Below are 71,659 nucleotides of genomic sequence, written 5' to 3'. Positions count from 1 at the left end.
GTACGATGATGGACCAACGGATCAATTGGAGGATGATTGGGAATCCGAAGATGGTGTAATGGTATTCTCTCCAGAAGATAATGCAATGGGCTTTCTATTCAGATGATGGTGGATGGTCTAAAGATGCAGATACTAACTTTCTAATATATATCCTACCCAGGCAAGCCCCGGTGCATAACCCCTACTTTTCTGCAATTTAAATTATATTTGTGCATTAAGTTTTAAGGAGTTGAATGAAACCCACTTGCATATATATATATATATATATATATATATATATATATATATATATATATATATATCTTTATCCTATGAGTCTTACTAGTATTACAGGATCGTGTAGAATGCTATGCTACAAGACTCATGTAGAAGTCGAGTGATTGCCTATCACTCGCGAGAGATAGAAAATATATTATTGGATTATTATCACCTGGAAAAATATAAATGGTGAAAAGGAAAAATAGTGACCGGGCAGAGATATGGTTTGGGTATTGGTGGGTGTAAGAGGTTGTGTCGCCGTGGACGCGGGGCATGGCTTGGTTACACTGTTTTCCCTGTCTGGTCGGTTAAGGACCGATCGTTGCATAAGCCATCGAGGCAAGTCACAGACTTATCATCCCGAGCACATACTTGGGTATGGGCGCTTGGAAGACTTGTCGCTCTCTTGTCGCGGATCTGGCTCTTTCTAGACCGACTGTTAGGGTTTTATTTTGGTGGAGGAGATCCTTGCACCGCACTGAGTCCGGGACTCAGGGGCGGGGGCTTGGAGTCCTAGTTTGGATAGGGACCTGAACACCCGGGACAGGAGAGTGATGGGTTGGTCCTGCTTGTGCCTCGGGTACAAGCGGAGCGTGTGTTTTTGGGGTACCCAGCTGGGGGCATTGATTCGCGAATCGCCGGGCAATCCGGTATGGCTTGTTTCGTGTTTAGCACCGTAGTAAGAACTGAAAGATGAAAGATGGAAAAAGGAAATCTGATTGCTTACCACCTGCTTGAAAGTAGCACAGGTGCTTACATAGAATGGTTAGCTAATGAACCAATGCGGCTATTAATAAAAATCGAATATAAGGACACACATTTAGTAATGCTTCCTGCAATTGCAATAAACCCACAAGCCAGATAGCCTTGTATATCCTTGGAGTCTTTTATTTTCTCCTATCGAGTAAGTCTTGATGAGTATAATTGAGTACTCAGGGTTTTATTCCCCCTATTATAGGTGACTGGTGGATGCTAGAGCTGACCCTTGTGTGTGGATACCTCCTGGTGGGCTCAGCAAGGATTCCTTTACGCTGCGATTGTAGTTTTATTACAACTCTCACCAAATGTTTTTTTATAAATGCAAGATTTATAATATGTTGTCATAGCTTGTATACTAATGCTTCATCATGCCATGAATATCTATTTATTACCGCCGTAAGTCTGATCACATGTTTATATTTCACCGTTAAATTAAATTATTCATAACTCTGATAATATTATTACTTTTCATTGTTATACTAATAAATGTTATACTCTGATGTGTATTAAAAGTGATGTAAGAAATGGTTAAGAATGATGTAAGCTTTATTCTCTCATTTGTGATCCTGATGGCAAAAATGTGGATTTTCGGGTTCTCCCCTGGGGTGTGCCCGATGGAACCGAGTAATTTAGTGTTCTCCCCTGAGTGCTTAGTGTCTAATGGAAGACGAGCACTCCTGGGAGACATTAGATTAGACGGTTCTACCACACCGAGATAGGGACGAGCGGCGTCGGCGCGTCGGGGTGTGGTGGTGCGGACGCCGGGACGGGGTCGGAGCCAAGGAGGAAAGAGTCGGACGCTGGAGCAGGGCGGGGTTGGAGGCAAGGACGAAAGATTCGGGGCACGGGGCGAGGTTGGACGCTGGGGTAGGGTCGAGGGCGTGGACACCATTGACAGATTAGTTGACAGAAAAATCGAGCGTCACACGACCGAGAAACACTCGGGTGACAGATAGAATTATCTCGGGTGACAGATAGAATTAGCGATGTTTTTTCGGCCCGTTAACATTACTCTAGAGTAATTCGATCATTATAAGGCTTAATAAGATTTAAAATTCTCTTGAGGTTAGCATTGCTACCCCATCCGAAATCCCATTTCAAGCTCTATCACTTATCTTAGCTGACATGGTGCAAGCTTCAAATGATTGCATATGCTATTGTAGTATTTAGGAATGTACTATACGAGCCTAAAATCCTTATTTTAAAACAGTCCAAAATAAGAGTTAGTCAAAGATACAATAAACACAAGAGTTTTAACTTGAGGAGAAAAATTGTAGCGGTCAATGAAAGTGAAGTTAAAAAAATCAAAATTCAGATTCATGACTTAATATATGTGATGCAACAAGGGTCACCATAGTTAATGGCATGGTTTCAAACTAATTGCATATTAATATATGCAATGTGCCATGTAAATAAAAATATGAATATGCATGAAAAATATATAAGCCAGTCCCTTGCAAACAAGTAATTAATAAGTTTATAATCATTAGATATAGACATCAAAGTATCTATTATATCTATTTTGTAGAAAATAAATGAAGAAAAAACATAAACTTTATATAAGTAATGTTTTATAAATCAAATATATTAATAGTACATCTTTTAAAATTCTAGCCTGTGTGCGGATTGATGGACTATATATAGTAACACTAATTTAGCCCCAAAACCTTGTACTCAGATTCTGTTGGCCAATGATGATTTGGCCTTAGTTAATGCGTAAAAAAAAGGCCATATGTCGCTGCGCGCAATGCACCCAAAGGCATGCACAGTGGCAGAGTCAGAGACTTTTCATTGTATAAAAATATCTCCTTCTCCTACAACTAAAAAGAACAAAACTAAGACAACCGAATCATGCGACAATTGTTGGGGTCGTCGCTCCGCTTCTCCCCGTGCGATACCGCGCCGTGGCTCTGTGCGCCGGCAGGTGGAAGGGTGGGAAAAAATAAAGATTAAGAAAGGATTCCTGATGCAAATGTACAAGAGGGAATGAATATATAAATGTGGTTTGGATAATTTAGAAATAGTATAGGATTCCTTATGTAAAAATTGTCTTCCTAAACTCAAACGCCGCATATCACGCATGTGATCCGTGGTGTCGCCTCTTCCTTGGCTCACCCACGCAAGGGGGGGGGGGGCGCCGTGCACATCTTGGCGGCGCCGATAGAGCGTGCTGCACACAGGGCGAGAACGCCGCGCTGCTGACGACCTCCTCCCACTGCCACTTCCATCTGCCAGGCCTCTCATCCCTGCGTCGTCGGCCCTTAGGGCGCCTCCGTCTCCCACTGCGGCCAGCCCTTGGGGCGCATCCAACTCGTGCAGCGGCCGGGTCTGCGACGCACGAGCAAGAGGCGGCAGCCCTCCATCGTCGCCAGCCGTCTAGCCAAGCGGGAGAACGGACGTCCCATCCTTCTCCAGGTAAGAAGACCGAGTACCTTCATCATACCCTCCTCAAAGATGGCACCCTCTTCACTCCCTTCTCATATGATAAAATCAGATCGACACTCTCCTCCAAATCCTCCTTCACTGGTGATGAACAGATCGACCATGTCGTACTTGTATTTTTTTACCTCAGAATTAACACATGCACATGATTAGTTGATTTTTTTTTCTTTGTGAACATATACATGATCTGTATGTTGCATTGCAGTGACTACCATCTATGCTTATTACGAGTCATTGAGATGAATAACTTCTAACTTAGTAATTTTTTTATTTAGATGGACAAGAGGGCAAAGATTTTAATATATATAGCTGCAGCACAGATGTTGCTTCCAATGATCGCTGCCTAGAAAAAGAAAAAGATGTGAACCTAGAGAAAGAAAAAATTAGCTATGGTCCAATAGATGAGAGAGAGAGAATGAGAACTGAGCATCCAGAAGTTTTTTTTTTTCTTTCAACCAGGTCCAGAATGAAAATACCCTGAGGTTGCGGATAGTATAGAAAGTGGTATTGAAGATTTATAGTACAAATGATGGTAAATATTTTTCTTCATTATTTTGATAGACATATTGATCATTCACTGTTTTTATTTTTCATCCTATTTCTGCCTGCTGCCTCGGCATGCTTTTGATTTTTTGTTCTTTCTGTCCAATTATATTTGTTGTGCAAAAATGGACTAGATTTTGCTCTTTATTTTCTGTTTGACAGGAACAAAGGTTGGTCTTTACTTAACATACAAATGAAAAGAAAACCAAAATATTTATGGAATTTTCAATAGTGACATAAAGCAAGATGACATCTTTACTATCTTTGTTCAAACATTCTACAATCTTTTAACCACACATACTGGTCATACATTGATATTTTCCGTGTTTTATCTTCTACAGAGAGCCAGCCACATGATATTTCTTTCTCATTTTTGTGTGTGTGTGTGTGGGTGGGTGGGGGGGGGGGGGCAGATAGACTGAAATTTTGAAGAAAACTAACATATTGATGTATTTTTTTTTCATAGCCATGGACTTAGGTTTTGGATAAAACTGATACCCCTTGTATCCTGAATTCCATTCAATAGATCAGGAGCTACCAATTTCTGTTCATTTCAACCTTGTTGTTCTCTAGCATTCTTTTGCTTAAAAACTTATTTGTTTCTCATAACTTGTGAAAATAACATTCCAACCTTGTCATTTGCTAGCATTCTTTTGCTCAAGAACTTCCCAATATTCAAGCCCCAAGTTTAACTGTGCTTTGTTCTATATAATCACTTTGAGAATTAAACTTTGCTTCTGGTTTTTTATTTAATATAGGACTTGTATATTTACTACTTCTGCATTTAAAGTTACAACTGTTTAAATTGATATAATATGGGTAACGTGTGCTTTTTACTATGTCTTGCTTCTAAATTTTTGCTGACCATTCACTTTCCTGTATGTCATGCTTCAGATTTTCTCTCGACCATGTAGAAGGATCGACCTTCGTTTCGATTCCAAAAGAATACTGCAGCATGCAGCCCCTTAACCATGGTGATTTGATTTCTAATTTCAAATATCATGTATATACTGATTTCCCTTTTTTAATTGTTTTCTATTCCTATTGTCTTTGGTGTGTGCCACTTTTACCTGATTTCTGCGGGTTGATTCACCATGGTCTGAAGGTGGGTGAACCGAGTAAGGAATTCATTTGAAACCTGCTTTTAACTCATGTTTATGTTGACTTGGAGTGGATATGGATCAGATGGAGGCAATGTGTTGCATCAGTTTAGGCTGCCCGAACTGTTTAACATTGTCTACCGACGAAAAAAATTAATGGTTATCTGAAATAAAGGCTAAAACATAGAAAACCTACTTGAGATTGCTTCGGTACCACTGGAGCCCTGTTAAAATAGTGAAGGATCTGTAGATTTTGCTTCAAAAATATTGCCTCATATTGTCCATCAGAGACTATATCTATTATGCATAATCAGATGCTTCTGTATCTCACCATGGTCCAATTTTTTTATGATTCAATATGATATGCTAATTGTTGAGATACCAGGATATCTGGCAAATAAAGGAACAAAAAATCTATTCATGCATTAACATGATGTCTAATGGTCTTTCAAATTTCCTTATATTTTCTGACCTGTCAAAAGAATTCGAGCATTCATCAGTTCTCACGTTTAACATGATCCCTTTGTGGGATTTATGTTGTCTAATGGGGCATGACAAATTAGTAATTTCTGTTCTCTTCCCTGGTTCATACAGATAACAGATCAGGGTTGCAGTTTGTTCCAGTGTGTTGCATCATGAGAGTAGTCATGAATCATAGTCAACAATGGTTAATATGATTTTTTATCACAAAAATGTGTCACCGCTGATACATAAATTTCATCCATCTCAATGCATGAGCAATCACGATATAGTCACGTGTGTGTTGCACGCGCATGTTTACTATTTACTTCATCTTTAAGAAACATAGTCTTTTTGTTGTTTACCGTAGCGTTAGCACGGGCATGGAAAAAAAATCATATGGTAATTTTCATGCGCATCCTTGAAATGCCGCCATAGCATTAGAACGGGCACTCTACTCGAACTTGTGTACAGGATTGTATGGAGATGCGGCGGAACTTATTCGTAGATTTTTTGGCGCACGAAAGAAATGGATATCGGAGATTGCTTCCTGCCGATATTAAACATTATCTTAGCTGCATCACGGAAAGGTCTATAAAGTAGAGTTTGTGAGCATGCGACGCGGCGCACTCCGTGACCGTGTTAATTTCACAAACTTTGTATTTTTTGGATTAAATGTTACTTTAACATTGGTATTTAATTTTATAGTATTGTTATCGTATCGTGCGATCCGTGTGTTTTTAGTACAAAAGTTTAGCTGTCCCGTAGCAACGCACTGGCACGATACCCAGTTTACCTAAAAAGATAGTGTTTCTCTTTGATACAGAAAAGTTTCCTCTGTACTTCTCTGAGAAGCAACGGCAGACGCCTAGGATGGTGGCTAGTGGCTTCGCCACTGAGCGCGCATGACCGGTGATGTAATATCCTGATTTTCAGATTTTGCAAAAAAAAAACTTTGGAACTTGGTTTTATTCTATTATTTGGAACTTTCAATTTTTGTTGGGAGGTAACATTTATTTATTTTCTAATGCAACTATAAAAGAGTTATAGTTAAGCAACAAATTTGATGCATTCATGCAGTTGCATTATGTTTTACTAGTATAGTGCCCATGCTAACGCCACGGCTTTATTTTAGAAATGCACATGAAAACATCCAAACGACTATTTTTCCGTAGTTCAACTTTCACATAATTGTATCTGACCATGTATATAATCTGAAAAATACTTATGAATAACAAGGCATAATAATAAAGTTCTCAACACTGCACATTGCGGTGTGGCTCAACACTATATAACTTATGTAGTGTTGTATTTCTCACTCAGTAAAATATAAACCATAGCGTTAGCACCGGCACACTACTATATTTCTCAAACACCGTACATAATTACATACTAAGGCTCGGCTTGTATCATGGTGGTGGTGGATGAATTGTTAGGCGCCTCAAGCACGGACACCGGGCTCGAGTTGGGCTGCGCGTCGCACTCCGCGGCCGGCATCCTAACGCGGCCCACTGACTCTACTTCACTGTCGGCGAACGCAGCCTGCGGCCGTGCCCGTTCCTCCTTTGCTTAATCCCAGCCACGACCGACCTCACCCTTCCATCGCGCCTCGTGGCCTCCGCGGCGGCGAGCAGGAAGTCGAGCTCCCGGTTCGGGTCCTGGTCCTCGGGGCTGAAGCTAAGGAGCAGGAGTCGCTCTCGTGCCCTCAGGTACGCCGGCCTCTCCCGCAGCGACACGATGGCGGCCTGCACGAGATCAGAGACCGTGTGCGTCTAGGAGAGAGGAGCTGATGTGGCTACGAGGGGCTCGAGAAAGATGAAAGTCGTGTTGACTGCGGACGTTGTGCCTGCGTCGGGGCAGGGGCGCTGATTCGGCGCTTCGGCAGGGATGGGAAAGGTGTGGGGGATGCAGGGACCGACCAACCTACGGGAAGAGACGACGATGGCGATGAGCGCAAGGCCTGCGGCGGCCGTGACCCCGATGGCAACGGCGGTGTTCTAGCAGCCACCACTGGCGAGGGGGCCGTCGAGGAGACCCGCGATCATGCGCTCGACGCAGCCCCATGGCCACATCGGCTGTAGATGTCTGCCGGATCGCTACATTTTTTTGGTGAAAAAACAAGAATCGCATGTGCCGGAGATCGAACTCGTCCTCGAACAGCAGCGTGCAGCGGTGCGACGGCAGTTTGGCGGAGCTTCTGGGCGAGCGGCCGCCACAAAGAAGGAAATATTTTTTTTTGGAAGGAAGCTTTTTTTCCGTTTATTTGGGGATTCGATAGTAGGTTGTTAGTTGCAGACGCCGTGTAGGGGGCATGGGGTAGGGCACGGGGGTGAGAAGCCTGGCATCACACATCGAATCGTGGCCATTGAACTTGGTTTAGGTGTTTTACTAGCCCTTGATTTTAATGGAGACGAATTCTTGTGTGTATTTTCCTGAGTGCATAATGGTTAGAGGCTCTCAGCGGAGGACGTTTTCCTGGGGAACCTAGTATAACTTTGATTGGTCCATTATAGTAGAGATTATGTGGTTATAAAATTTTTTCCGGCTTTTCAGTTGCTTGAAGAACCTTTTATCTGAAGTTGTATCCAGAGTTATGGAATTTGTGAAAATAGAAAATGAATTTTCGCTATTATTAGTCTCTGCACAAACACCCCGTCGCCCTGCCCATAGGTGTGCCTAACATGGGCTTGGTCCGATCTTCCTTTTTTTAGAGCTTTTTACATGGATGGCTCTAGAAAAAATGTCTCTTTCTTGTATGACCTTTTTTTTACTTACCTGTATGGCCCCAAAACGAATTTTTCTTCATTTTATAGCACTTGATGTTATTAAGTCCGGGGTAAAATGACCATTATACCCCTGGCAAAAAAAATAAAATGCAGAGTTTGTCCTTGGCGAAAAAATGCAGAGTTTAGTTTGTCAGATTTGGAGTAATATTGCGCAAATAAATCACACATAATAGTACATAAATTGTTCACACAAAAATTGTTGACACATAAATTATTCTGCAGAGAAATAAACTTAAAACGAAAAAGAAAACACTATCTAAGCTAGGTGCACCCGGTCTATACACCCTAAGGGGACTGGTAGCCGGGCCCTGGGCCAACCCGGCCCCACCCGATAGCCAGACAAGGCAGGGGTCACCGGCGGCGGGGATGGTACTGGCGAGATTGCCCCGGTCTCCCGCGTCAGCCTAGGGGTTTTGCTAGTCTAGCCGTAGCCCTAAACGATGGTGGCGGCAACAAAGGCGGCGCGCTGGCGCTCAAGGCGGCTCGGCGACGCTGGCGTGGCGAAGATAGGCCATCTTCGGCGACGGGAGGGGCAGGTCGCGCTGGGCTAGGCCCGGCCACGCGTGCTTCACGAGTTGAGCGGCGACGCCTCCACCACGGCGGCCGAGGGTTGGAATGGGTCCAAGCGCAGCTGGATCAGGTGGATCTAGTGGGTGAGATCCCCACGGCGGCGCCCTGGCTGGTGGCAGCGTCGGCGGCACCCTCCCCCATTCACTCGCTCGGTCGGGTCTCGGTCGGGGTCAAGAGTTTGCGCTCGGTCTTGGTTCAGTGAGATGCAAAACAGGCACAAAAGACAGAAGGGCTATTTAGACATTTCACGTATCTACAAGTGGGGAACCTAATAGAAAATCCTAACAGAGTTGACGGAAGGCCACAGAAGTAACAAAATTTCATTTTGGGGCCATTAAGCTAAGTTCAAAAAAAGAGGCCATACAAAAAAGATGCATTAAAAAATCAATGGGAATGCTTAACCTACTTGATTATAGAAAAAGGCAATGTTTCGACCGTTCACATAACAAGAAATTCAAGACAAAAGGATGAACCGACACGTGAGAGAGAGGGCGACCGGGGCGGCGACGCCGAGGGGGAAGGCCTTCCCACCGGCGAGCTAGCTTCTGGAGACACCAGTCAGGAAGAGGGGGACGCCCCATGTTCCCATGCATCTCTTCAGGATAGTGGTCCGCCTGTCAACGCCCACAAGGAATTTGGGCGACGTGGAGGCACGCAGGCCACATAGGTGGTGGCTTCCCCGCCATTGATGTGGCGGACCCAGGTCTCCCTGTAGCAGGGTGGGGGATCTAGAACCCGGTACCTGGACGAGGAAGAAGACAAGATCCAATGCTTTTGGGGACAGCTATGGTTCGTTCCATCTACTACTCTTAAGCCGACCAAAGCTAGTGTTCTAGACAAAGGGGGAGAGAGCCTTGTCTGGATCTGCAAGGATCTCTAGGAGGCGAGATCTTTTGAGGCGATTGATTGTTACCCAGTTGGAGAGGGGGATTCATTGACCAAGCCACTGTCGAAGCTCAACTTCACTGAAGACATCTAGGGTAAGGGGAGGAAGAAGTGCTTCAGCAAGGTTCTCAAAGAAGTTATGGTGGGGCGAGGCAGAGGTCATGGACCGAGACCCAAAAGTGCCAAGGAGGACTGGGAGGGGTGGGGATGGGGTGGATTGAACCAATATCCCCCTACCCACTACCGCAGCCACCATACCCATTGCTGCCATAGTTTCCACATCCGCCTCCCCCTCAGTATGGTTTCTTCCCTAGTCCTCGGCATTTCCATCAACCTCCACATCAATCGCAGCAGGGGAATTTCAATCGGTTTGAGGGTCAAGGTCCGAGGGGAGGTGGATTCCAAGGCGGAAGCCGTGGGCGTCAGCAGCTAGGGCGCCAGAATCCTAACCCAGCTCTGAATCAAGGCCCAAGTCTGATGTGGCAGAACCCCCTGAAATAACACATTTTAGGAGGCGCTCGTCTTCCACTAGACACTAAGCACTCTGAAAGTTTGCTACATCGGACAGTTCCATCGAGCACACCCCACGGGAGAACTCGAATAAATCCATGTTTTACCTCCAAAATCCAATAATGAGTTTGAGCTTACAATACTTAGTCCATTTCATACAACAAGAGTTCTTGGAAATTATTTATTACAATACCAGGGTTCAGAGTGCGATAATTAAACAACAGAATGAAAATAAACATCTAGCGGAAATGATACAAGGATCCATCTGTGCCCACCAAAAGAATCCTCCACATAAGAGCTACTCCTCAAGCTGCACCTGCAACAGGGTAAAATAAACCCTGAGTACACAATGTACTCGCAAGACTTACCCGACTAGTGGGAATAGTTTCCCAACTCCAAGGGGTATGATAGGCAATATGGGTTTGCTATTTTCTTTTTGTTTGTGAAAAGCATTACTAGAAGTACGTCCTTAAGATCAAGTTTAATTAGCAGTCATGATTACTTCATTAGCTAACCATTCTAGGTAAGCACCTGTTCTACTTTTAAGCAAGGGTTGAGCAATCAGAACCAATTTACCATCTTCCATGTTCATGTTCTTACTATGGTGCTAGACCATAGCCAAGTCGTATTGTCTCACGGAAACGGCGATTCATGAACCAATGTATCCTAGCTGGGTACCTCAAAACACACACCTCGCTTGTACCCTAAGCACAAACAAGACCAACCCATTCCACTCATGTCATGGTGTCCTAGTCCCTGTCCAAACTTGGACTCCAAGCCCCCACACTTGAGACCTGGTCTCAATATGGTGCTTAGACCTCCACCTTTCTCCGCCTCCACTTAGTCGGTCCAAAAACAGCCGGAACCCACGATAAGAGCGTAACGAGCCTTCCCACTCCCATAAGCAAGTATGTGCTTAGGATAATAAGTCTGTGACTGGACTACCATCCATAGCAACGGACGGTCCTCAATCGACATGGACAGGGAAAATAATGTAACCAGGCTATGCCCCATGGTCACAGGACTCAATTTGTTACACCCACCAATACCCATTCCATATCCCTGCCTAGTCTCCATTTTCCTTTCATCATTTTATTATGAGAGCGAGCTCGAGCCTGGTTGGCTAGCTCGTGTTAGAGTTGAGCTAGCAACCACGGTTTGAATCCCCGTGTGCATAGCATTAAGCCATCTCATATGGTTGGGGTTTTGACCCTATTATTTTTTTAATAATAATCACCTATTGTGAGCAACGGCAGGTTACTCACGCTACCGATCACCTAAGCATAGCAGCTACTCGAACCTATACTAGTAGGACTCATAGGATAGTTATATCTATGCAGGTGGTTTTCATAAGATTCCTGTAACGTAAATGCACATAACATATATAAGGTGATTATCAAAAATAAGGGGTTATGCACCGGGGCTTGCCTTGGGCAGGCGTAGTGTCAGCCGAGTCAGTCGGTGGTGGCTCTAGGACTTCCTCCCTCACGAGGATCTCCTGCTCGTACTCCTCGATGATCTCCTCGAACTTGCGATTGTCTGTGGTCACTATCTCCACCAACTCGTTCTCTACATGCATGCGATGATGATGCAACAACTTAGTATTTAGGCAACAACAACTCTTAAAATAAGAATACGCATACCAAGCTACTAAGCTTGCTCTAATGACTAAGATACTAAGCTAACTATCATCTTCATCAAGAAAAGTGTTGGGTTCAACTAACAAACACGTAGCTTTGCAATTTAAGGGTATATCTTTAGTTCCACTAAGGATTTAATGTATATTGAAACAAAGAGCATTTAACTACCCTAATGCTTAGTCTATTCTAAGGCTACAAAAATTATAGTGAGCACATAATAATACAATGAAGCTACTATAAAAATTTCAAGACTAAAGCTATCACCAATTTACCACAAAAATTCCTACAATGATTAATTTTAATAATATGAAGCACTTTCAAACGATTTAATAGCTCCTGGTATCAACATGTATATATATGAACTAAATACACTAACAGATAGATCACAATTTTAGGAGCTTAATAAAATTTGTTTCATAATTTTTGGACACCTATATGATTTTATATTAATTACCAAAGATCAGCTCAGAAATGAAATTAGAAAACTATTTACTCGTCCCTTGGAAAAAGAAAATGGATTCTCCACATGGCCCACAATGTGCGGCCCGTGCTACGCAGCGTGCGCATGGTGGCCCACTGAAGCGGCCCACATGAGGCCGACCTGCAGCGCGAGACGGCCCACAGCGGGGGAATCCCACGCGCTGGCATTTATGCAAAAGTGGCCTCGAACTTCTTCCAAATCACAACTAAGAACTAACACTATTTCCCCCTCTCGCAGGACTTCTCACTTAACCCCTCGACCTTTCCCTAATTCACCCACGTGCACCCTAGCAACTCAGAGCATGGCGGCGCGGTTGGCAGTGGCATAGCACGGCAGCGCCGGCCACCTGGGGCTCACGTCGGCCAATCAGTCGGGCCGACCTTCAACTACAGTCCAACCGCCTACACCAAGCGGCAACACGGGGCGGTGAGATGCGCTGGAGCGAGCTGCAGTGACACGCGGCCATCCACGGTGGTGGCGCACCCGCTTCGATGAGCTAGGGCTGCTACGGACCTAACTGACTCCCGCGTGATCATCAGGAGGCTACCATGGACCAGGACGAAGTGATGTTGGGGTGGAGGATGGCGAAGGAGGGGTGGCCTCATGTAGCCAAGCCATGCGATGGTGTGGTCTCATCAGCGGTGATGGGGAGGTGGTAGTGGTTCCACTGACATGCGCAAGGTGAAGAGGGAGGCGAGGCGAAGCTAGTGGTGTAGGTGAATTAGATCGGGGTGGACAGTAGGGGGCTGCCCTCGTCCACGACCGAATGCGGCTTTATCGACACGGCGACGAGGAAAACTCCAAATTGGAGCTTGGCAGTGCATGCTTCATGGCTAGGTGGGGTTGGGCAGTTGGAGAACTCATTAGCAGGCCATAGATGGGGGGAATTGATTGGAGATGACCTCTCACTGTCTAACGTGCTGGCGTGGCTCTGACGGTGGCAGCAGATCGAAATGGAGAAAGAGAGAGAGAGACAAGGCGCGGCAGGTGGCTTAGCTCGGCCTTGCCTTGGTGAGACGCGGTCGGCATGATTGTGGAGGCCCATGCGCAGGCACTATGGACAAGAGCACGCATCCACGACCGGGCATGGCCCATGTGACCACAATGCCATAAATGGCAAGGCAACGACGAGTTTGGCCATGTGCGTGTGGCATCTAACTGGGCCAGCGGTGTGGTATAGGTGCAGAGGACAGGCGTGGACGCGACGGTGATGCGATGCCGATGCGACGACTGTGTCGCGGCACGAGGTGGGTTGGCAGTGCGGTAGCGCGGTGGGGCAGGCGGCAGCTCTGCTCGAGCGTGCGAGCAGCAGCAATGCAGCACGGCGCCATGGTGATAGGAACCTCACGCGGCAGTGGCCGAGGACGACAGTGGCAGCGACGACGTCACGGTGATAGATGGGGCGGTAGCACAGTGGCATGCAGCGTCAAACCACATCCAGGCCATGGCCCAGCCGAAGGTGGCCTTGGCCAACCGCGTGCGGCAGTGCGCGTGCGCGCGTGGGGCGAGCCAGTGAGGCGACGTTGGGCCCCCAGGACATGGTTACCACGCCCACCCGGCCAACCAACCCAAGAACGTGTCGCGCACGAAATTTAAAGCGCCTATAGCAACTAAATGGTTGCTCTTGAGCCTCAACCATCTTCACCATACTCAAGAGAGCATATCAGGCTACCAACCCAAGCTAAAACACGACACCATCTCTTAACTCAATTTCACAAAATACATTGCCAAATATGGCACTGTCTTGCTATAAATGTATACTTAAATTCTTCTAAGTCCTTGAGCTGAATTTGATTTCAAGTTCCATTTTTAGGCTATTAGAAATGTTTGCTAGCAATGTTATTTTTCCACAGCAAGGATTTCATTGTCATCTACAAAGTTCATACTCGAAACTTTATTTAAGTGCCACGTATATGTTCTATAGCATTTTTGTTCATAAAAAATTAGTTTTAAACCCTACTTGATATACATGAGTTATGGAATAGCTTTTCATTTAACATTTTTATTGATCATCTTAAGTTACAAAAATCTTGTCCACACATTCCACCACATGCTTTATCACATGAACATGATGCTTATGGCATGGTTTAGTAATTTGTTTAGGGCGTAACACCGAGGGTGTTACAGCTCTTCTCCCTTAAACAAAATCTCGTCCTGAGATTTCATGTGAGTGCCTAGTGTGGGAAAAGGGATAAGAAGTAAACTTTTAAATTAAACCATTACCTCAATACTTTGGGGAGAAGATGGGGATAGTGCTCTAGAATATAACTCTCATGTTCCCAAGTGGCTTCATCCTCCGAATGATTTTGCCATTGGACCTTATAGAATTTAGCACTTTGTGAGGGTGGACCGCCCGCAGATGGCCTGTCACATCCTCAATGGTGAGGGTGGACAGGTCCAGCATCGTCTATATGGAGAGAGCGATCTAGATGTACTTTATCGGCATGGAGTGGAGGTACTTGGAGACCGCCTCCTCTTCGTCGATGGTGAAGCCGTGGCTCTTCAGCTTGCTGATGAGCGTCTGCAGGCAGAGGAAGAAGTCCTCTGCTGTTTCACCATCCTTGAACTTGAGGTTGGCGTACTCCTACTTCAGAAGCTGGGCCATCGCCTTCTTTGCACAGTCGAAACTGACACACATCGCCGCAATAGCCTCCCATGCCTCCTTAGCAGAGCTCTTCGCCCCCAATGGCTCCCTGTACTCTACCGGTACAGCAGCGAGAATAGCCTCCAACGCTGACATGTCATCTTCCTCATTGTCGGTGCCTTTGTCAACAACATTTCAGAGCTGTCGGGCTTTGAGCTTGACTTTCATGGTCACCGACCACTCTCTATAGTTGGTGCGAGTCAGCGTCGGTCAACTGGTGCCTCTGACATCCCGCACCGTGCGAACAATGACCTCCTGTCATGGTTGTGCAGCCATAGCAGTGCCACTACTGTCGCCCATTTCCGAACCGCCTATCATCGCCAGCGGTTAGTCTGGCGACGACGCTTGTACGGCTCCGATACCACTTGTCAGCCCGCAGAATCACCGGCTCAGGTGAGTAGACCACTCACCAATCTTTGCCGAGCATGGCCGAGCACGACAGACGTTGTCCGATCACACACGATCACACACTATGGTCAGAGGTAGAAGAGGGAGAACAGAGCGCACACACACAGTAGAAGCACCAGCGTTGGCCGGAGCCCTGTATAGAAGATAGCAAATCTGAACTCTCTTTGAGTTGCAGTGGCAAACTATATATACAACTCTACTCATCTAGTCCTAGTATAGCTCCCCTGCTGTAACAGTGACTAAATAACACAGCAGGACTGACTTCTGCGCCTGTCCCTGCTGTGGCTACAGTGAGTCAAGTGAGCCGTTCGGCGCCTGCCCCTGCAGCGGCTATAGTACCACAGTAGGGAGCCTCATCGGCGCCGCCTTCCCTTGCTGTGTGTTCACACAAGAAAGCAGTAGAGTATCTAACATTATTAATGAAAGCATCTAGGCCCCTAGTTGGATTTCGGTGATTAATGTCAATACAAGATTACTATGACTAACGTGTGTTTTGCAGAGACAATTAAGTTAGGTCATGGTAATAGAGATCGATTGGGCAATCGAGGTTGTCATGCCCCTACGATGGAAATCGTTTTGGTTTTCAAAGGATGGACGACAAGGTTAAGGATAACTAGTTCTAAGTGTCGATTGAAGTTGGAAAGACACTTAGAGTAGTTTAGGACTTTGTTTTTCCTTTGGCCGTACTATGAAGGGGGGTATGAACGGGTAGCTTGACCTAGTTGAGTCTAGTGAGTTAGGTGTGGTGCACACTTGTTAAAACTAGCTCTAGGCAGCTCATATGAATGCCTAAGATCCTTTGGAGCAAACTTCATTCACATATGTTCGGAAGTTGGAAGTGAATGGAGGGTCAAATACTGACCGGACGCTGGCTCCGGTGCGACCGGATGCTGGCCGCAGGGTCCGGTCAGTTCATTTGACCGAGAAGATCAAGTCTGGTGTGACCGGACGCTGGGAGGTCATGTGACCGGACGCTGAGGGCCAGCGTCCGGTCGACTCCAGTAAGGGTCCAGACTTGGAAAAGAGTGACCGGACGCGTCCGGTCAGTGTGACCGGACCCTGTGTATCCAGCGTCCGGTCGTTTACAGTAAGCATCCAAGAGCGACCGGACGTGTCCGGTCGGTACTGACCGAACCTTGACAGCGTCCGGTCATCACTTAAAAACTGGTTCGCGGGTTGAACTGACCGGAGCGTCCGGTCATCACGACCGGAGCGTCCGGTCATCCCGCAGAAGCTCATAATGGTTCGTTTTTTAGGCTGGCTTATAAATAGAAGCTCCACTCGTGAGTGGAGCATCTTTTGCTCATTCCAACAGCTGAGAAACACGTTTGTGAGTGCCAAGAAGAGCAAGGTCCTAGTGAGGTGTTTGTGATTCAAGAATCCAAGAGAGTAGCCTCACTAGCAAATCAAGAGTAGCAAAGTGTGCATCCATCTTCTCATTAGGCTTCGCGTGGTCAAGTGAGAGTTCGTGCTTGTTACTCTTGGTGATCGCCATCACCTAGATGGCTTGGTGGTGATTGGGAGTTTGGTGTTCACCCGGCGGAGCTTGTGGGTGACCCAACTCAAGTTGTGAGCGGTTTTGGGTGATTCGCCGCGACGGAGTGTCGAAGAATCAACCCGTAGAGAGCACTTGATCCTTGCGCGGATCAAGGGGGAGCTACACCCTTGCGCGGGTGCTCCAACGAGGACTAGTGGGGAGTGGCGACTCTCCGATACCTCGGCAAAACATCGCCGTGTTCCTCTCTCTCTCTATTTACTTTGAGCACTTACTTTGAGCATTTACTTTGAGCAATTCAATACTTGTTTTCATTTCCATAAGAATTGCTTGCTAGAGTAAGTTTGGAACTTAGGTTGAGAGGTTGTTGTGCATTAGTTTGATATAAACACTTTTCTAGGCACAAGGGGTTAATTGGGCTATCCGTAGGATTTGATTATTGCAAGAAAATTTAGAATTAGCCCAATTCACCCCCCCTCTTGGGCATCTTGATCCTTTCAATTAGTATCAGAGCCTCGTGCTCACGTTTTTAAGCTTAATCGCTTAGAGCAAGATGTCTCATGGGGATGGTCCTCCTCCTATCTTTGAGGGAGATGATTTTCCATATTGGAAAATCCGCATGGAGGCTTACTTAGAAGCTCTAGATGTTGGAATTCTTAGAGCCACCTCTCAAGGGTTCCCCGCACCTAGGAATGCCGCACAACTTCAAGGCGATGAAGTAAATTATGAAAAATGGAATGCAAAGGCTCGCAACACCATCTTTAGAGGCCTTTGCAAAGATGTGTTCAATCGTGTAAGGAACCACAAAGACGCCCATGCACTATGGTCGGATGTTGGTGCGCTCCATGAGGGAACCAAGAGTGAGCATGAGGAACGCTATCATCTTGTGATTAAAAAGCTAAATTCTTTTGAGATGTTTCCCAAAGAAAGTGCTAATGAGATGTATTCTCGATTAAATGTTCTTGTAGAGGAAGTCAATGGGCTTGGACTCACTCAAATGTCACCATCCGACGTTGTGAGAAAAATCTTGAGTGTCCTCCCCATTGACAAATATGGGCACATTGTGACCGTGCTACATCAAGGTGATCTTTCCGCCGCTACACCGACACAAATCTTGGGAAAGATCAATGCTCATGAGATGTACATGCACATCACACCACAAGATGGCTCATCCTCTACAAAGAAGAAAGAGAAAGACTTAGCATTCAAAGCTAGCCAAGACAAGGGCAAAGCAAGACTTGAGTATGAGAGCTCAAGTGATGAAGATGATGAAGAAAGCCTTGCCCTCATGGTGAAAAAGACCACCAAGATGCTAAAAAGGCTAAACAAGAGTGGCATCAAGTTTGATGGCAAAAAGAAGAAGTTCTTCACTAGCTCAAGAAGAAAGCCAATCTCCGAGATGGATTGCTACAATTGTGGCGAACTTGGTCATCTAGCTCATCAATGCACAAAGCCCAAGAAAGATAAGTTCAAGAACAAGGGCAAGAAAGATGATTCAAGTGATGATGATGAAAAGAAGAAGAACAAGCCATACAAGAAGAGAGATGGCAAAAAGAGGGAGTTCTACAAGAAGAAGAAGAGTGGCAAGGCCTATATTGTCGGTGATTGGCTCACGGACATTGATTCATCAAGTGGATCATCCGATGATGATAGTGATGATGAAAAGGTGTCCGCCATTGCTATTGATCTTGCATCTTCACCACCACCATCGCCATCATCCTCTACACACCTATGCCTTATGGCCAAAGGTGAACGCAAGGTAACTAAGAGTGATGATAGTAGTGATGATGAACATGCTAGTGATGATAGTGATAGCGATGATGATGGCTCACCTACTTATGATGATCTTGTCAAAATACTTAGAAAATATACTAAGATCATTAGAAAGAGTAGAGCTACAAATGAAAAGCTTGATGCTAAAAATGATTCACTCTTAGCTAAGTGTGATACATTAGAAAAGGCTAATGATGAGCTCAAGGAAACAAATGATTCTATATCATCCAAACTCAAGGAGCTCAAATCTTCTAAGAAAGAGCTTAAAGATAAAAATGATAAACTTGAGTGGGTACACAATGAGCTTATCACTAGTCACAATAAGCTAAAAGATGAATATGCAACTCTAAAGATCAATTATGATACCCTTATTATTGCACAAGAATTCTTACCAAATGAGCCACATGATGCTACTAACCATGTTGTTAAGATTGATATAGCTACCTCATGTGATGATTTAATTGATGAAAGCATTGAGCATGGATCTAGTAGCAAGGGCAAGCAAGTGGTTGAATGCAATGACTATAATGAGTATGTCAAGCTCAAGAGTAACAATGAGAAGCTCATGAAAGATCTTGAAGAGATGAAAAGTCACAACACCATTGTGCTAGAAACTCTTGATCATGACAAAGAGGTGATCCTTGAGAATGAGAAATTAAAAGAAGAAATCAAGAAACTCAAGGAAGAGAAGAACAATGATATTCTCAAGGAAGAGAACAAGAAGCTCAAGATGGAGAAAGAGCATCTCAAGGTGGGATTGAGCAAGTTTGCTAGAGGCAAGCATCTCCAAAGTGAGCTACTCATGAATACCGTCATGAAGATGGATAGAAGTGGCATTGGATATATGGCAAGTGTAGAGAAGAAGAAGGCTCAAGCTCAACACCAACAATCAAAGCCAAACCCAAAGCCAAAGAGATGTTTTGAATGTGGACAAGAAGGCCATTTTGCTCATGAGTGTCAAACTCCACCACCATAACCCTTGCCCAAGCATGCTAGACCCTTTGCTTTCAATGCTCACTACATGCTTAGAAAAGATTCGAGTGGAAAGATGAAAGTCATGTTCTTAGGTCCCCCCAACAAGAGTAGGCCTAAGAAAATTTGGGTGGCTAAGTCACTTGTTGAGAAGGTGAAGGGCCCCCAACAAGCTTGGATCCCTAAAGCTTGAATCTCTTGTGTGTAGGTGAACTACAAGACCGGTGGAAGTCATTGGGTTATTGATAGTGGTTGCACACAACATATGACCGGTGATCCTCATATATTCACCTCACTAGATGAAGAGGTAGATGGACAAGAGAAAATAACATTTGGAGATAATTCAAAGGGCAAGGTCAAAGGATTGGGCAAAGTGGCAATATCAAATGATCATTCCATCTCAAATGTGCTCTATGTTGCTTCATTGAGTTTCAACTTGCTATCCGTTGGTCAATTGCGTGATCTTGGCTTCCAATGCTTGTTCACCGAGAAGGAGGTGGTTGTATCTAAGGTAGATGACAATCAAGTTATATTCAATGGATTTAGATACAACAACTTATATCTAGTTGACTTCACCTCTGAAGATGCAAACTTGAAGACTTGTCTATTCACCAAAACAACACTTGGGTGGCTATGGCATAGAAGGCTTGCTCATGTTGGGATGAGCTCACTCAAGAAGCTTATGAAGAATGATTTGGTGAGAGGGTTGAAGGATGTGAAGTTTGAGAAGGACAAGCTTTGTAGTGCATGTCAAGCCGGCAAGCAAGTTGCAAACACTCATCCAACCAAAGCTTTCATGTCAACCACAAGAGTGCTAGAACTCCTACACATGGATTTATTCGGACCAACAACATACAAGAGTTTGGGAGGAAATCTCTATTGTCTTGTGATTGTGGATGATTATTCAAGATATACATGGGTGTTCTTCCTTCATGATAAATCCGAAGTTGCATCTTGTTTCAAGAAGTTTGTCAAGAGAGCACAAAATGAATTTGAAGTGAAGCTCAAGAAGATAAGAAGTGACAATGGCAAAGAGTTTGACAACACAAACATAGAAGCTTATTGTGATGAAGTTGGAATCAAACATGAAGTCTCCGCAACCTATACTCCTCAACAAAATGGTGTAGTTGAGAGGAAGAATCGGACTTTGATCACTCTTGCAAGGACAATGCTAGATGAGTACAACACCCCCGAAGCTCTATGGGCGGAAGCAATCAACACCGCATGTTATGCATCCAACCGCCTATTTCTTCAAAAGTTCCTTGTCAAGACACCATATGAGTTGCTCAATGGGAAGAAGCCGGACGTCTCCTTCTTTAGGGTGTTTGGTTGCAAGTGCTACATCTACAAGAAGCGGCAACACCTAGGGAAGTTTCAAAGGCGTTGTGATATAGGTTTTCTTGTTGGTTACTCATCGAAGTCCAAAGCATATAGAGTATTTAATCATGCCACCGGCTTGGTTGAAGAAACATATGATGTGGAATTTGATGAATCTAACGGCTCCCAAGGAGCACATGAGAATCTTGATGATGTAGGTGATGAACCATTGAGGGAGGCTATGAAGAATATTCCGGTGGGAGACATCAAGCCAAAGGATGATGGAGATGATGTACAAGTCATTAATCAATCCTCTTCATCAAATGTACCACAAGATGGTGATAAAGTTGGGAGAGTAGAAAATGAAGATACTCACATCTCCCATGAGCAAATGGTGGTACAAGCACAAGATGTTGATGCTCCACAACCTTTTCCTCAAGTGGTCAATAGAAGAAATACACCTCTCCTACAAGATCATCCACAAGATCTCATCATAGGGAGTCCAACAAAGGGGGTGATGACTAGATCTCAAAAACTTACCTCATTTATTGCTCATCACTCTTTTGTCTCTTGCTATGAGCCTACCAAGGTAGAAGAAGCTCTAAAAGATCTGGATTGAATCAATGCCATGCATGAAGAGTTGAACAACTTCACTCGCAATGAAGTATGGAATCTTGAAGAGCGACCAAAAGGTGCAAGAGTGATTGGAACAAAGTGGGTGTTCCGCAACAAGCAAGATGATCAAGGTGTTGTTGTGAGGAACAAGGCAAGACTAGTGGCAAAGGGGTTCTCTCAAGTTGAAGGTTTGGACTTTGGAGAAACCTTTGCACCGGTTGCAAGATTAGAAGCCATCCGTATCCTTCTTGCATATGCATCACATCATGAAATGAAACTATATCAAATGGATGTGAAAAGTGCATTCTTAAATGGCTTTATTAATGAACTAGTCTATGTTGATCAACCTCCCGGGTTTGAAGACCCTAGATATCCTAATCATGTTTATAGGTTGTCCAAGGCACTATATGGGCTTAAGCAAGCCCCAAGAGCTTGGTATGAGCGCCTTCGGGATTTCCTTATTGAGAAGGGCTTCACCATTGGGAAGGTCGACACCACACTATTCACCAAGAAGCTTGATGGGCATATCTTCATTTGTCAAGTATATGTTGATGATATTATCTTTGGATCATCAAATGAAGACTCATGCAAAGAATTTGGTGAATTGATGTCTAAGGAGTTCGAGATGTCAATGATTGGTGAGCTTACATTCTTTCTTGGTTTTCAAGTCAAGCAAATGAAAGAAGGCATCTTCATCTCTCAAGAGAAATACACAAAAGACCTTCTCAAGAGATTCAAGATGGATGAATGTAAGCCAATCAAGACCCCAATGCCTACCAATGGACATCTCGACCTAGATGAGGGAGGTAACTCGGTTGATCAAACTCTCTACCGCTCTATGATTGGTAGCTTGTTATATTTAACCGCATCTAGGCCCGACATCATGTTTAGTGTGTGTATGTGTGCTAGGTTTCAAGCTAGTCCTAAGGAAACACATTTAATTGCCGTAAAAAGAATCCTTAGGTATCTTAAGCACACTCCAAGCATTGGCCTTTGGTATCCCAAAGGAGCTTTATTTGAATTAATTGGCTATTCCAATTCGGATTACGCCGGATGCAAAGTTGATAGAAAGAGCACATCCGGAGGGTGCCATTTGCTTGGTAGATCACTTGTGTCTTGGTCCTCCAAGAAACAAAATAGTGTGGCTTTGTCCACCGCCGAAGCGGAATACATTGCCGCGGGTGCTTGTTGTGCACAAATATTATACATGAAACAGACTTTACTAGACTATGGAGTAGTTCTAGAGAAAGTACCTCTTTTGTGTGACAATGAAAGTGCGGTGAAACTTGCAAATAATCCGGTTCAACACTCTCGCACCAAGCATATAGATATCCGCCATCATTTTCTAAGAGATCATGTAGCTAAAAATGATATATCACTAGAAGGTGTAAGATCCGAAGATCAATTAGCGGATATCTTCACTACACCGCTAGATGAAGCTACATTTTGTAGATTGCGGAACGAGCTCAATGTACTTGATTTTAGCAACTTCACAAAAAATTGAGCTTGTGTTGTCCCTTGCATTCATTGTAATATACAACATGTCTAATTTGTGGAAATGCATATAGGGCTTGTCTAACATGGTTAAGATAACCACTGAAAAGCGTGTGAAGAAGCTTAACCTTGGATCAAACTTGACAAGCAACTAGATTTACTTACAAGCATTACATATGCATGAATGTTGTTTTGTCGTTTTGTTCCATTTGCCCTCTTGTTGCATATTTTCTTAAAAAGAATTATAGCCTAAGGCAAAATACTTTGAAAAATATGAGGGTTTGAGAGAGGTCACTCACATCAGTCCCAATTGGTGTTTATTTGGATCTTATTCAAGTTGGGACTTGATTGGGAACATGCAGCGCGAAGGAAGTTTGAAGATTTATTGGAAAAGGTGCACCGGACGCTGCACCGGACGCTGCTGTCCAGCATCCGGTCAGTTCACAGGAGGTGAACTGCTGTTGAAGGAGTGACCGGACGCTGCGTCTGTGCGTCTGGTCAGAAAGGGTTCAGCGTCCGGTCGATCGAAGGATGACCAAGTTATTCTGACCGGACCCTGCCTACGTCCGGTCATGGACCACCGGACGCGTCCGGTCACGATTTCAGAGGATTTGGACCTCTCTGGAATCGACCGGACGCTGGGTGGTAGCGTCCGGTCGCTACCACCGGAGCGTCCGGTCAGTGGATCTCGTGCGTCTTAAGGACTCTTTTCCCCGTTTCCTTTTTGGTCACGTCTTGGGGGATTACTTAACCCGCTTCCTCCCGCCTTGACCTAACCAGCGCCGCCGCCTCCACGCGCCCTATCTCGCGCCCGCGCTGCCGTGCCCTAGCCCAAGCCGCCGCCGTAGCTCAGCCGTGCGCCACCTGCTCCGGTCAGCCTGCGCCCGCGCCTCCATGCGTCTGCCTAGCTGCGCCGTCGTGCCTTCGCCTCGCCGGCCACCTCGCGCCCTAGCTCGCCGCTCAATAGTTGCCAAGGCTGCCGGTCTTCGCCGAGTGCTCTTGCCCTATCCTCCCATTGATTGGTATGGCAATTTTCGCATTTTCAATCTTGATCTCCAACTATAACCTAGATCAAATTCTAAATGCACTGATTCCCCATTGCATTCAGGGCGTTTGACCTAACCCTAGCCCGGTTCCGAGGATCCCCTGCGTGACATCTTACCTCTTCCCGGTTCGCTGATCGTCAGGTAGAAAGCCATTCGATTCAATTTCGCATCTACATTGCTTTCTCTGCTAGGGTTTCGCATCTATTAGACATATGGTATTTATTTGTATATCCATCTATTCTATCGTGCAGCGAGTCGGTTCCGTTGTGGTTCAATTGGCAGTTGGCAGTCAACTCGGAGCCAAGCTCGCGAGTAAGGATCGAGGCCAAGCCTCGAAAGCGACAGTTTGACAGTTCATCTTCATCAGCGTCAGTTCACCATCTTGTCAGTTCAGATGGCTCGCACCAAGAATGTTGGTGGTGGCCCAGGTGATGATGATCGGAGGCCCCCGCCTCGTCAGCCAGCCGGATCTAAAGGCAAGTCAACCAAGCAGGTAACATCCAAGAAGCAGAAGTACCCCGACGCAGAGACAGCTAGAGCAGCAGCTGTTGCAGAGGCCGCAGAGCGTGCCGAGAGAGGTGGCACCCGCAGCGAAATTGTCATTGCAGATCAGCCAGTTTCACCCGCAGTCAGAGCTGCGATTGAGGAGGTTGAGCGTCGTCACGGTAGTCCAGCTGGGACTGCCACGCTTGCAGGATGACGGGTTGCCATTGAGGAGGGTCCGTCAGCACAGCAGCAGCCTCCACCAGTAGAGCCTCAGCCAGCCCAGGAGACTCAGGAGAGTCAGGAGACCGAGCCGGCACCTCAGCTACGCCGCTCGAGTCGTACCAGTGCTGCAGTTCCACCGAGGCCAGCTACACAGCGCAGGAGTTCACGCCCTCTGCCCAGACCACAGGGTCCGCCTCCAGTGGTTCACCTCGACTTGAGGGCCGCTACAGCCAGGCAGGTTCAGCAGCTATGGTTTGTTGAGTTTGAGGTCTGGTTTCCTCCAAGGAGGGATGAGAGAGCAGCTGAGGGGTTCTACACGCCACTGCAGGAGGATTTCTACAATGCATATCTAAATAGTGGGGCAGTGTTCAGATCATAGAGGGTCTGTCCGATAGAGTCCATTGTGGCAGCAGCCGGAGAGGGGATTCGGCAATATTTGTCATATTTGCCAGGACTGTCAGATCTGATTGGACAGAAAGGGATATATGTACCTTCTTGGGTTCGTCAGTTTTATGCCTCGCTCTACATCGATCCTCATCACAGATTCATTCACTTTGCCTTCAACGGCAAAGACTATAGAGTGATGAGTAGCAGGGCCAGAGAGATACTGAGACTACAGGAGCAGCCTGTAAGGATGCATGAGGTTTGCTATGGACATCAGGAGCCTCCCAGGCGTCCTCATGGAGGGTTGGTGCCCCCTACAGACTTAGTGCGCCATTGCTTCAAGGAGCCGTTTGGTGAGGGGTCGAGCAGGAACCCCAGTGACTTGACTCCTACAGCGAGGATACTAGAGGCCATCATTAGGAGGACATTGCTTCCCAGGTTGGGATACAGGGAGGGCCTGACTCGCTTACAGCTCTGGCTTCTCAATGCCATTATGCAGATGATAGTGTTTGACATCTGGGACCTCCTTCTTTCAGAGATGGAGGATACTATAGCTAAGGGATTCAAGGGTCGCAGGTAGCTTCCCTATGCTCACTGGATCACGTTTCTCATCCGCAGAGTTGTGATTGATAAGCCCCCTGGCATGATGGATGAGTATACAGGTGCCACTACGGAGTTCCCAGCTTACAACCTGTCACAGAGGATCAGACACGCCACTCCTCCGGCACCCAAACAGCCTAGCCGTCGTCCCGACGTGCCAGAGTCCGCAGCTCAGCAGGACAAGATCATCAGAGGGATTGCAGCCACTGAGGAGGCGGAGCTAGAGGCACAGCAGGAGGTGAGTGAGTACAGTGACAGCTCCGACGACGACTACCAGCCTATACCTCAGATGCCTCCACGCAGACACGATGCAGAGGCAGGTAGCTCCAGTTTTGCTCCACCAGCTCCACAGACAGACCCCGCTCTCATTGCTATTCTTGAGCGGATGCAGCAGGATCAGACACGACAGGCACAGGAGACTGCTACAAACTTCGCACAGTTTCAGGCTCGTCAGGACGAGTTTCAGCGGTAGCAGCAGCTCCTTCAGCACCAGCAGTTATGCAGCAGCAGCTCATGGGATTCATGCAGCATGTAGTGACAGCCATTGGGATCCCACTGCCACAGACTTCGCCCCAGCTTGCACAGCCTCCTACCACTTCGACGACTCCAGCAGTACAGCCTATCGGGCTTCAGAGTCAGGGACAGCCTCCAGCTCAGTTTCCTTCACCTCCTGTACAGGTGTCCCAGTGGTTAGCCTCACCTGGTGTAGCCCCGCAGTTCACTCCTTATCACACGGGTTTCTCACCAGAGCAGACGTCCTCACTATTCGTGCCTGAGTCGTCAGTCTCCAGGAGTCTTGGAGCATCATTCAGTGAGTTGACCGGCATGCCTACTCCGCCTCACATGCATACTGCCGGTCCGTCTACAGCAGCTCCAGCTATCATGACTACTCAGCGGCTCCCCTCGTCTGTCGCCTCGTCAGATCCTACGACAGACATACTTGCAGCTTCACAGGCAGCACCAGCTCAGACCTAGACCGCTTCAGCGACACTTCCTGCTTCAGAGGGTCAGTCAGTTCAGAGCTCAGGGTCAGATGATGATGGCGCCTAGTTCCATCTTGCTCCACGTACTTCAGCGCCCGACTCGTCCGCTGCAGCCCCGCCGTCCGACCCCTAGGTTTTGGTGTTTGACGCCAAAGGGGGAGAGGGTTTGAGTATGTAGACTTAGGGGGAGCGAGTTTCAGGGGGAGCTAGTTATCTAGTATTTGCTTATTATATACTTTTGGAGTTTTATTTGTGTGATACACTATTACTTATGCATTCGTGTGTTTACTTTCATGCGTATTCTTATTTATATGTGATAGTGCTATCTACGTGGTTGTGATATTTGACATGTGTGACTTCTACTTTGCTTTATCTCTATGTCATATCACTTGTGGAATGCTCATTTGCTTTTGCTTCCGCGTTTACACTTCGAAGCAAATGAGCTTTGTTATTGGTACTCATGCTCAATTCATATCCTTTGAGTACATTGTTTTGGCTTGGGTCATATAAGCTTGACTAACTCTTTTGTTCTTATTGACAAAAGCTTATATGAACCAAGCCCGTCAAAAACCTCACTCCATAACATACTCGAGGTGGTATTGTCATCAATCACCAAAAAGGGGGAGATTGAAAGCATCTAGGCCCCTAGTTGGATTTCGGTGATTAATGTCAATACAAGATTACTATGACTAATGTGTGTTTTGCAGAGACAATTAAGTTAGGTCATGGTAATAGAGATCGATTGGGCAATCGAGGTTGTCATGCCCCTACGATGGAAATCGTTTCGGTTTTCAAAGGATGGACGACAAGGTTAAGGATAACTAGTTCTAAGTGTCGATTGAAGTTGGAAAGACACTTAGAGTAGTTTAGGACTTTGTTTTTCCTTTGGCCGTACTATGAAGGGGGGTATGAACGGGTAGCTTGACCTAGTTGAGTCTAGTGAGTTAGGTGTGGTGCACACTTGTTAAAACTAGCTCTAGGCAGCTCATATGAATGCCTAAGATCCTTTGGAGCAAACTTCATTCACATATGTTCGGAAGTTGGAAGTGAATGGAGGGTCAAATACTGACCGGACGCTGGCTCCGGTGCGACCGGACGCTGGCCGCAGGGTCCGGTCAGTTCATTTGACCGAGAAGATCAAGTCTGGTGTGACCGGACGCTGGGAGGTCATGTGACCGGACGCTGAGGGCCAGCGTCTGGTCGACTCCAGTAAGGGTCCAGACTTGGAAAAGAGTGACCGGACGCGTCCGGTCAGTGTGACCGGACCCTGTGTATCCAGCGTCCGGTCGTTTACAGTAAGCATCCAAGAGCGACCGGACGCGTCCGGTCGGTACTGACCGGACCCTGACAGCGTCCGGTCATCACTTGAAAACTGGTTCGCGGGTTGAACTGACCGGAGCGTCCGGTCATCACGACCGGAGCGTCCGGTCATCCCGCAGAAGCTCATAACGGTTCGTTTTTCAGGCTGGCTTATAAATAGAAGCTCCACTCGTGAGTGGAGCATCTTTTGCTCATTCCAACAGCTGAGAAACACGTTTGTGAGTGCCAAGAAGAGCAAGGTCCTAGTGAGGTGTTTGTGATTCGAGAATCCAAGAGAGTAGCCTCACTAGCAAATCAAGAGTAGCAAAGTGTGCATCCATCTTCTCATTAGGCTTCGCGTGGTCAAGTGAGAGTTCTTGCTTGTTACTCTTGGTGATCGCCATCACCTAGACGGCTTGGTGGTGATTGGGAGTTTGGTGTTCACCCGGCGGAGCTTGTGGGTGACCCAACTCAAGTTGTGAGCGGTTTTGGGTGATTCGCCGCGACGGAGTGTCGAAGAATCAACCCGTAGAGAGCACTTGATCCTTGCGCGGATCAAGGGGGAGCTACACCCTTGCGCGGGTGCTCCAACGAGGACTAGTGGGGAGTGGCGACTCTCCGATACCTCGGCAAAACATCGCCGCGTTCCTCTCTCTCTCTCTCTATTTACTTTGAGCACTTACTTTGAGCATTTACTTTGAGCAATTCAATACTTGTTTTCATTTCCATAAGAATTGCTTGCTAGAGTAAGTTTGGAACTTAGGTTGAGAGGTTGTTGTGCATTAGTTTGATATAAACACTTTTCTAGGCACAAGGGGTTAATTGGGCTATCCGTAGGATTTGATTATTACAAGAAAATTTAGAATTAGCCCAATTCACCCCCCTCTTGGGCATCTTGATCCTTTCAATTAACTCTGGGGATAATATCTGTTTTGGTAAGAAAAGGTTCAGATTTGAAAAATGGTGGCCGGAGACATAGTCTTTTAGAGACATGGTGGAAAAGGCCTGGAATACTCCATGTAGCAGTACTAAAAGTATAGACAGATGGCAGTTTAAGATAAGGACCTTTAGAAGAATGATTAGAGGGTGGGCTGCCAATGAAATTGCCCAGCTTAATAGAACCAAAGCAGCTCTATCTGAGGAATTCAGTAGACTTGAGACCTTAGCCGAAGATGGAAATTTTACTTTAGCTGATTCCCAAGCTCTTCATTCTATAGAAAACCAATTAGAAAAATATGGGCCCTGGAAGAAATTAAATCTAGGCAAAGATCCAGAGATAGAAATATCCTGGAAGGGGATAAGAACACAGCTTATTTTCAAGCTGTGGCAAATTATAGAAGTAGGAAGAAGAGAATTGATTGCCTGCAAAAAAAAACTGGACCTGCGAGGGTATGACCACCCCAGGCATTGCATTAAGAAGAAGACCTTCTCACGCAGGCACAGAAAACCCCCGAACCCCTGCCCCACCCTTACACAGCGGCACCGTCGCCCTGTGAGAACGGGCCGATCCTTAGACCTGTGCTTTGGCGTGGGACAGACGAGGGGATTTTTTTTTAACCCCAGCCTGAAATTCGCTCCCACGGGGAGTCAAACCTAGGACCTGAGGAGTGCCGCCGGGACGCTCTAACCAGTTGGACTAGAGGCCCTTTGGCCTGCTTGTTTGGTTTATGACCAAAAGGGTATGATGAAGGTGGCAGTTGACTTTTATAAAGAGTTATTTACCAAGGAAGAGAATTCAGGGGTTAGGTTAGGTAGCTCTTTTTGGGAAGATGTGGATAAAGTGACTCCCGAGGAAAATAGTTCCTTAATTGCACCTTTCACAGAAGCAGAGATCAAGGAGGCTGTGTTTAGCTGTTATGCTGAAGGAGCCCCAGGCCCTGATGGTCTCTCCTTTCTTTTTTATCAAAAATTCTGGAATTTAATCAAGGCTGACCTCATAGATATGTTCAATGATTTTTTCAAAGGTGACTTGGACCTGAGTAGGCTTAATTTTTCTCTTGTTACTTTAATTCCTAAAGTAGGGGATGCTACTAATATGAAACAATTTCGACCCATAAGCTTGCTCAACTGTAGTTTCAAAATCTTCTCTAAATTGTTAACTATCAGATTAGGCCCTATTTCCCAGAGAATTGTGAACAATAGTCAGTCAGCCTTTATTAAGGGTAAGTATATTCTAGAAAGTGTAGTAGTTGCCCATGAGTTGGTTCATAGTTTGAATAAGAGTGGAGAGCAAGGAGTTATTTTAAAACTAGATTTTGAAAAAGCATACGATAGGGTTAGTTGGCAGTTCCTTTTTGATATGTTAAGAGATAGAAATTTTGATCCCCTTTGGATAAAGTGGATCCAACAGATAGTGGTAGGGGGTTCTTTAGGCATCTTAGTCAATGGAGAAGAAAGCTCCTTTTTCAAACCTGGAAAAGGCTTGAGACAAGGAGATCCACTCTCTCCTTTACTGTTCAATTTAGTGGGTGATGGGTTGTCTAGGATGGTTGATAGAGCTGTAGATAGAGGTTTAGTGAAAGGGCTTCTAGGTGATTTAGGAGGGGTGGGATTGTATCTCTGCAGTATGCAGATGATACAATTCTATTTTCAAAAGCTGGGGAATCGGCTCTTGAAAATCTTAAGTGTATTCTAATGTGGTATGAACAATTGACTGGTATGAAAGTAAACTTCCATAAGAGTGAATTAGTTCCAATGAACCTAGATTTAGATGATGCCCAGAGATTTGCTCAGATCTTTTCCTGCCCTGTTGGTTCTTTTCCTCTGAAGTACCTAGGTGTGCCTCTACATTTTGGCAACCTGTCCAGGGATGACATTCAACCTTTAGTAGACAAAATCCTAAAGAGGATAGCAGGTTGGAGGGGGAAATTGTTATCCCTTGCTGCTAGGGCTATGCTTATTCAAACTTGTCTTGCTAGTATTCCTGTATATTTACTTTCCTTTATTAAGTTCCCAAAGTGGGCTGTCAAGCTGTTAAACACACACATGGCTAATTGTTTGTGGAATGATTCAGTAGATAATCATAAGTATCACTTAGCTAACTGGGAAATGGTTTCTATGTGTAAAGAGTTTGGAGGATTAGGCATTCCTAATTTGAGAGATCTGAACATTTGCTTGTTAGGCTCTTGGCTTAAGAGATATAATTCAGATAAGGAGAAGCTTTGGAAAGAGCTTATAGATTTTAAATATAATACTCAGAAACCAAATATTTTCCAGTCTAGGTCAAGTGGGGCTTCCAACTTCTTTAAGGGTTTTATGTGGGCTCCGCAAGCTGCGAAAATGGGTTATAGATGGAAGGTAGGTAATGGTAGGAAACTTAGACTTTGGGAAGACAGTTGGTTGGGTTCCTCTAGTCTGGCCATCCAGTTTTGGCCTCTGTATCGTATTTTCAATGAAAAAAACAAGTCCATTGCTGAACTGTGGGATGGGCAAGACTTGAAATGCACTTTCAGAAGAAATGTTAGTGAAGATCTTTATCAGGTTTGGTTGGAGGTAGCAGCTTTAGTTTCAACCATTAATCTGACTGATGAAGAGGATGAGATGGTTTGGCTTTATAACTCCTCTGGAGTTTACTCATCTCAGTCACTCTACAAAATCATTAATTTTAGGGGCATCAAAACTGTACATGTATCTGCTCTTTGGCACATCAAAATACCTCCCAGAGTACATTTTTTCTTATGGCAATTGATAAACAATAAAGTCTTGATCAGAGATAACTTAGCTAAATGTAGGAAAGTTAAGGACCCTAGCTGTCTCTTATGTCTGGAACAGGAATCAGTTCATCATTTATTTTTTGAATGCGTGGTTGCCAAACAGTGTTGGAAGGTCATCTCTGATGCTGTTGGCACCATAGTTGGGATTGACTTAGCTGTGATTGGACAATTTTGGCTTAGTGAAAAAAGACATGGTATTTTGAACATTGTTACTTCTGCTGTTTTTTGGAGTATTTGGAAACTCAGGAATGAGATTCTTTTTCAGAATATTGGCTGGAGAAGTATGGATATACTCCTCTACAGGATGGCTGGGCTCTTGCAAAACTGGGCGATACTGTGTCCACCGGAGAAGAAAGACTTGATGAAGATCATTGTGAAGAAAATCAGGGCTGCAGCCAAGATGACGTTCTGCTTGCCAGAAGCAGGTGTCTGAAGATCCCAAGAAGTGATATGAACAAGATGGCTGTTCAAACTGACCCTGATAACAAGATGCATGGGAAACCGGTTTCCTCTCAGAATAGTAGCCTGATGACTGCGATGGAAGTCATTGTCTGAATGCAGTTTCTCCTATTGTTGGCGGTCTGTGTGTGCCGCTTTGCATTTGCTTTCTCTCTATAACTTTGTAGTCTCTAGCTTTTGCTGGTACTTTGGTTTCCTCCACCGGCTGGTGTGGGTTTTGGAACGGCTTAAAACTGTGCTGTAATTGACTCTGGGTCTTTTGGCTATATATATATTTTTTTAGCAATTTTGGCTATATGGTTGGAAGGCCGGGGCGTTTTGGTACTTGAACGCTAAAAAAAAGATGCATTTTTTCTAGAACCATACATGTAAAAAGCTCTTCTTTTTTACCCCTCTTCAGCTATTGGGCCATGGCCCATTAGCGCAGCTTGCAGCAGCAGTGCCCCACCGCTCTGCTCCCTCCTTGTGTCTTTGTCGACTCACGCACGTGCATGTGTCATGTGCCACCGTTTGCGCGCACGACGAGATGGTTGGGCAGCGCAAAAGTCCTGGGCCCTCATCGCTTTTGCTTCAGTCACACATCAGCCCTGTGCAATCTGTTGCCAACATACAAATCCATGATATGCGAGCACCACTCACCAAGAAGCCACCATGGACAGCCCAGCACACGGCTGCTTTGGCCCCTTTGGCTTCTTGGTTAATCAACGATGATGACCGAGCTCAACGGACAGCTAGATCTATTTAGGATGGCTCCAATCCTCTGCCATCCTTATCGGCGACGTAGGCCAAACTCCCAAAGTTGAGAACCTAGCCGGGGGCGAAGGCGCCGGTCGTGACAAAGATCTCGCCGGGGAGGCGGACGCCGCTTTTAGGGGCGACACCGCCTGCTCCAGCGACGAGGCGGGTGGCTCCAGCCACCGTAGAGCCGAAATCAAACCTGACGCGCTCCCCTACCTGGCGCACCAGCTATCATGGGTTCATGACCGCGACAAACATATCGCTGTTCGTCAGATGTGAGAGGTGTGGGTCTCCGGTGGCTCGGGTACTCAAGAACACAAGAGAGACATGACGATGTATCCAGGTTTGAGCTATCGAGGCCCTACGCCCAGCAGTGAGATGTTCTTCGTATTCAAGACCACCCAAATCGGGGGGCTATAACGAAGGGGAAAGAGAATTTGGTAGGAGATTGCTCGGTGCTATCCTACGGCTCGTTGGCGGTGATGTTTCTTCCTCAGCGAGTAAGGGAGTTTGTCTCCGATAGGTATAGCCCCCGAGTAATCTTGATGGATCGGTCGGGGGGTTTGTCTATTGGGAGCCTATCTGTCGGGGACTTAACATACCACTATGTGTTGACTCTTGTCCGTTAGCACGGGCATATTACTAGTATATATAAAACTACACAAGCATGCTGCCATTTTGGACATGATTTAATTAACCCTTACGGTATAAAACTACAAACATCAAAGAACTTTTAAAGCATTTAGTTTCAAGGATTTTCAAGAAACACCGAGAACTTTTAACCCTCATACATGCAACCAGGTGTTCTAGGCAGGTGAATCTCTACGTCTGCACGTCAGCGATCCCCACACGCAAACAAAACAAATGGAACTAACATGACAACCAAGAAAGAATACAACACAAGAACCAGCCCAACTCAACTATTAAGCACATGCATTCAAATTTACACAAGAACCAACCCGACATATATAAGATTTTTTATTGTGCAATTGTTTTTGGCCAGATAAACTCATGTGCCTATTCTTATAATACAAAAAAGACCTTGCTATTTCGGCACACATTAATAGTTCATGAGAAAAAAAAGTTTGACCAGTTATTGGTAGGCTATAAGCCTCATCTCTGCACCTCTATAATATACACCAAAATTTTCTTTACTATAAATCCACCCTGCTCAACCATCCCCGTAATCATGCCTAATCTAAGTCCACCCTAATCTGTGTACCAAAGTAATCCAATTTCATACAAATGAATGACTAGGGTATCTTCTCAAACCATCTTCTCTCTTACTCATTCGAGATCCTAAGGCCAAAATCATCCGCGTCATGCACGTCATTGAAGCCAGAACCCCACCCAGCACCCACGCACACGCTCCCCGACGCTGCCTCCACCCTGTGGTACCGTTCTGCATTTTCCTATGTTTGTCATAAAAAATAAATTGCTATTTTTGCGGTTTCCTATTTTTGCCGTAAATTGCGAGAGGACGTACGTGAACGTGATTTCCGGTTAATTTCCTCTTTTATTTGTGGTTGCAGGAGGATCGTACCTGCGCCTAGCTAGCTATATATATCTCTTTCTTTGCATTATACTAGGTAGCGTGCCCATTGGGTTCGGGATAACTAACAATTTATACTAAAAACACACGGATCGCACGATAAGATAATAATAGTGTTAAATTAAATACCAACATTAAAGTGATATTTAATCCAAAAGCAAAGTTTATGAATTTAACACAGTCACGGAGTGCGCGGCGTCGCAGGCTCACAAACTCTAGAGCTTCTAGAGATTGGGTCGAATCCAACCTAGAGCCTCGGAACCTTACATCTTTTCCTGGATGGGCTTCACTTCGGATGCGCCGGTAGCAATATCAACGATCTCCAGTCGAAAGACCAAGTCGTATGGATCCCCATACAATAGCTAGAACATGTAGATTTTGTTCTCCTTGTACTTGAATACACTTGTTCCACTGAAGCTTTCAATGAAATGTTTAGACACGAACAGTGTTTGATCACCGATGTCCCTCACCCTAGACCACTCCGACGTACGGTCGTAGAGGTTGCACTTGTAGATCGCGCTGCTGTAGGTGAAGCTCTGTGTCTCGTGGAACGTGCTCACCATGGCACCCACAATGTGCAGCTCACCGTTTGATTCTAGGTAGCTACGGTGGCGACAGCGATGGCAGCAGCGTCGCGGTTGGAGTAGCGCCGACGGCGTTACTGCTGCAGACGAAGATTTCTCCAGTGCAGTCGATCGCCGAGAACTTGTCTTGGCAGTGGACGATGGACCCCACGGAGAACTCCAGTTTGGTGTCGAGCAGCGTCCATGCGCTGTCGACTCCAACCCGGCAGAACGCGACCTCCGTGGAGCACCCAAGCATGGCCATGGCCATGCACTCGCGGCTGGCGGCGTCAGGCGGCACCGAGAGCACGATCTCACGGAAGAACACATCCCTCATGTCTTCTAGCTTGATGGCTCTGCCTACGGCATCCGCGTCCCCGTAGCCGTTGGTGGGATGGAGGACCCACCGGCCGTGGACCCTAGACACGCGTTCCGATGAGGACGCCGCCGCGACATGTTCGCCTACTGGCGGGAGCTCAACGCGGGGGGCACGGGCACTGGCGAATGGATTCAGCAGCGTCACGGACGCCGCCTCGTCCATGAGCGCCAGCCACCCACACGAGGAGTCGCACGCCACCTTGCCACGCACGTTGGGCAGCGTGTTGGACAAGACCTTCTTCGGGAGGCAGTAGAAGCTGGCGCAGTCTGAGTCGGGGTCGAACGGGAGCAGCAGGAGCGGCCCGAAGATCGCGAACGGGACGGCGGCGCGCCATGGGGAGCAAGCGGATCGGAAGGACGCCGCGTCGTGGCCTGACGCGAGACGCTGCCCGATGGACTCGAGAAGATCCTCTGGCAGGCCGGATCTCCAGTCAAGGAGAGGTAGGGACCTTCTCTTGGGATTGGGAGGCTGAGCCATGGAAGACAGATGCCATCAACTACGGTTCACGCAAGAAACAGCAAGCGAGGGCGATGAACACGTGAGCGTGAAACCAAATGAAAGGATGAAAAAGCCGTCCCTTTTGCAAATGCAAAGAGATGAAGTAATTAAATGTAGGCAGATTTGGCAAGGTTCTCAGAAATGCAAAGAGGTTCCTTTTGTCTTAATTCTCTTTCTTTCTGTGTTAATTCTCTTTTCTTTTACTCGTTGCCATGTATGCTGGTGCATGCAAACATGCAATCTGTATATAGATAGCACAATAATTTTCTACTTCCTATTTTGCCGTGATTCCTCTATCACATGACAGACAATATTCAATCAAGGAGAATGGCACGATCAATCAGTAATTAAGATGTCGTAGGATCGCAGGCGTGGACAGACGGACGAACCAAAACAAATATCGCACCAAAAAATATCCACACTTTGTTCTTTTTAGTTGTAGGAGATTGCGTCGTATGTCCTCCCTCCACCATATCCGTCGTCATGGCTTCAGCAGCTGGTTCCACCGCTTCAAAGGTGGCCGCCGGCGCCTTGTGCGTCCTGCTCGTCCTCAGCATTGGCCGCCCAGCCTCCTTTGCGTGGGAGACGGCGGAGAGGAAGAAGTTGACGCCGGAGGAATGCAAAGAAATCTGCCAAAACACAGCTAACCTCCTTTGCGTGGACCTGGGGTACTGTACAGGGCCAGCGGATCGATGTCAAAACTGCAAGGACAAGACGGGGCCGTGCATCGACGACTGCCTAAACCCCAAGAAAAAAAGCGTTCCTGATGATGTATGGAAAGTGTGACGTGACCATGTAGCGATGCACATCGATCTGCCCAGCCGGTGTGTTTTCTACTTCTCTTTCGTTCTTTTACTATTTATTTATTTACCTCTGATATGATGATGACTAACAAATCGTAAACTATATGTATGCAGGGTTGCTTGTGCTGTTATATATTCTACCAAGTAATGTATGTTTTATGTTTGCTTTGGCCTTTGGCGTACGCCGTATATACGCGGCCTAAAACAAATAAGTGACGGATCGGATGCCGGCCAGCCAGACTTCATGTTGTTCAAACTTCAAACTATATATATGCCGCGTGTATTTATGTACGCAACAGTGGTGCATATTTCCTTACAGTGTTTCATATTTCTTCATGTGATAAAAATGTTTTGTTTTCTTTGTATCCTCGAGTTTAAAATATTTTGGGGATGGAGAAAGTCGTCGGTGGGTGAGTCAAATGATGCTGTCGCCTCTTCAAAGGATCAATCCTTATGTGACATTCATTATGTGACAAAAATATTTGATTATACAATATATGAGATGTGAATCTTAATGAATCGGATTATTTTTTTATTTTTTATTTTACAAATTTTATCTTGTTTTGTTTTTACCGTAGCGTTAGCACGTGTACATCTATCTCTACCTAATACTAACGAGGCAAAATTTAGGCCTCAAAGTTCGTCTGGATTACTTTTCGTCTGGACCATCCCAATCCGAAATTAAATAGGTTTTGTCACGTCTCCCAAATCTATACAACAATTTTTCAAATCGGCAAGCCCAAATCTACAAGGTGCCCAGGACCAAATTGAGTCCGAATCAAAATCCACAAAGCACAGCAATCCAAATCCAATACCAAATCAGACTAACTTTAGAAAGACAACTTATAAAATAAAAAAATTGGCGTTGGCAACCTCGGCGATGCAGTTGCTCACCGGAGCGCGCACTGGGGTCGCATCGGGAGCGAGCACGTCGGGCGCGCACGTCAGGCCTCACGCGCGTTCCCAAGCTGCCAACGCGACGGCGGCAGCACACCATGGTGTGGAGGCATGTGGCCATCAGGGACGCGGGCCATGCGGCTGCCAGGGCACCTGGGCTCGCCGCTCGCGACCGTTGGGACGCCTGAGCGCCACTATAGGGCGGCTCGAAGGAGCCGCGCGTGTAGCCACCAGGGACGCAGGATACGCGGCTGCCGGGGCTCCTGGGCTCGCTGCTCGTGACCGCCGGGACGCCTGAGCGCCACGGCAGGGTGGCTCGACGGAGCCACACGCGGTCACCGTTGCATGCGAGCTCCGACGAGCGGCCTGGCGGCGACACGGGTCAGCCCATTGGCGGACCCAGCACTAGGGCTACTAGGGTCGTGGCCCTAGTCGTGGCCCAAGTAACAAGGGAGCAATTCTTCAATTTTTTGGCCCATTAGACATGAGCCCAACCAAGAAGTCCAAGCTCGCTCGCGTCTGGACGGAGTCTCGCCGCCTCGCACGCTTGACAGCGTGTGTCGTGTCTGGAGTCGCGCTGCTCCGCGCCGTCGTCTGCGGCCAGGTGTGTCGCCCGTCGCCACTCGCCCCCTCTATTCTGCGTTCCGCCCCTGACCGGCTAGCCCCCTCTGCTATGCACTCCGCGGCTCCAACCTCGGCAGGTCTCCGGCCGCCCAGCCGGCCGCTGCCCAGCGCCCCAGTGGTGGCTGCCCGTCGCTAGCTGCCCAGCGCCCCAGTGGCGTCCGCCCTGGCCCCACTCAGCTGCCTGTCGCTCGCAAGGCAGCCAGGGGGCGCTGCGCCGCTGCCCGCTGGGCGCTGGCCAAATCAAGCAGGACCAGGTGAACAGAAAGACAGAAGCAGAGCCCTGGTTTGCATCCGGTTTCCCAACTTCAAATTTTCAACCCTTTGTTGCAGTTTGTATTTTGAAAAGTTTCTATTCCAGTTACATTCTAAAATTACAGTTTAGAAGATGAAGAGGACCGGACTTCAGCATCGTATTTCTATCGAGTTCCTGAACAAGAGGGGGCTGCTGAACAACAGACTTTCTTTCACTACTGGATTCAGGTTCTTTGCCGAGTGCCTGAGGCACTCGGCAAAGGCTAGATTGCACTCGGCAAAGCCTTTGCCGAGTGCGGCACTCGGCAAAGCACACACGGCAAAAAATTGATCGGCAAAGCACTCTTTGCTGAGTGTATTTTATCGGGCACTCGGCAAAGAAAAGCGACCGTCATGGCGCCGGTCCCGTTGACGGTCACTTTGCCGAGTGTCAACCCTGCAGGTACTCGGCAAAGATTTTTTTTATTTTTTTTTTAAAATTTATTTGCCGAGTGCCAACCCGTGAGGTGCTCGGCAAAGATTTTTTTTTAAAAAAAATTCTTTGCCGAGTGCCAAACCGTGAGGCACTCGGCAAAGAGCTTTTATTTTTTTTTGAAAATTTTCTTTGCCGAGTGCCAACCCGCCAGGCACTCGGCAAAGATTTATTATTATTTTTTAAAAAAATTCTTTGCCGAGCGCCAACCTCGAAGGCACTCGGCAAAGAGCTTTTATTTTTTTTTGAAAATTTTCTTTGCCGAGTGTCAACCCGCCAGGCACTCAGCAAAGATTTTTTATTTTTTTTAAAAAAAATTCTTTGCCGAGCGCCAACCCGGAAGGCACTCGGCAAAGAGCTTTTATTTTTTTTTGAAAATTTTCTTTGCCGAGTGCCAACACGCCAGGCACTCGGCAAAGTTTAATTTTTTTTTAATTTCTTTGCCGAGTGTTATAGTCACAGTACTCGGCAAAGCTAGAAAATCTGTTTTCTGGTCGCCCATTTTTCCAGCTTTGCCGAGTGTTGTGACCATTGCGCTCGGCAAAGGGGTCCTTTGCCGAGTGCAACACTCGGCAAAGTGACCCAAAACGGCAAAATTTTTTTTTGCATTCCATCATGACAAATACATTCATACAAACGTATATCACATATATATCTCATCCATCACATATATATTTCATCCATCGCATATATATCTCATCCATCACATATATATCTCATCCATCCACACATCCATCCGCCCATATCACATCCATCACAATATATAATAATAAGTGCTCAAGTCCATCTAAATAAGTCCACAAGTCCATCAAAGTCCACAAGTGCATCACAAGTATATCACAAGTCCATCACCAAGTGAACAACAAATGTAAAAAATACAACATGCACTCATCTCGGCCACTGCGACTGTGGTGAAGGCCCAGATGCATCATTCGTAGGTACATGAGGTGGATTATTCGAACCATCGTCAGATGGAGACTGCACAAAGGAGAAAAGATTGCATGTGAGACAAGATTATTTTGATAGCTAATCTAGGACGATAGAGGCCATACAAGCAAAGCACAAGCGAAAGTAAAAAACTTTGATACTCACAGGAGTAGCTGCAGCTGCAGGACGCGGAGGCGGAGGTGGAACCAACAGCCCAGGTGGCAGAGACAAGCCCATACGTTGCCCAAGCCCTTGTAGGAAATCCGTAATGTCCATCAGCCTCTGCGCCTGGGCCTGCCGCTCGGCCTCCAGCTGGGCCCCCAGCTCCTGACGTTCCTTCATTTCTTGTTCCAGCCGGGCCTACAATATTTCACTCTAATGTTTTAGTAATGAAAAGCTAATTAAGGTGTGTAAAGATCAATGTATGACGAGTAAAACAGGAATAACCTCGAGTGCGTCGACCCGGTGCTGTGCAGCGGTCGGCCGTGTGCGAATGGCCGGGCTCTCGCTCGTGCTCCATGCTCGGATCTGGGAGAGAGAGGGAGTAGAGGCCGTGTCGATGATGCCGTCGCCAAGCCAGAACCACCCATGCTTCTTGCCTTGCCCCGCCCTCATGACGGCCTCTCCATCGAAGTCCTGGGTGCTCGGATCGTGGTCTGCCCCATGGAGCGACCTCGCCACCTCAGTGTACTCACTAATGCGGGAGTGGACGCTCAGGTTCGTGTATGCCTCGGGCGGGTCCTCTAGGTTGAAGGAGACGTCGGACGTCGCCTTGCCCTTGTGGGCCATACACCATGCCTGGAAGTCTGAGCAAGCCTGGCCACTATGTGATGCCGACTGTGAGAAAGACAGCACGATGATTAGAAATCAGACAGAACTGAGCGTGACAATAGATAAATCAATTCGCGTACCCATGCTTGTTTGTATCCGGCGAGGTTGCGGCTGCCTTGATGGTGTGCTGGACCTTGCATCAACAAACGACGGTCCTAGGCATCCCTGTGCATCTTGAGGTACTCCTCCGTGAACCACCTGTCCACCATCATCGCCCAGCACTCGGGATACGCTTGGCACCACCAAAGAATCACCTACACGTCATCAAGTATTGGACATCTAAGAAGATCAAATTAAACCAACTTAATCTCAAAACGAATCAATATTGATGTTCTTCATTTACCTCAAGGTACTGCTCCCGGGTCAGCTGCATCTCTCTTGCGTCTTTCTTGGTTTTCCTCTCTCCAAGCTTCGACCCGTAGTAGGTTACGATGGCCTAGATGCGCGCCTCGTGATGCATGTCGGTGATGAGTTTTTTACAGGCTTTGGTAGTCGCCTGCTCCGCCCTGGCCTCAAATCCCTCCTCTTATCTGTAATAAGTCTGCATACAAAAGCGATGTATCCATTCATTATTTCAAGAAAAGTCTAATGAATGCGACGTATTGAGCAATGTTGTGCGAGGGAGACTTACCCAAAACTCTGCCTTCACCCGCGCCGCCTTGTTGGGGTACTCCGCATCGGAGGCGACGATGTAGTGGTCAAACGAGTAGGCCGGCTCCGTCTTCGATGTGTACATGACAATGCCGAGGAAGTGCTGCCTGCATAGAAGACCCAGGATGCCGTTGACTAGCCGTGCGCTACCACCCGACACAACCACCCAGTTCCTGCACAAGTGATTAAGAAAAATTATTAGTTTTTTTCATCATATCATATGAAGTAGTGGTGATAACATATACAGTTACTTACTTTTGTCCTTCGGGGCGAATCACTGGGTGTTGGTGAGGAAGCGGAACCTGTGGGAGGCTCGTGGGACCTCACAAGTAGACACTCGAAGAGGAGTTGGAGGAAGCGGAACCCGTGCCTGCCACCTCCCCCCTCCTCCTCCTCCTCCTCCTCCTCCGCTACCGAACTAGCTCCTCGTCTGACTCGTCCACGGATGCCACCTCCTCCTGCGACTGGCGGTCCTCCTCACATGTATTAGAAATATATGCAAAAATGAACAAAACATAATTACAAAAAACATAGTATTACATGTATTAGAAATAATCTTCATGATTGAGATTAGCTGGATCATAGGTCTCATCATCACTATCAACATTGTCAAACTCATCAACACTATCCGAAGGAGGAATGTTGTCTTCATTGTCATTGCCTAAACGTAATCGCTCAAGCATTTGTATGTCCTTCAGATTTCACACCTCGTCTCCAGTGTCCTCGTCATCATCCCTTTCATTGTCTACTTCTATTCCTATCTCTTCGGTTAAGTCTATGTCAAACCTCCCTTGTAGCCCCTCTTCTTAATAGAACTCTCCATCATATGTGTTTGGGTTGAAGTTGTAATCTTCATCGTTTGGGACAGGTAGTTTACCGTGTAGCGATATCTTGTGCATATTAGACCAACCCTTAAGATGCTCGGCGTCTTTGCATGCGTATGATGTATAATAAACCGGACGGCCTGTTGAGCCACAATGTAGACATCTTTTCCTGGATAGACGGAATCCTGTCGAATCTCGACTAGCCCAAGCTTAGGGGTCCGTCTCATTACACTAGGATGAAACCAGTGGCATTTGAATATGATAGGAGTAAGAGGTTTGGAACCATAAAATGATAGTTCATAGATTTCTTCAATTCTTCCATAATAGTCGAGTCCATCAGTGCCGGGCGTAACAACTCCGTTATTTGTGGTTTGTCGATTGGGCCGACTCTGCTCGTAGCTTGCTGTGTGAAAACAATATCCATTCATGTCATAACCGGTAAATGACTTGACCCTAATGGCACAGCCGTTTGCAACCTGTCTCAACTCATCACTTATAGGCGCATCAGTTTGGGCTTTCTGTTTGAACCAACAAATGAAATCGGGGCTCCCTGGTCCCGCACCCCGTGAAAGAAGGGTATCATTTTCTTGTGGGGTAGGTTGCCTCAATCCATGCCAGAATTGATGAAGAAATTCCCTGTACCAATGATAAACAAGGGGGTTGGACGAAGAAACAAGGACATACGGCAAAATGAAACAAGTTCGTTCAGAACTTACCTAATGAACGGTTGCACCTCGACAAGGTTGGTCAACACATATAGCATGATACTGCGCCACTATTCATTTTTCAATTGCTTAGTGGTCGATGCACTTGCGCTTCTGAGTTGCCCTTGTAAAAGGCTGAGGTTCAATTCATTTTCGCCAGCATTGTAACGAGGGGGTGGATGTCGATGTTTTACCACCGATAGCCGGCCACGGGGGTACCCGGGGCAGTATGTTCGGGCTTCGGCGTATGCTGAACTCGATGGTTAACGTAAGGGACAGTCGATTTATCCTAGTTCAGGCCATCGATCATAGATCGAGTAATAACCCTACGTCCAGTCGGCGTTAGCCTTTGCGTTGGATTGATCGTGAAGTGTTGTGTTGTACAATTGCTGTTCTGTTCTCTGTCTTCTTTTCCCCAGGAGCCCTGCCCTCCTTTATATAGTTAGGAGGCCAGAGTCCTAGTCGGTTTACAATGAGAGTTCCTAGTAGGATTACTGAATAGTACTACTACTAAGATTACATGGGAAGAATCCTAGTTGGACTAAATCTTCTCTCTCCCTTGCGGGGTATTCTGTGGGTCCCGCATCGACAAGCCCCCGAGCACTTCATGGTTGAGCTCTGAAAGTCTCGTTTTGCTCCTTCAAGTCTTGTTGAGTAGGAACAAATGTCATCCGAGTGCTTTCTTGAGTGAAACCTTGTAGCGCTTCTTGGGACCTTCGAGTGGTGAGTGCTTTTTGAAGAAAAAGTACATCCATCTGGTTGTAGCCCCCGAGCCTCTTGCTATTTGGAACAAGGAGCTGGATGATCTTGTCTTGAAGTTGCTCTGATTGTTCGTTGAAGTTTTATCAAAAAAGAACTCGAATATGGCTCGTTCCAGGTTCTTTTTGTCGTAATGTCTTGAAGTGGTCTGCGTTGAGGAAGTCTTTTGGTGACGTGCGCTTTTTCGAAGAAAAGGTGCACTTACTGAGTGTAGCCCCTGAGCCTCTTGCTATTTGGAACAAAAAGTTGGAGGGTTTTGAATCTTTATGTTGTTTGAAAATTTGTGTTTTGAAGTGGTCCCCGAGACTTGGATTATGTCATCATTTGAGTAGTTTTTCGGCATCTTTCCGAAGCAGCCCTTTAGTCTTTGATTAAATCACCATCCGAGTAGTTTCGCAGCATGCAGCCTCTGAGCGTATATCCGTGTTGTTTTGTTCAGGAAGAACTCGGATGCGAGGTCTTGGCGTATTCTTTGATAGTCTGCTGTTGTCAGATGTAGTTGTATGGTGGTGGTTGAGTGTAAATGCCTTTTGTTCACGGGTTGTACTATGCTGGTATATTCTTCCGAATATGCTCGTCTTGGAGTACTGTTCCTTCTTGCCTGAGTCTTCCATTATTGAGTCCTGTCTTTTCACTGTGTCCTTTGCTAGGCTTATTTCGTTGGTACTCCTAGTCCATGTGCGCCACTCCTTTGATCTATAAATACTGTCCCGGAGTGCTTGTTTTCATCCATTGGACATTCTGTTGAAACCTTCGTGGTCATGAACATGGTAGTTTGTGAAGCAGAGCAGCCCCCGGGCATATTTTGTAGTTCCTGTGTGTCTTGTCGTAGCTGGAGGAAGTCTTGTGATAGGGATTAGAGGTAGGCTAATCCCGCGACAGCATTGTGCCAGGATGTACGTGGCGGTAGTTGGAGGAAGTCTTGTGATGTGGGCTTCGTTCCTTCATCTGGCAGTTCTGGGTTGATCCTCACCGCCTGTCCTGAGACTGTCCGATGCAGATCAACGCCATATCCAGCATCACATCGGTCTTGGGTAGACAGATGCCCGCCGGCCTTCTCTGCTCCATGTTGTCTTGCCGTGCTGCCGATTTCCGCCTTGGATGCACTGCGTCCGTCCTTTGAAGAAAACAGTGTAGCTGATGGCGGTTTGTCCTTCCGAGTAGCAATTTGGGACACATAGTCGTTCCAAAGCCTAGCCGTGTCCGTGTTCCTCTTTGCTACTTTGCTTTTCGTGGTGCCGAGTTCGTTGGGTCTTGTAAGATTTGTAATCTTCTATTTTTGAAGTCGCTTGTAATGGAACGAATCTTGTCTTCTGAGTTGTCCTTTACTTTTCTGCTGTGATCCATGTCATTCAAGAGATTACCGAGTTCTTTCTTAAATAACCGGGTTCTTTTGTTCCTTGTGAGGTAGCCCTTTGTTTCTTCTTGGTTGATGGGTTGTTCTTGTAATGATCTGATAACCCTGCCGTGGTGCTGGACGGATAAGTCTGAAATCTGCCCGTTGGATTGTACCATTGTGTGGATTTGTGCCCTCCATCATTTTAGCTGCGTCGGTAAATGGACCGTTGCGTTCTCACATGGTGTTTTAACGGGCCTGGTGAGCCGTTTCTAACGTTGTAAAATTTATTTATAGACCTTTCGTCCTCTTTTTCTTTACTGCCTTTCTTTTGCCTTGAAACCCTAGCTCTTAATCATCCGCCGTCGCCATTGCTGCCACCATCCTTAGCGCCACCATCTAGCTTCATCTTCCCCAGTACCTTTTTGCTTCCGCTAGTTCATGGGTAAAAAGAAAACCGCGAGCAAGTCCTAGGTGACCTTCGTGGACGAGGAGTCATCCCTTTCTTTGATCGAGAACCAAGAGTTCGTGGCCATGAGGGCTGCTCAGAAGGTTTGGCTGGCTCCAACAACAAGCGAAGATCAGCTGCGCGAGCTCGTCAGCGACGGCTTGATCCAAAGCAAAGTCATCGCTGAATGGAGAGTTCTGGGCAAGCATCGGGTTCCTGCTCCGGGTCCTGGTGAGATTGTCCTCTTTGTTTCCTTTGTCCGCGCCGGACTTTGCCTTCCTGCTTCCTCCTTCCTTCATTAGTTTCTTGGTTATTTCGGGGTTAGTCTGAACCATCTAACCCCTAATGCCGTTCTCCATCTTTCTGTTTTCGTTCATCTCTGTGAAGCTTTCCTTGGAATCCCTCCTTCTCTATCTCTTTTTCGCTATTTCTTCCGTCTGAAACCTCAACCCCGCCACGAAGAAACCAGCATTCTTGGCGGTTGCGGGATTCAGTTTCGCCAGGGTCTTAAGATTAAGTTTTTTGACTATGACCTGGTCGATTCTGTAAAAGATTGATGCGCCGACTGGTTTTATGCTACCAATTTGATCCCTTCCCTTGCCATCCACTCTGGATCTGGTCCTGTGGTGAATGACCGATGGGACAAGAAACTTGATTCACCTGCTGAGATTCAAGTGATCCAGCCACTCCTTGATAGGATTAGCATGCTGAAACAGTAGGGTTTAACCGGTTTCGGTATTGTTTCGAGTTTTCTTCGTCGCCGAGTTCAGCCCTTGAAAGAGCGGGAGCACCTTGGCTTCGAGTATTCTGGGGCCGAGGATCCTTCACGCATGGTCCCAGCTCTTGAGCTGACTGATGAGGAGGTACTTGAGCATCTCCAGAAGATGCTGAAAGGAGTGAGCGTTATTCCTCCTGCTGTCTCTGAGTTCTCTGCCAACAACCCGCCCCCAACGGTGAGTTGTTTATCTCTTTGTTTGGATATTTTATGTACTCTTGCTGCATCCATTTTTGCTTAGCTTTTCCTTGTCTTACTATTTTATCCTTTTTTGTAGGAGCTTGGGCGGAACTTTGTTGACCCGATCCCTCTTGATGTTCTCCCTGCCGTGGCGGAGACTGGGGATAAACTTGCTGGAACTTCTGCAACTAGTAAGTCCCCACCCTCCATAGTGCTTCCTGGAGTTTCTTCCAGATTTGTTGATGTATATGAAGAATATGTTCCTCGTCTAGTCCCTCGCGGTCCTCATAGTGTCCCGAAGAGGGGGTGAATGGATGGGTCTTCATCTGGCCTGCCTGTCTCCAAGAAGCCTCGCAAACCAAGTACTCTCTCAGGTACTCCAGTTGTTGTTAGCATGCTCTTAGGTGAGCACATTTAATACTCTTTGTTCCTTTGTTTTCCTGTTTCTCTCTTGAACCGAGTACTTTTTATTCTTTTTCCAGCAGGTGCTCTAGTTTCCTTGGCTGAGGGAGAGGAGGACGATGAAGTACCTCTCATTATGTGGCGGTGAGTTGTTTTCATATTCCTGTTGCATTGAATTTCTCTTCTTTGTCTTGACTTTTAGTCTTGAACTTTTTGAAGTAACCGGACGTCGGGTATGAGTTCTTCTGAGGCCCCCGCGCCAACTTCTTCTGAAGCTCCGGTGTCGAGTTTTTTGGTAGCCTCGGTACCGAGCTCTACCGCTCCTCCAGTGCAGAGTTCTTCCACGGCTCCAGCTCTGGCTTCTTCTGTGGCTCCGTTATCTGCTATCCCGCTCCCGTCGTCGGGTGGCGGGGACATTTTCGCCATGGTGGTCCCCCCTGCGAGGCCTTCTTTTGGCTTCGCGAAGAAGAAAGTGGTTGGGTGAGTAGATTCTGGCTTCATCTTTTTGCTTCTGTCTTCCTTCTTCTGGTTCTCATCGGTGCTTTCTTTTATCAATTTTCAGTGTTTCGTCTTCTCTCATTTCTTCATCGATTTCTTCTCAGCCTTCCGCCGTGCCATCGAGTTCCGAGCCTCAGGACTCGCAACATACTATTGGTGAAGTTGTTGCGGGGGCTTCGGAGCTACCCGGCGAAGTTGCGGACTTGGCCGCCCCGGAGGTGACTGTGGCAGTCGCGCCGGGTCCTTATGAGGGATTGGCTTCGGCTTCCCTGGAGGTTGCTTTGGTCGTTCCTTCTTCGCCCCAGCCGGCCTCTCCTTCCCCTTCTCTTGCTTCCAGCGGTCCCTCTTTTACCGGTGACGTGGTGCAACAGTTCGATGCCACCCATCGGCTATCGGAGCTGACCGCAGCCTGGGGGAGCTTGGCGTCCTCTGTGACTTTTTTCGGGGAGAAGCTTCACGTAAGTTTTTCTGAGACTCTTTCTTAGGCCATTTGTTTTGTCTTCGTCCTTACGCCTTATTTTTCTCTTTCATTAACTGTTTAGACTTTCTCTTGTGACCATACCGGCTTCTTCTTTTCGTCTGAAACCGAGAAGAAGTTGTCCTCCGAGGTAAGTTCTCTGAAGACTAACCTTGACCTCCTCCAGGCCGAGTTGGAGACTAAGCGTAAGTCGCATCAAAAAGAGGAAAAGGCTCTTCGTGCCTGGGTGGTAGAGGTAGAGAAACAGAGAGATACTGTTGCCCAGGAGTTGGAGAAATAGAAAGATGCTGCTATCCGGGAGGCTTCAAAGAACTCGGAGGCCATGAAGAGCTTGGAAGCCGCGAATAAAGAATGTAAAGGTATTCCGGGTTCTTTTTGTTTCTTTCAGTATTCACACCTTTCCCTTCTGCTGACTTGTTGTTTGGTGTCTTGTCCAGCTCTCCGAGTTGAAGGAAAAAAGCTCTCGGAGGGCATTGATGAAATGAAGACTCTTGTTCGTACAAGTCATAACAAGGCTGAGGAGGTAACTACTCGTGCTGAAGAAGAACTTGCACTTGCTAAGTTGATCAGGCGTGGAGCTGATAAAGATCTTGTGCTGGCCCAAAAAACTATTGAAGACTTGTCTGGGAAGCTGGCAACGGCTACTGAAAATTGGAACATTTTGTGGAAATCCTTTCGTTCAGTAGCTGATGTTCTCCGAACTCCAGCGGATGACGGACAATCTTGGGCTCAGTTCATTCCTCGGATTCTGACTCGTTTCCAAGAGTTCACGAAGAAGTGCGCTCAAGTATGTACCAAGAATGTGCTAGCCCAGGTCCGGGTCCTTGCTCCAGAGGCGCCTCTATCCAAGATAGCAGAGGAAGCTGATAGTCAAGAATACCTTGATGCCATTGAGAGGATGGAGCCTGAGGTCGAAGATTTAGCCAGTAGGGTTGTTGACAGTCTTAATATTGATATTTCCCTTCCTGATGACAATGCCTGATCCAATTGACCAGCCTCTTGTAATATTACACTCCTCTTCAAATGAAGATTCTTTATTTTCGTTGATGTATTCTTTGCCCAGGTGTGGTTGGAGTCACTTGACTTGCTAAGTACTTTGTCCCATTTTCGTCTCTGCTCTGTAAATAACTCTGCGCGTTATCCTGACGAAATCCCTCGATTTGTCGAGTACTTTTTCTTTTCTTCCTCTTTTGTGATCCGTCGAGTGCTTTGTCCGCGCTATGACTTGTTAGATGTAAATCTTTGTGTTGGCAACCTTTCGTCTGCGCTACATAAAACGACTCGGTATAGAATGTTGCCTTGACAAACTTCAGCATCCGAGTGCTTTCTTGAGTGGCGCTTGTGCTTTTCTGAGGAAAAAGTATTCCTATCTGGATGTAGACTAGTTTTAGGTGTTAGCTTTTAGCCACCCTCATTAGCGGGCTCAAGCGTCTTTTCAGCTATTTTGCTCTCGGCCGGGATGCTCAGGCATGTTTTCAGCTATTTTGCTTTTTGTTTTGAGTGTTAGCTTCTAGCTACCTCATCGGCGGGCTCAAGCGTCTTTTCAGCTATTTTGCTCTCGGCCAGGATGCTCAGGCATGTTTTCAGCCATTTTGCTTTTTGTTTCGGGTGTTAGCCTTTAGCTACCCTCATTGGCGGGCTCAAGCGTCTTTTCAGCTATTTTGCTCTCAGCCGGGATGCTCAGGCATGTTTTCAGCCATTTTGCTTTTTGTTTCGGGTGTTAGCTTTTAGCTACCCTCATCGGCGGGCTCAAGCGTCTTTTCAGCTATTTTGCTCTCGGCCGGGATGCTCAGGCATGTTTTCAGCCATTTTGCTTTTTGTTTCGGGTGTTAGCTTTTAGCTACCCTCATCGGCGGGCTCAAGCGTCTTTTCAGCTATTTTGCTCTCGGCCGGGATGCTCAGGCATGTTTTCAGCCATTTTGCTTTTTGTTTCATGAAAACAACTCGTTGAAAGTCATGACAAGACATGCTGTGGATGAATATCATCTTTATTGCTCATGAATATAAACTAATACATATATTGTCGATTGTGAACGTTGGTCCCTTGTGGCTTGCATATCTGTTTTTTCTTGAGTTGTTTTTACGCGTAGAATCTTCTAAGCTGGCTGATGTGCTGTGTATTGCTGACTTTTCTTCCATCTTCGGTTATTAACTTGTATGTGCCTGGTCCGGTGACTTTTGTGACAATGAACGGACCTTCCCATGGATTAAGTAGCTTATGTCGTCTGTTAGTTTTTTGTATCCTTCTTAGCACTAAGTCTCCGACTTGTAATGATCGAGGATGGGTACTCTTGTTGTAGTGTCATCTTAAACCTTGTAGGTATCTGGCTGATTGGAGGGTAGCGTTTACTCTGACTTCTTCTGAGCTGTCGAGTTCTAATCTTCTTGTGTGTTCTGCTTCTCCTTCATCGTATTGTTCTATCTTTGATGATGTCCAGATCAAGTCGGCAGGCAGTATGGCCTCTGACCCGTAAACTAGGAAGAAGGGTGAGTAGCCTGTTGCTCTGCTTATTTGAGTTCGTAGCCCCCATACTACTTTAGGTAATTCTTCAATCCATTTGGACCCATAGTCCACTAGTTCTTCGTATAACCTTGGTTTTAATCTGGCTAGTATGAGTCCATTAGCCCTTTCTACTTGTCCGTTGGCTTCTGGATGTGCAACAGACGCGTAGTCTATACTAAAACCATAGTCTTGTGCCCAGCTTTTGAATTCTGTAGCTATGAAGGGGGAGCCTAGATCTGTGATAATTCGATTGGGCATGCCGAAGCGGTGCATAATGTCTTGGATGAACTCGACCGCTTTGGCTGCGCTGTATTTCGCGAGTGGTTTGTATTCAATCCACTTGGTGAACTTGTTGATTGCTACAAAGATGTACTCGAAGCCGCCTTTTGCTTTCTTCAGAGGTCCTACTTGATCCAGCCCCCAACAGGAAAAAGGCCAAGCGGGTGGGATGCAGATAAGATTGTGAGCTGGCACATGGGCTTTTCTTGCAAACATTTGGCAACCTTTGCATTTTCTGACAAGTTCTTCTACATCTTTCAAAGCGGTTGGCCAGTAGAATCCGGTGCGAAATGCTTTGCCAACCAGTGTTCTTGAAGCGGCATGGTTTCCACAGCAACCTGAGTGTATTTTGTCTAGGATCTCTTTGCCTTCTTCAAATGAGACACATTTTAGGAGTACTCCTGAAGATGCTGCTCTTCTGTAAAGTATATCTCCTACTAGAATGTAGTTTTTGCTTCTGCGAACAACTTGGGTGGCTTCGGCTTTTTCTGCTGGCAATTTATTTTCTTTGATATAGTCGATGAAAACTTGGCTCCATGAAGTGTTGATTACCAAGATCTGAACGCCTTTAGCCTGAATTTCAGGGGTTGTCTCACCGGGTTGTTTGATAGAGGGAACTGATAGCTCTTCTATGAATACGCCGGGTAGAACCTTCGCTCTGTCTGATCCGAGCTTGGCGAGGACATCTACTGCAATGTTGAAATCACGCAGGACGTGTAGAATTTCTAATCCTTGGAAATGTTTTTCAAGTTTCCGTATTTTAGCACAGTAAGCACCCATGTTTTCTTTGGTGCAATCCTATTCTTTGTTGACTTGGTTGATGACTACTACTGAATCGCCGTATACGAGTAATCTCTTTATTCCGAGGGTAATTGCCACTCGTAGCCCGTGGATGAGGGCTTCATATTCTGCTTCGTTATTTGTAGCTTGCCATAATATCTGAAGGACGTACTTGAGTTGTTTTCCTTCTGGAGAAATGAGGAGAACGCCTGCACCGGCTCCACCTAGTTTGAGTGACCCATCAAAGTACATCTTCTAGTGGTCAAGGATTGTATCTGATAAAGGCTATTGAATCTCTGTCCACTCGGCCACAAAATCGGCAAGGGCTTGAGATTTGATTACTTTCCGCGGGGTGAAATCGATGTTAAGAGCTCCGAGTTCGACTACCCACTTTGATATGCGTCCCGTCGCATCTTTGTTGTGTAAGATGTCTCTAAGCGGGAAGTCTATCACCACTGTGATCTGGTGGCTTTCAAAATAGTGGCAAAGCTTGCGTGAAGTGATCAATAGGGCGTAGAGTAGTTTTTGTACATGCAGGTACCGTATTTTTGATTCAGATAATACTTCGTTGATGTAGTATACGGGTCGTTGTACTTTATACACGCGTTCTTCTTCTTCTCTTTCTACGACTATTGTCGTGCTGACCACAGCAGTAGTCGCCGCAATGTATAGCATCATATCTTCGTCTTTCCTTGGGGGTGTGAGAATTGGTGAGGATGTGAGGTATGCCTTAAGTTTCTTGAAGGCTTCGTCGGCCTCCTTTGTCCACTCAAACTTGTCTGTCTTTTTTAGTAGTTTAAAGAAAGGTAACCCCTTTTCGCCGAGTCTTGATATGAAACGGTTGAGGGCCGCCATGCATCATGTTAGTTTTTGCACATCTTTGATACTTCTAGGTGGGCCCATTTCTGTTATAGCTCGAATTTGCTTGGTGCTGGCTTCAATCCCGTGCTGACTGACCAAAAATCCGAGTAGTTGTCCTGAAGGAACTTCGAATACACATTTATTTGGGTTCAACTTCCACCTCCATCTCTTCAAGTTTTTGAATGTTTGCTTTAAATCTTCAATCATAGTGTCTGGGTTCTTTGTTTTCACCACTACATCATCCACGTATGCCTCCACATTTTCACTGATTTGATCCCCAAGGCAAGTTTGGAAAGCTCTTTGGTATGTGGCGCCGGCGTTCTTTAGTCCAAACGACATGGTCTTGTAACAGTAAGCACCGAACGGAGTAATGAAAGACATCTTGCTCTGGTCTTGTTCTTTTAATGCGATCTGGTGATACCCTGAATAGCAATCGAGAAAGGATAATAGTGCAGACCCTGCTGTTGAGTCGACTATCTGGTCAATGCATGGTAGCCTGAACGGATCTTTTGGGCAATGTTTGTTGAGATCTGTATAGTCGACGCACATGCGCCACTCATCCGTGTTCTTCTTCTGCACAAGGACCGGGTTTGCTAGCCAGTCTGGATGAAGGATTTCTCTGATGAATCCGGCTGCCATTAGTTTTGTGATTTCCTTTTTAATCGCTGCCTTTTTGTCAAGTGAGAATCGTCGTAGCCGTTGCTTTACAGGCTTGGAGCTTTTATTAACATCAATTCTGTGCTCAGCCAACTCTCTTGGGACACCTGGCATGTCGGCCGGCTTCCAAGCGAATATATCTTTGTTGTCCCAAAGAAAGTTGGTGAGCGCGAGTTCCTATTTTGCCGAGAGGTGAGCACTGATGGTTGCTGTCTTGGAGGTATCGCCAGTGCCCAAGTCGATTTGCTTGATGTCGGCTTCTTTTGGTGGTGTGATGATGCTGGGCTTTTTAGCCGGTATTTCTAATTCTTCTTGGCTCATCTCTGTAGCAATTATGGCTATTTCTTTTCTTCCATTGTCGGCTTATGCTTTGGCTGCAATTTGGATTGCCTGAACGTCGCAGTCAAAAGCACGCTTCAAATCACTTCGAAGAGAAAGGATACCGTTGGGTCCTGGCATCTTAAGCAGCAAATACGGGTAATGTGGTATCGCCATGAATTTTGCTAGTGCCGGTCGTCCGAGAATTGCGTGGCATGATGACTCAAAGTCCGCCACCTCAAATTTGATGAATTCTGTACGGTAGTTTGAGGGTGTTCCAAAAGTGACTGGTAGAGTAATTTGTCCGAGCGGCATGGCTGCTTTGCCGGGCACTATTCCGTAAAAAGGTGTGCTTGTTGGTGTGATCATCCTGGCAAGTTGTAGTCCCATCTTCCTTAGTGTTTCTGAAAAGATGAGTTGAGTCTAGCTCCCCCGTCGATTAGTACTTTGGTGATGATCATACCGGCAATAGTTGGGTCTAGAACTAGTGGGTAATGGCCTGCGTTCCCCACGCTAGTCCATTGGTCTTCTCTTGAAAATTGGATTGGATATTGTGACCAATTGAGATATCTTGGTGTAGCCGGTTCTGCTGTCATGATAGTCCGTAGTGCTAGTTTTTCTTGATGTTTGCTTCTGCAGTCTGGAGCCCTTGAGAAGATCATTGCTACCGTTCCCCTGGGTTTTTGGAATCCTTTGTCCTCGTGGTTGTCTTCGTCTTTTTTCTGATTGTCCTCTTTGGTGTTCTCCTTACTATCCTTTCTTGTGTATCGATCATTGAAAGTGTAGCAATTTCCGATGGTGTGTCTCCCATTGGGATGCAATGGGCAACGTATGTTTTCAATGTCATCATATCTTCTGGGTTTGGAAAATTTCTTTGATTTGTCAGCCATTGCCACAGTATTGTCTGGTCTACGTTTTCTTTCTTGATGTCTGCTATTTCGATGATTTTGCTTGTCCGGGTTGTCCTGGTTGCTTCTATCCAGGAACCTCTCTCGTGTTTTTTATTCTGCAGTAATCATCTTTTCTACTGTTTGTCTGAATTCTTCATTGTTTCTTGGATTTTCTTTGCAGAAGTCTTGAAATTGCCACCTAGCCATGATTTCATGAGAGAAAGCTTCAATTACTTCTCGTTCGGTGATGTCGTGCACTTGAGCCCGTAGTTCGCCGAATCGTCGATAGTAATTTCTGAGACTTTCGCCTCCCTTTTGCTTGAGTCCTTTCAGTTCTGCATGAGTGATCGGGTGTGTGATGATACCCACAAAATTTTCGTAGAAAGCTCTTTGCAAGTCCTCCCAATTTCTGATCGATCCTGGGTTCAATTTATCGAACCATTGGAGGGACATAGTTTCTAGTGCCATGGGAAAGAATAGGGTTTTGATATCGTTGTCTCCTCCGGCTAGTTCAATTGATTGTGAATATATTCTGAGCCATTGCCTTGGTTCAGTTTTGCCATCATACTTGGAGTGGTTAGACGGTTTGAACTTGTGAGGTAATCGTATTGATGCAAGCCTGTTCGCGAAACAGGGGAATCTGTCGTGCGTTCTGGCTTCTTTGAATTCGGATTCGGCACCTCCTTCTGGCCAACTGTTGTTTTGATGGGAATAGTTCTGCGAGGCTGTCTGGGTAGGCACCCTACTCCTGGTCTTTCTCGGTTGTTCAAATTGGTGGCCTTGATTATGTTCCTTCCTACTTTCTCTGTTATGGCTTCCACCTAGCCCAAGTCTTTCGAAAGCAGACTTTCTTTGATTTTGATCTTCTTGCCTGTGGGTTGTTGATCTGGCGGGTAGTCTCGATTGGTCTCTCTCTTCATGCGTTCTCGAGATTGTTGACCGGAGCAAGTCTTGGAGCTGTTCATACTTCTCACCGGGATGTGAAGTTGCTCTGAGTTCTTCTAATGCATCTCGAATCTTATCGTAAGGCGTATTTGCCGTGCGTCTTCCTTCGACTTCTCGTTGTGATTTTCTTCTGTCGTATTCAGCCAACTCTGACTCATATCTGATCTAGGCTTCCCTGCATTGCCTAGCACGGTGTTGGTGCCCTTGCTTCAACTTGTTTTTCCTTTCTCTAGCTTGTTTCTAACTCTCAGTTTCTCCATCGTAGCCCTGGGCAAAGGGTGATATGTTGGATTCTGATTCATCTGATGACCTGACATCGGGTGCTTCTGGGGGATTTAATGGTGATCGAGGACGTCGAACCATGAGTACTTCCTATGCGTGAGCCGTTCTGTTATTGGTGTTGGTTTTCATACTGTCGGAGTTGCTGATGACTTTAGTAGATGCCTCGATGTCACAGATCGAGTCCCCTTCTTGGTAGGGTAGGATTGCTGTTGTTGTTGTGCCGACTAGTTGGGTTCCGCTATCTTCAGGGATGGAACCTGGCTAGTGGATGATACAGTCTTGCGATGTTATCGTTAGCATGAGACCCTCCTAGGCTCCTGTCAGTGGTATCCCAAGCATTGGATTGAAGGATCTTTCGAACTGTTCCTGATAGGATTTTGCTATGTTGTCGAGCCCAAATGGAAAAGAATTCAACTTCTTGAAAGAACTCTGAGTGTAATCCGAGTTGTTTTGGGTTGTGCTCTGGAATCCTGCCGAAAAAGAACTCGGTTTCTTGAAAGAACTCGAATGAAACTTCACCTTAGACATGGAACTTGAATTCGAGTCGGATGCGCGTAGCCGTGAAATCTGATTTGAATCAGATATTATGAGCTGCGCGAATCTTCTGGTGAGCTGATCCATCGTAGTTGTCGAAATAGGAAATTCTTCATGATGATCCGGATCTTTGAGGAGATGGCCTTGAAGCTTGCCATAGTTGTCCGCCTCGCAGATCCATGAGCTAAAGATGAAAGTTGATCCCATCGGGAAGATCATGTTATCGAGGTCCATCGAGCTCTCGGATGCAAAGTCACCGAAAGGCCCCTACCTGGCGTGCCAGCTGTCGATGTTTTACCACCGATAGCCAGCCATGAGGGTACCCGGGGCAGTATGTTCGGGCTTCGGCGTATGCTAAACTTGATGGTTAACGCAAGGAATAGTCGATTTATCCTGGTTCAGGCCCTCAATCGTAGATCGAGTAATAACCCTACATCTAGTCGGCGTTAGCCTTTGCGTTGGATTGATCGTGAAGTGTTGTGTTGTACAATTGTTGTTCTGTTCTCTATCTTCTTTTCCCCAGGAGCCCTGCCCTCCTTTATATAGTTAGGAGGCCAGAGTCCTAGTCGGTTTACAATGAGAGTTCCTAGTAGGATTACTGAATAGTACTACTACTAAGATTACATGGGAAGAATCCTAGTTGGACTAGATCTTCTCTCTCCCTTGCGGGGTATCCTGTGGGTCCCGCATCGACAGTGGATTATAAACGTTAGGAAGTTTCTCAGTGTAGTATTTCTTTGTGAAGTTCGACACCTCCTCTAGAATGTATGCCTCTGCAATGGAAGCCTCAATTCTAGCTTTATTTCTACATTTTTTGCGAAGAGTCTTCAGACATCTCTCGATTGGATAGCACCAACGGTTCTGCATGGGCCCCCCATCCGTGCCTCATACGGGAGGTGCACAATCAAATGCTGCATCGACAAGAAGCAAGCGGGTGGAAAGATCTTCTCCAACTTACAGAGCAACACGGGTGCCGCTTTTTCCAAGTCATCAATGACGGTCCAAGAGAGCTCCTTAGCGCAAAGCTGGCAGAATAAGTAGCTCAACTCTGCCAGCACTTGCCAGACATGCTCCGGGACATAGCCTCGAACCATCACCGGAAGAAGTCGCTCAATCCATATGTGGTAGTCATGACTCTTCATCCCGTTGACTCGCAGAGTGCCTAAGTTAACTCCCCTCTTTAGATTCGCTGCATACCCATCAGGGAACATTAGCTTCTTGATCCATTCAAGTACTTCCCTCCTTTGGTCCTTTTTCAAGACGAAATTAGCCTTAGGCCTTCTCCAGGTCTTGCCATGACTAGGAGGTTGCATCTCTTGATTTGGTCTATCGCACAATGTTGCCAGGTCTACTCTAGCCTTTGGGTTGTCCTTAGACTTTTTAGTGTCCATGAGTGTTGCCCAAAGTGCCTTGGCGACATTCTTTTTAGTGTGCATTACATCAATGTTATGTGGTAGAAGAAGGTCATCGAAATAGGGGAGCCTCGTCATGCCCGAGATATGAGTCCACATATGCTGCTCACCATATCCCACAAAACCACCTTCTTCATTGGGCACGAGAGCACCTATCTAAGCATGAACCTCGGCACCATTCATCATCCGTGGTGCAAGGTTTGTCACTTTGACGCCTTTCATAAAGTTCTTGATGTCTTGTCTGAATGGATGGTCAAGAGGTAGGAATTGACGATGTCTGTCAAATGATGAATACTTGCCACCCTTCTGCAACCAAATAAACCTCACACCTTCCTTGCATATTGGGCATGGGAACTTCCTGTGAACACACCAGGCGCAGAATATCCCATACGCCAGGAAGTCATGCAGGGAGTAGTGGTACCAAACGTGCATTTTGAAGGTTGTCTTTGTAGTTCGATCGTATGTCCATACCCCTTCATCCCAAGCACGGACCAATTCATCAAACACGGGCTCCATGAACACACCCATATTACTCCCTGGGTGTCTAGGAATTATCAACGACAAGAATACGTTATGTCGTTGAAAGGAGACACCGGGGGGGAGATTAAGGGGGATAACAAAGACGGGCCAACATGTGTATGGGGTAGCCATCATTCCATAAGGATTGAACCCATCTGTTGCCAACGTGACACGTACATTACGAGCCTCATCTGCTTTGTCACGATGTTTGTCATTAAAGCGGATCCAAGCTTCACCATCGAATAGATGTACCATCTTGTCAGGATTGTACCATTTGCCATTTTTGTGCCATGTCATCTGTTTCGTGGATTCCTCGGTCATGTATAGCCGTTGGATCCTCAGTAGGAATGTAAGGTACCGTAGGATTTTCATGGGGATCGTAAGTTGCCTCTTCTGGCCATCATCAGAGTCTACCTCCAGGTACCTGGAGGATTTACACTTTGGACAGAACTTTGCATGCTCGTGTTCTTTCCTAAATAGGACGCACCCTTTCGGACAAGCATGTATCTGCTCATACGGCATCTTAAGTGCTCGAAGGAGTTTCTGTGACTCGTACGTGCTCTTTGGCAGAATGTGGCCCTCCAAAAGCAGGGTGCCAATCACGGCCAACATCTTATCGAAGCCAGGTCGACGCAAGTTTAACTCGGACTTTAACCCCATTAAGCGTCCAATGGCATCCAGTTGAGACACCGTTGACCGATCGTGAAGGGGTTTCTGTACCGAGTCCATCATATCATAGAACGCCTGTGCGGCTGCTTCCATCTCCTCCTTCTCACATCCCTCATCGAACTGTCCTTGGTGAAAGTCATCTAACATGTCTGCTACCCCGGCATCAGCATCAAAAGCCTCCACCCGTGGTCTCACCACGTCCTCTCTCATACGTTGGGCTTCACCATGGTGGACCCACCGGGTGTAGTCCGGCGTAAATTCATTCTTCACAAGATGTTTACCCATTTCCACCTTGTTTACCCTTCTCCTGTTTCCACATTTGCTACAGGGACACAAAACTAGGCAATGTCCTTTAGCAGCGTTGCCAAATGCACTGTTCAAGAAAGCATCGGTCTTGTTCATCCATTCCGTGGTGTAATCACTCTGACTTCTCTAGCCTATGTACATCCACTGACGGTCATCCATCCTCTAACATATGTATCGGTGAGTAATGTAACCATCAATTGCATCTACATGGTGTTCCTACTATCTAATAGGTGAGGATAGGTCCTAATCCCACCCGTAGATGCATAGATGAGGTTAGTTTCCATGCTCTACTCCTATCTGAGACAGAATTTCGGCAGCATCTCCTCGCTGTTCTCCAGATACACGTCCTGCCAAAGAAGAGTGTGTATCCGGAGAACAATAGGGAGGTGATGCCGAAACTCTGTCTCGGACCAGAGCAGAACATGGGAACTAACCCATCTACGCATCCGTGGGCTGTCCAAAAAGCGTGGACAATCCGAAATAGATACGGTCATAGATATGCAAAGATCTGCATACCTCCAACCATATCTCTTTCGAACGGGAGATGCCTAACTGGGTTACGCGATCTACGACAATGATACGAAAAGAGGGGTTATACCTAGGGTGGCAGCGGAGTCAAGCTAGCGGGGCCGTGGCGGGTTGGTGCAGTGGCGAGACGACGCGGTGCAAGCAGACCGGCACGGTGGCGAGAACTCCGACTCAACTCCAACGGGCTCTTCTTTACAAAAATGGAACAAAATACTGTCATTTACAAAAAAATTCGGCAGAACCTCCCCTGCACAGTGAGGTTTCCAAAACCTACAAAAAACAATGGCACGATGGCCGACAAGCACATATGGCTCAACAGAAGCCATGTAGTTTGGATATCAATCCATGCAGAAGAATATATCCAAGTAGTACCACTACTTGTACTACTACTTTCACTATTGCTACTACTACTACCATTGGTTCTTCTACTACTACCACTATTGCTACAACTACTACCATTAGTTGTACTACTTCTACTACTACTACCACTAATTCTACTACTAATACTACCACTAGTTGTACTAATACTACCACTAGTACAACTAATACTACTACAACTACCACTACCTCGACAATAATAAGTGAGAAGGCATACCTGACGGGCGACGGGGTAGGGGCGGGCGGCGTCGGGATCGGGCGAAGTCGGGGACAGGGTCGGGCACGGACGGCGTCGGGGCGGAGCGGATCCCACGGGGTGCGGCCGGGGGCAGGGCACGGCTGGAAAAAGGGCGCATCCGAGGCGCAGGGCCGCCCAGGGTCAGGGCGGCGAATGCCCGGGGGGAAGGGCTAGACGGGGGCAAGGCGTGGCCGGGCAAGTGGGCAGCGGGCGGCGCGGCTGGGGGAAGGGCTGGTCCGGGGCACGGCCTGCGGCACGGCGGCAGGGCGCGCGGGCAGCTGGGCGGCGCGGCCGGGGGAAGGGCCGGCCGGGGGCAAGGGCCGGCCGAGGGCACGGCGACCTCTGTCGGGCGGCGGGGCGCGTGGGGCAGCAAGGGCATGGCGGCACGGCAAGTGCGGCGGCCGTGGGCGGCGTGGGGCGGCCCGGCCGGACACGGGCGCGCCAGGTGCGCGGGCAGCACTCTGTGGCCGGGCGGCGCGGGCGGCCGGTGGTAGCGCAGGCGGCGGTGGCAGCGTGGGCGAGCAGGCCGGTGTGGGCACGACACGTGGCGTGGAGGCGAGGGTGAGCAGGCTAGCGGGGCCGTGGCGGGTCGGTGCAGTGGCGAGACGACGCGGTGCAGGGAGACCGGCATGGTGGCGAGAACTCCGACTCAACTCCGACGGGCTCTTCTCTACAAAAATGGAATAAAATACTGTCATTTACAAAAAAAATTCCGCATAACCTCCCCTGCACGGTGAGGTTTCCAAAACCTGCAAAAAACAACGGCACGATGGCCGACAAGCACATATGGCTCAACCGAAGCCATGTAGTTTGAATATCAATCCATGCAGAAGAATATATCCATGTAGTACCACTACTTGTACTACTACTTTCACTATTGCTACTACTACCACCATTGGTTCTTCTACTACTACCACTATTGCTACAACTACTACCATTAGTTGTACTACTACTACTACCACTACTTCTACTACTACTACCACTAATTCTACTACTAATACTACCACTAGTTGTACTAATACTACCACTAGTACAACTAATACTACTACAACTACCACTACCTCGACAATAATAAGTGAGAAGGCATACCTGACGGGCGACGGGGTAGGGGCGGGCGGCGTCGGGATCGGGTGGAGTCGGGGATGGGGTCGGGCACGGATGGCGTCGGGGCGGGCGGTCCACGGGGCGCGGCCGGGGGCAGGGCGTGGCCGGAAAAAGGGCGCGGCCGGGGCGCAGGGGCCGGCCGGGGTCAGGGCGGCGCGGCCGGGGGAAGGGTCAGCCGGGGGCACGGCGCGGCCGGGCGCGCGGGCAGCGGGCGGCGCGGCTGGGGGAAGGGCTGGCCGAGGGCACGGCGCGGCCCGCGGCAGGGCGCGCGGGCAGCGGGCGGCGTGGCCAGGGGAAGGGCCGGCCGGGGGCAGGGCCGGCTGAGGGTAACGTGCACATGTAGAGATGTTCTGGTTTGTAAGCATCGTACGTAACAACGTGCACGAAATCTTCTGAAATTTTTATCATAGCCTCCACATATGATATCACGACATCTCAACAAGTTTCATGATTTTCGGACTTCATTTGCTTTTTATAGAATTTATAAACACTTCACACGCAATTTCGCGGACATGTTTCGTGAACAAGATGTCCGAAATTTTGGGTCCGTTCCTGGATACGGCCTCTCACAACACTCACTAACATAACTATCAATTTTCGAATCATTCAACTCCATTATTCGTACCACGTGCAGTTTAAATTTCTAATTTCCGGAAAAATTCAAGTAAATGAAATAAAGTAACTAAATATAACAAAAAGCCACAAAAAATCCCCAAATTGTAACTAGGAGTTCCTGGTGCTTTAAAAAGGCTGCACAAAAAAATTGGAGGCCAAAAACAAAAAAACAAAAAAAAACTTTGTCGAGTGCCGGGGCATGGCACTCGGCAAAGAATGTTTTAATTTTTTTTTTAAATTTCCTCTTTGCCGAGTGCATCCACAGGAGCACTCGGCAAAGAAATAATTAAAAAAAATTAAATCCTTGCCGAGTGCCGTCCTGGGGGCACTCGGCAAAGTATTTTAAAAATAAAAAAAATTTCTTTGCCGAGCGCCAGATCTGAGACGCTCGGCAAAGAATTTTTTTTAAAAAAAAATTTAAATCTTTGCCGAGTGCCAGATCTGGGGCACTCGGCAAAGAATTTTTTTTAAAAAAAAACAAATCTTTGCTGAGTGCCTAACTGCAGGCGCTCAACAAAGAAAGCCGTGACCGGACGCCGTTTTCACGGGCAGCCTATGCCGAGTGTAGAGATTTTGCCGAGAGTTTGGCACTCGGCAAAGAAGTCCTTTGCCGAGTGCCCGTGTTTGCCGAGTGCAATTCTTTGCTGAGTACAGCACTCGGCAAAGAAGGTCTTTGCGGAGTGCCCAATTTTTGACACTCGGCAAAGAATTTTGCACTCGGCAAAGTCTCTGTTTCCAGTAGTGTTTGAGACTCCTCTCAATTTGCAAATTTTCTTTGAAAATAGTTGTTTTTCTATGTGACATAGATTATGGTGTAGCTTTAGGTTTTTGGCTGCTAAAATTTGGCCCTAGTCTTGGTTAAATTCTGGGTCCGCCACTGGGTCAGCCTGCCGTGTGCGCTCCCGTCGGTGGCACCCCTTAGCTCAGATCCGTGCGTTCCAACACCGAAGCCACCTGCTCGTCCGGCGTGCTCTCTCAGCTGTGCGACGCGAGAAAGACGGAGGAAGAATGAGAAAGTGAAGCTAGGGTTTTTTTGGGACAGCAGCGGATTGGTTTTGTTCCTGAGGACGTCGGATTGGCATCAACGGTTCAGATCAAGCTGGTAGCTAAGTGGGCCTGCGGGGCATCGCAGACCAGCGTTCTTGCGCGGCCCACACAAGTAAAGAAAAGATTTGTAGAGACGGTTAAAATCGGTTTTAAGAGGTGGTTTTAAAAACTGCTGAGGTGGTTTTAAAACCGTCTCTAAAATTGATTTTCGGTTAAAGCCCACACGGGCGTTCATCAGGCCAAAAGGCCGAATAAACCGTTTTCTGTCCGCGTTCTTTTTCTCGTTTCCGTCTCATTTTCATCTCTCGTTTTTTTTTTGTCCAGTTCGTTCGGAGATGTTCCGTAGTCCATATGTCTTGCTGCCGCTGCTGCAGGACTGGCGTCCCGTCACTAGTACAGAGACGGGCTTTACTCCCGGTGGGGAACACCTTCTAGTTTCGATTCCCCACCCGGGAGCAAGCTAAAGGGGAGTCCTTTAGTCCCGGGTCAGGAACCAGGACTAAAGGAGACCTTTAGTTACGGTGGGTAACACCAACCGGGACTAAAGGTGCCTCCTGACATGCCACGGGATCGGCACCCTTTAGTCCCGGTTGGTAAACCAACCGGGACTAAAGGTTATTTTACCTTTTTTTGTTTCTATTTCTATTTTCTTTTTTTTTCTATTTTCACGCTGCTACCAGGTTTTCTTTTGTTTCTATTTCTATTTTCTTTTTTTTCCTATTTTTAATTGATGATTCGTTTTGGTTTTTGAATATGCATTCTACGCTGCTAAAATATATGTACGTTTATAATGTTCAACATTTTGTATAAACTATAGTACGAAGGACCTTTAGTCAAGGATCAGCGGTACAATCCTATAGAGCAGATCATGTTCAAGTTCGTGCTGCATGGTTCGAGAGCTGAGCTTTTAAGTTAGCTTTCACTCTTCTGAGCAAGCGAGGTGGTGCTAATAGGTGGGACTGACCAGCAATTCCAGCATATTGCGTACTGGGCCGGCCCATCGAGGCTCCTATAAACGCCCGGGACTAAAAGATCTTTAGTCCCGGCTGGTAATACCAGCCGAGACTAAAGGTATACCTTTAGTCCCGGCTCGTAATACCAACTGGGACTACTTGATTTGTGCTAGGCTGCTGTGCCGGTGGGGGCTGTGCTAGGCTGCTGTGCCGGTGGGAGCTCAGCTAGTGCCGGTGCAAAAGGGTAACCGGGACTAAATTTGAATAGGGTACCATACGTGAGGTAGCAAACTAGAGTACGGTTGCAGGCACTCTTCAGTAGTTTGGTAGCTGTAGTATATTCAGATACACCGCGACCACACAAACGGCACACCTCGCACACACATGAAGACTGCCGGTTACAGTTTGAAGCTTTAGCCCCGGTTGAAGACAGCAACCGGGACTAGAGGTTCTTCTAGTCCCGGACGGAGCCTCCAGCCGGGAGTAGACTTTTACTCCCGGTTGGAGGGACCAACCGGAAGTAAAAGTTAACCTTTAGTCCCGGTTGGTAGCTCCAACCGGGACTAAAGGTCCCTGCAGCAAAAGCTTGCCGTAGTAGCCATTGGGTAGGGACCTTTAGTCCCGGTTGGAGCTACAAACCAGGACTAAAGGTCTCTCTAGTCCCGGGCGCGAAATATACCGGGACTAAAGCCAAATTTTGAGCTGGATCAAAGGTCGTTTCTCTAGTAGTGCGTGCCACTCTTTTCGTGATTTTTTTTGTTTTTAAATGTAACTCTATTTTTTCTTATAAAGATAAAAAATAAATAGTAAACAAAGTATTATGGGTCTTCGAAACTTGGACCATTGCCTAATAAATAAATATAAATATTTCCATCCTTAAGTTGTCGACATAATTTTATTAGAGAAATATTTATTATTATTACATAAATCAATTGATGGCCTAACTAATCAAACTATAAACTGAAATCTTGATCCGTTTGTCCTCAAATCTAATCAAATTAAATGTTTGTCCAAGTTATCCGCATATACCGGTGCAAATCTCTAAGTTGTTCATATATACCAGTACAAATCTCAACACGTCATACTCATCAATAGAGATACCAATTATAGACTGGATGACGACTAACCCCTTGCCGACTTTAATAAGATATTAAAATTAGATATTCTTGTGGATCCTCAAAAGAAGTCACGGAACTTGATATCTAACTCTATCAACACATGAATAATACCGTTGTAGCTGCACAGCAAGCTGAAACGACGAATAAGTCGAACGTTTGATAGCTTTTTTTTCTCTCGTTCACGCACGGCCATATTTGCTAGTAATATTAATTAGTCATAATCAAGCACGTGGTCACCAGTTGCGAGCATAGTATGGGATTTATCAATACCTGATCCTATTTCTTCTACACCGGTGGTGCATGCTTCATTAGATCTGTTGTGGATTATTGCAGAATCGGCACATGCCCAGCATCGTCCCAACTCCCAGCCCTGTACAGCGCCAGCCACTTGGCCTCCTGCAACCGGCCCTGATAGTGAGAGACCCTGCTTGGCCTGCCGGGCCTAGGTAACATGTTTTGGCTAGATACGGTTGTAGACCGCATCTGCTAGATACGGTTGCATCAGCGTCGCACGCTTGGACACCAATGTCTTTGTACACCATAAAAAATCATCGATGCACTTTCAGTACTCATGCAGCTCCTTCCCCCCGCTGCGCTCACCATCTTAGCCTGTCCTCTTGGCCGAAAATTTTTGACAGCATCGTTGACATCGACAAAGCGAAAACAAAACATGTCCATTCCAACTACCATAGCTTAAATTTGAATGAATTGACATAAGGCGTAACATGTTTTGGCTGCTGTGATTATGCATATTGGCTATCGATGTCCTACGTGCTATGTGCAACTGGTTCATCAATTCATCGATAGACAAGCATGAAAAGCTCAAGATCAGTGTAGCTGACATCATTTCACCTTCTTTTGCGAGAAGTTACTCACAAGAGAAAACAAACGTGGTCATGGCATGGTCGATAATAGTGTGAGAGTGGCATGGTAGCAGGTCTCGGACTAACAGCTCATTGCCATTAGCGATGGTTTCATGGTTTTGGAAGCCTTAAGGCGCCTGTGGATGTTGGTACGACATCAGGCCATCCAACGCATGCATGCTTGAGCCAGAAAATGGCACCAACAGAATTGAGCTCCATTATGGTTAACAGCATGATATTTTATAGCAAAAAGGAAACTACAGATCTCTCCAAGATTCAAAACATTAAATTTTAAAAGAGTACTAAGGAACTTGGATAGTTATTTCTCGAGGAATGAAGTTCAACAAGAGATAATTCAATTTGTTGTCTCTGCAGTCGCGAATGATCTGAGGTCATTTGGGCAGGACAGTTGTGATTGTCATGCTGGATTGAGTGGTGCTGCTAGTAACGCTTGTGACAGTGGTAGATGTATAGTAGAAGGCATCAAGTGGTGGCTCATAGGTTGCCACCGGCATCCTCGCCTGCAGATTGGGCAGTGGCATCTCAGACCGCAGCACGCTGACGGCCTGCCGGATGGACGGTCGGAGGCTCCGCGCGGTCAGGGTGCGCGCACCAGAGGCCGACGACCATCATGACCCTCCTTCTCCCAGCTCTTGCTCCCTCGCTTCCTCAAGGATTCTAGCCTGCCTCCTCCGTCGCCGGCGAAGGAGCCATATGGAGAAGATGGCCAGGATGATCATGATCGAGACAGAGCCGACAGACACGCCAATTACGATCCCTGTCTTTGATGGTTCTGTGGAGGGATGCAAAAGACCGCGTCAACGTTGTTGCCCTGCATCAGTCGATGACGATAAACGGATAAAGGAAGCCGCAGCAGGAGGATGTGTACCTGGAGTTGGCGGCGAAGACGTAGGTGGCGCCGGCGCCGGCGCCGGCGGCAGAGTGATGTCTATCAGGAACGACACCTTGTAGCGCAGGTAGCAGCTGTAGCCCTTGATGGAGCATCCCGTGTGATTGGGAAACAGCTTCCCCAGCCTGATGGCGTAGCTCCTGATGCAGGTCGAGCACTCGCTGCCGTTGAGGTCCCTGGTGCACTGTGCCAGCCCGTACATCTTCATCTCCTGCGAGCCCGTGCTCGAGTACGCCATGCTTCTTCTGAAACTCCGCGACGTGTCAAAGGCGATGCCGCTTGAGAGGGCGATCATCAGCGGCACCCAGGCGTGCGGCACAGCTTCTGAGGTCACAGGCATGCCGATGGGGGTCAGCGGCTCGGCGAATACGTAGCCGAGGTCCGCGGTGGCGGGGATCGGCGCGGCCGAGTACCGGAGGACGCACGCGTCGTACGCCGCGCTCACGTTCCGGCTGCCCGGGCACGCCGTCGTGATCCCGGCTGACGCCGTGGAGATACAGTAGAGGCAATCGGACGCGTCGCGGTCCGCGAAGCACATGATGAGGCCGAACACCGCGTCGGGCCCCGACCCGGCGCTGCCCTTGTAGAACCAGCCGTTGTCGCCGGCCGCCGTGGGGAGCGCGGCCAGGAACTGGTCCAGGTTCTTCTTGTACTGGCTGCCGTCGGTGTAGTTGTCCGACGTCGAGCAGGACGGATTAAACGGCTTCAAGATATTGTTGCCCTCCTGCCCTGCGGCTGCGACGAAGAGAAGGGCCAAGGTGGCGAGGAGGAGGAGAAGACGGGAAGCCATAGCCGGCCGGCAGCTCTCAGCTGCCCTGGGACGCCGTTGCTTGCTGGTTTTGGACATGGACACCCTGTGTCCTCCTCTGCGTTGCGTTGCTCTCTTTCTGACACCGTCAGCTGCGACTGATAAGGATTTGTAGTGGATCAGGTCGGTTTCGAGCTATTCATTCAATTATTCTTCGTTCTTTGCACGATGTAGGATCAGGACCCGGCGACCGGCGTCATGTGTTGTGTCCTGGCCGGTGTGCACATGCAGAAACCAAACTGTCATGTCATAATAAAGAAGCTCGAAGTTCAGAGAGTCACCCTTCCATAGTAGTCACTAGTCGGCGTTGTGTAAGAAATGACATTTTACCAATTTCTTGCCGATTTCAGGAGTGATTTTTAATTGAGAAAATTTCCCCCTTATGTATGAGGAAGTTCAGCAGGATTCTTTCATAGTGGTCACAACTTTCGTAGGTTAGGAGTACTGATTTTCTGCTTTGAATGGATATCTCTTAGCTCTTCCCCTCAAATTAAAAGATATCTCTTAGCTTCTGAAGTAGCTGATTGATAAGCTCACAAGGGTGGTCACAAGTTCCATTTGGATCTTTGGCAGTTGCCGGCCTGCTTTTGGCTTGGGTCCAGTCTATTATCAAACCTATTAATTGTTGGTTCCTGTCAAAGTTCAGGCAGATGCACGGTGGATTTGCGCCAGCGCAAGCCTGCTCTCGTAAATCGTAATTGTGGCAAGGAGAGAAGACGATTCAAGGGCAGATGTCATGCTATGGACGATACTGTTGGAATCACTCCCTCTGGTTTCTTGTTGGAACTTGGAACCACTCCCTCTCACTTGTGGTGTTTATCACAAACACTTACACACTCACGTTACGGTGGACACAAAGCACACACATACAGAAAACGGTACAAGCTAACAAGCTTTAGTTTTACGTAAGCCACACAACTCCCATCGTTTTCCATTCATATATATAGACTCAAGTACATGCAAGAAACAGGCCGCTGGCCAAATCACTCAGCCAAGACTCACGCCACATCTCGCAACGTGCAAATGTGCAAGCACCAAGCAGCATGCAAGCCATGGCCTCCTCGCCGGCCACGAATAGTTTGAGCTAAAAATTAATTGAAAAATAAAGAGTCTATATAAATTATAAATAGCTAACTTCAAATTTTAAATTACAAAAATAGTAGGTACATTCAAAATTTAAATTACAAACAATAGTAGCATCATTTTCATATGTTGAAGAAAAACCTAAAGAATTTTTTTTTGTGTATTACTATACTGTAAGTAAAGTTTTTTTTGCCGTCAACTCTAGTGCAGTTGGCGCGGCAGGGGGGATTACAGATCCGCTGCGCGGCCCACTCTCTTTCTCTCTCTCGCTCTCTTCCTTTCCTCCTCTGTCTGCGCCTGCCCGAGCATTCGCCGCCGTCGTCCCTCTCTGCCTCGGCCATCTTCAGCGCTCTTCCTCCCTCCGTGACTCCCCTTGGCCTCCCTCTCTCACTCCGCCGCCGGCCCTCTCTCTGTCAGGCTCCTCGCTGCTGTGCCGCCCGCTGCGTGCTCCCCGCCGCCGGCCACCAGGGGCCAGCGGCGGCCCTCTCCGCCGGCCGTGCTGGGTGTGGGTGAACCCCCGAGGTTCCCCGCTTCGTAGGACAGGTAATCCGCTCTCAATTTCTTGTTGCAATGTTGATTTCAACCTCGATTTCATGGTAGTTAGGATTTGTATAGTTAGATTAGTATATTTAGGGTTGAATGGTATTTAGATTAGTATAGTTAGTTAGATTAGTATAGTTAGATAAGTATTTGTAATATTTGTTAGTATACTTATTAGGTATAGTTAGTGTAGTTAGTTAGTATAGATAGTTTAGTATGTATCAGTTATATATAGTTAGGTTAGGTTAGAGGTTAGATATTTAGGTTAGGTTAGATTGTATTAATATTTTGTTAGGTTACTATGTATAGGTTATATGTACTTTGTCGCCCCTGTTTTATTCGCCAGAACCATTTCATAGACTTGATGAAGTTTGTTCAAATGCTTTTGTAGATGGATTGTTTAACCCGTTTGTTTTATGGAGGAAGTGTTAGAAAAGAAGATATGGTGTTTGAGGATATTGAAGATGAATTGGAAATGTCTGATGTGCCTCCTAGCTTCAGTGACCTTTTCTTGTGTGTTAAGGAAAAGTTTGATGGTGCTTTCACATCGAGGGGGGAGGTTTATAGTGGGAAGACTAGGGAACACTTTGTCTTAATGCCCTTGCCCAACGAGGGTCATTGGTCGCGCAAAAAAAGGTATAATCGAAGGGTCAAATGTGACCATGCATGGCTGAGGTGGTGGTGGAGAATGGATACAGGAAGGAGGATGGGCCATCCTTTGATGGCGTTGGAGGCGATGAACAACAATGGGGGTCGATGTGGACACAACACTAGGGAATATGGTATTGGATAGTTAGTTGACACATGAGCAACTTCAGTCCTCTCCAATGGCAGTTGATGAATGCAGGTGGGTTTCAGTAGGCCGTCTGAACGACGACTTCGATGTGGGTTCATTCGAGCGGGACGAGTCAGAGCAAGAGGAGGAAAGGATTGGTGATGAAGTTAGTAGTCATTCAGAGGGTTTGGACCATGATGAAGGAGCCAGAGATGTGCCAGTTGACCCAGGTAACCATTACCCAGGACCGGTTGAGGAGAGAGTAGTCAAAGATTTGCCTGTTCGTGCTGAAATAGAGGAGGCTATGCCTGTTCGTACTCACGTATAGGATGCTACTCCATATGATTCATGGGTGAGTGTTGGCAGTCCTTAACGATCAATTTGACCCACCAATTAAGACCTAAAAAGAGAAGAAACTAGCAATCTTGTGCACATATGCATTTACTATTAACCAACTTCCACATGTATTTGGAGATTATTGTTTTGGAGGACATAAACACGAATACATGGGAAAATATACCAAAAGGTATGTTCCAACAAAGCGCAACTCTGAATTGCGCTAAAGGATTAATAACAAAGGCCCATCTACCCAAATTATTTGGGCGAAACACCACCCAAGGAGCAGCCTAGGCTCACTCAAGAGTCCACCGCGCGAAGGCGGTGGCAACCAGAGACGGTCAGGGTGCGGCCTCACCCCTCCTGGCGCCTCTTGGCCACTCCTTCGTATGGCGGTGTCCGGGCGACATGCGGAGGTGGTGGAGACTGGGGTTCCCGCCAAATATCTCCTCCACACCGTGTCAGCCCCTCAATTTGAGAGTTCTCAGTGCTTCCATATTTGCACCAGGATCACGCACAAATACGCACTAATCACAAGGATGGTACACAGATATATTATAAAAGGTTCCGAGCTTTAATGATATCTAAAATAAGGTCTACAACAGTGGCCCGAAGGGCATTGTCGTAGGCTACAGAGTTGGCGGAAAGCTACGGCCATGAAACGGCATTATTGGTGGTCTCTAAAGCGGGATTATTATACAACGAAATGACATTCTATTCCACAGGCAACTAGAGCGCGGACGAAACCCTAGCCTCGATGTCACATTCCTACGAACGAATCTCCTAATGGGAATCCTATTCCTCGCGATACGCTTTATCTTCGAAGTCATAGTCTTCTTCTGTGCCGAGGTCTGTGAGTTGACAATGGGTGAGTACATACATACTCAGCAAGTCCCAACCATGGGTGGAAATAGAAGTGTAGTGGTGATTATAATTTAAGGGTGAGTCATAGCGGAGTATTACCATTCCCACTAGTGCCCAGGTTAGTCATCAATTAATTACTAGTTTCATTGCACATAAAAGTAAAGCTAATCATAGTATCTCATCCTAGCATTTGCCCATTCCAAGGACGTGGCTATTCGAATAGATTTAATAAAACTCTACAGAGGTGTACAAATTTCCCCACACGATAGGTGCAACCTCATCCATGATCAATGGACAAAACAAACATAATGAGATCCCGTACCCGCTTGGAACGCTAACCTAGATTTCTATATAATCTCTACCATGATTTCACAGGGGTTGGAACACAAAACCGGGAAGATACCAAATCTCCCCCAAATGTGATGATACCAAATTATCACAAAAGAAAAACATGGCTCAAACACGGCCAAGAAAACAGTTGTTCGAACGTGGCCTCAAAACCTAACGCTTAACGTGGAAGATCACATAGCATCCACGCCAACCAGACACGGAAGAAAAACTATCCCCCATGCCAGCTCCTGATCTTCCGTTGCCTACACCGGCCTCCTAG

The 71,659-nt window shown here is 46.9% G+C and overlaps 2 protein-coding genes and 1 long non-coding RNA gene across 3 annotated transcripts; 1 reads left to right on the top strand and 2 right to left on the bottom strand.

Moving 5' to 3' along the window:
• Window positions 1-36,538: 36,538 nt before the first annotated feature.
• On the top strand, window positions 36,539-37,296 carry LOC136508243 (uncharacterized). Its single transcript, XR_010771911.1, has 2 exons — window positions 36,539-36,897; window positions 36,991-37,296. It is a non-coding gene; the product is annotated as an uncharacterized lncRNA (long non-coding RNA).
• Window positions 37,297-60,603: 23,307 nt separating this feature from the next.
• On the bottom strand, window positions 60,604-61,502 carry LOC136507724 (uncharacterized). The gene is made up of 2 exons (XM_066502358.1): window positions 61,123-61,502; window positions 60,604-60,703 (listed from the first exon to the last, which is right to left on the bottom strand). The coding sequence occupies exons 1-2, from the start codon at window positions 61,500-61,502 to the stop codon at window positions 60,604-60,606; spliced, it is 480 nt and encodes a 159-aa protein (XP_066358455.1).
• Window positions 61,503-65,933: 4,431 nt separating this feature from the next.
• Window positions 65,934-67,582, bottom strand: LOC136508238 (antimicrobial ginkbilobin-2-like protein). Its single transcript, XM_066502882.1, has 2 exons — window positions 66,623-67,582; window positions 65,934-66,526 (listed from the first exon to the last, which is right to left on the bottom strand). The coding sequence occupies exons 1-2, from the start codon at window positions 67,488-67,490 to the stop codon at window positions 66,363-66,365; spliced, it is 1,032 nt and encodes a 343-aa protein (XP_066358979.1). The 5' UTR covers window positions 67,491-67,582; the 3' UTR covers window positions 65,934-66,362.
• Between the last annotated feature and the right edge of the window lie 4,077 nt (window positions 67,583-71,659).

Source organism: Miscanthus floridulus, chromosome 15, assembly GCF_019320115.1.
Source record: "Miscanthus floridulus cultivar M001 chromosome 15, ASM1932011v1, whole genome shotgun sequence".
NCBI lineage: Eukaryota > Viridiplantae > Streptophyta > Magnoliopsida > Poales > Poaceae > Miscanthus > Miscanthus floridulus.
Note: the sequence above shows the minus strand (reverse complement) of the source record. Positions and strands in the feature narration are given on the sequence as shown.

Bases quoted from the DNA above. Each gene is read 5' to 3' on its own strand.
- LOC136507724 (XM_066502358.1), bottom strand. From the start codon at position 61,502: ATGCTTACAAACCAGAACATCTCTACATGTGCACGTTACCCTCAGCCG. The intron at 60,704-61,122 runs GTATGCCTTCTC...CCATTTTTGTAG, and splicing joins CCTACCCCGTCGCCCGTCAG to AGAAGAGCCCGTCGGAGTTG.
- LOC136508238 (XM_066502882.1), bottom strand. From the start codon at position 67,490: ATGTCCAAAACCAGCAAGCAACGGCGTCCCAGGGCAGCTGAGAGCTGC. The intron at 66,527-66,622 runs GTACACATCCTC...ATCCCTCCACAG, and splicing joins GTCTTCGCCGCCAACTCCAG to AACCATCAAAGACAGGGATC.